General features: G+C 40.5%; 3 protein-coding genes across 5 annotated transcripts; 1 reads left to right on the forward strand and 2 right to left on the reverse strand.

Annotated features, from left to right (window-relative positions):
• Nucleotides 1-9,251: 9,251 nt before the first annotated feature.
• Nucleotides 9,252-21,349, reverse strand: LOC143028594 (phosducin-like protein 1). 3 transcript variants are annotated; one of them, XM_076190921.1, is made up of 8 exons: nucleotides 21,070-21,349; nucleotides 19,077-19,272; nucleotides 18,014-18,139; nucleotides 17,597-17,733; nucleotides 15,622-15,727; nucleotides 15,183-15,296; nucleotides 14,379-14,503; nucleotides 9,252-11,234 (listed from the first exon to the last, which is right to left on the reverse strand). In XM_076190921.1, exons 2-8 carry the CDS (start codon nucleotides 19,260-19,262, stop codon nucleotides 11,132-11,134), a joined length of 897 nt encoding a protein of 298 aa, XP_076047036.1. In that variant the 5' UTR covers nucleotides 19,263-19,272; nucleotides 21,070-21,349; the 3' UTR covers nucleotides 9,252-11,131. The 3 variants fall into 3 exon arrangements, with proteins under 3 accessions (XP_076047036.1, XP_076047034.1, XP_076047035.1); XM_076190919.1 differs by having other exon boundaries at nucleotides 19,077-19,280; nucleotides 21,070-21,340; XM_076190920.1 differs by lacking the exon at nucleotides 21,070-21,349 and adding an exon at nucleotides 19,778-19,799 and having other exon boundaries at nucleotides 19,077-19,280.
• A 488-nt stretch (nucleotides 21,350-21,837) lies between these two features.
• On the forward strand, nucleotides 21,838-41,390 carry LOC143028593 (exonuclease 1-like). The gene is made up of 11 exons (XM_076190916.1): nucleotides 21,838-22,377; nucleotides 23,259-23,378; nucleotides 23,468-23,622; nucleotides 24,955-25,061; nucleotides 25,248-25,463; nucleotides 26,883-27,170; nucleotides 33,867-34,047; nucleotides 37,587-37,923; nucleotides 38,297-38,843; nucleotides 38,994-39,136; nucleotides 41,266-41,390. The coding sequence occupies exons 1-11, from the start codon at nucleotides 22,217-22,219 to the stop codon at nucleotides 41,294-41,296; spliced, it is 2,286 nt and encodes a 761-aa protein (XP_076047031.1). The 5' UTR covers nucleotides 21,838-22,216; the 3' UTR covers nucleotides 41,297-41,390.
• A 2,106-nt stretch (nucleotides 41,391-43,496) lies between these two features.
• LOC143028592 (arginine kinase Scy s 2-like) lies at nucleotides 43,497-56,310 on the reverse strand. Its single transcript, XM_076190915.1, has 3 exons — nucleotides 56,011-56,310; nucleotides 47,824-48,218; nucleotides 43,497-45,895 (listed from the first exon to the last, which is right to left on the reverse strand). The coding sequence occupies exons 2-3, from the start codon at nucleotides 48,011-48,013 to the stop codon at nucleotides 44,943-44,945; spliced, it is 1,143 nt and encodes a 380-aa protein (XP_076047030.1). The 5' UTR covers nucleotides 48,014-48,218; nucleotides 56,011-56,310; the 3' UTR covers nucleotides 43,497-44,942.
• Nucleotides 56,311-72,089: the final 15,779 nt, after the last annotated feature.

Here is a 72,089-nt window from a genome sequence, read left to right on the forward strand (position 1 = left end):
ATATATATATATATATATATATATATATATATGTATATATATATATGTATGTATATATATATATATATATATATATATATATTTTTTTTTTTTTTTTTTTTTTTTTTTTTTTTTTTTACTGTCAGCATTTTATTCTAATTATGACTGTCGTGGGTTTGGTTTTGTATGGACAAGCCAGGGAAAATGAGACTCACAATAACACTACAACTAAGGTTTAATGGTTAATATGCTCGGAGGGAACGGACGTAGTCTCGTTGGGAGAAGGTCCGGTGTGAAGGCCCTCACCAAGCGTCGTGGCTGTGGGGGAAGAGCCACAGAAGGGAATGAGACGACTTGCTGGAGAGAACTGGTCCCGAGGCAGCTTGCTGGAGAGAACTGGTCCCGAGGCAGCTTGCTGGGGAGAACTGCTGCTTGGAGTTGAGGCCGGGAGAGAAGTCGGTAGAGAACTCGGTAGAGAAGTCGGGAGAGATTTCTGAATTCTGAATTCTGAATTCCTAGGAAATACCACCCGCTTGCGCGGGATCGGTTTTTGTGGGAGAGGAAGAATGTCTGTAAGAAAATGAAAAGATAGTAGTGTATAAAAGAGGGCTATTACCACCGGGCGAATTAGCGAGCGATTAGGGGCTGCCGGTGGTCGTGGCTCGGGAGAAATGGACTGGGAACTTGGACGGCGGCGCCGACGCCGGGATTACAATCACCTAAAGTTTAGAGAATGGTAGGAGGCGTAGTAGTAGAGAAAGGTGGAAAAACGGAAAAAGCTTTAGTGGGAGGTAAACTGAGATGAGAAGATGTAGTATAAGAGAAAGAAAGGAAGCGAATTTTAGTCGAAGAAAAAGTAAGTGTAGATGTTTGTGCGAGTGTCGTGGCTATGTTCATGAGAGGTGTGTGTAGAGTTCACTTCCCGCGTGTAGAGCGCGTTCCTGATAAGCCACAGGTGGGGCCTGAGTAGCCTGTTTTTCCCCAGGTTGGGTTTGAGATTCTTGTAGAGTTGATTCAGTGGCGGTGCGAGGGGGAAGGGGGCAGGCGGGCGGGTGTTGCATTATCTCTCTCCTTCCAATCACAACTCTGAAAGCAGAGAATTACGTGATTGGGAATTGCGTGTGAATGTCAGAAGTGTAAACTCGCTCGCCAGCGTCAGCGAAGAGCTCAGCGTTAGGTTGCGGGCCGATTGGACAGAGAGGCGTCCCAATTCCTCTCCGTCGACCAGCCTGCGAGCAGATGAGGGTTCTGAGTGAGAGTTGGGTTGGGCCTCTGCTAAGCCAGCGAGCAAGTGTGCGTGTGCCTCTTTTCTTCCAAGCACTACTCTGAAAACAGAGAATTACGTGACTTGGGAAAAGTGTGTATTTGTATTGGTGTAAACCCGCCTTCCGACGTCAACGAAGAGGTCGGCCTGTACCAGACCGGCAGCAGTAAAGGAGATATATCTCCTCGCCACCACCGGCCGGCGAAGATTCCTGGGCGTTTGTTGAGAGAGCTGGAGTGGAGAGACGTCCGACCTCTAGGAGCGCTGTGTTATCACGGAGAAGCTTGCGGTGGCGCTTGGCGCCTCCCTTTCCAAGTCCCTTTCCTCCTTTGCCACGACCGGTCATGATGAAGCTTGTGTTGAGAGATCTGCTCATCTCGGCGAAACGCCGACCTTTTAAAGGAGGCTGGTGGGAAGGTAGGGAGCTTTCCAAGTTCCTGATTGGCTGACCAGCGGTGCGTCACCACAATACTCCCCTCTTCTTTGTGAGCGAGCGCCGCGGAGGTAGGGCGAGGCGCGAGTGATGTGGCAGAATCGGCTGCAATGGCAACAGCGAAGGTGGCTGCGGCTGCATTGGCGACAGCGGAGGTGGCTGCAGCTGCAATGGTGACAGCGGAGGTGGCTGCGGTTGCAATAGCGACAGCGGAGGTCACTTCGGCTGCAATGGCGACAGCGGAGGTGGCTGCGGCTACAGTGGTGGCAGCGGCGGAGGCTGCGGCTGCAATGGCGACAGCGGAGGTGGCTGCGGCTGCAGTGGCGACAGCGGAGGTGGCTGCGGCTGCAGTGGCGACAGCGGAGGCGGCTGCGGCTGCTATGGCGACAGCGGAGGTGGCTGCGGCTGCAATGGCGACAGCGGAGGTGGCTGCGGCTGCAATGGCGACAGCGGAGCTGGCTGCGGCTGCATTGGCGATAGCGGAGGTGGCTGCGGGTGCAGTGGCGACAGCGGAGGTGGCTGCGGGTGCAGTGGCGACAGCAGAGGTGGCTGCGGGTGCAGTGGCGACAGCGGAGGTGGCTGCGGGTGCAGTGGCGGCAGCGGAGGTGGCTGCGGCTGCAGTGGCGGCAGCGGCGGAGGCTGCAGTAGCGGCAGCGGCGGGGGCTGCAGTGGCGGCAGCGGCGAGGGCTGCAGTGGCGGGAGCGGCGGTGACTGCTGTGGCGGCAGCGGCAATGACTACAGTGGCGGCAGCGGCGATGACTACAGTGGCGGCAGCGGCGATGACTGCAGTGGCGGCTGGTGAGAGCAGTCCGGGCCTGGGCAGACCGGATCTGCGGGGCTGGGCAGGCCGGGGCGGCGGAGGTGGGCTGGGCATGCCTGGGCGTGAAGTGTATTGTAGTGACGCGCCGCCCGGCCAGACAGCGGTCAGCCAATCAGGAACTTGGAAAGCTCCCCACCTTCCCGCCAGCCTCCTTTAAAAGGTCGGCGTTTCGCCGAGTTGAGCAGATCTCTCCTGACTTCTCTACCGAGTTCTCTACCGACTTCTCTCCCGGGCTCAACTCCAAGCAGCAGTTCTCTCCAGCAAGCCGGCTCGGGACCAGTCCTCTCCAGCAAGCTGCCTCGGGACCAGTTCGCTCCAGCACGCCGCCAGCAAGTTGTCTCATTCCCTCCTGTGGCTCTTCGCCCACAGCCACGACGCTTGATGAGGCCTTCACTCCGGACCTTCTCCCAACGAGACTACGTCCGTTCCCTCCGAGCATATTAACCATTAAACCTTAGTTGTAGTGTTATTGAGAGTCTCATTTTCCCTGGCTTGTCCATACAGAACCAAACCCACGACAAAGTGGTGACCCCGAGTGAGGACAACCAGGAAGATGGCAGGCCCACAAGTTAAACTTCACGCCCAGGCATGCCCAGCCCACCTCCGCCACCCCGGCCTGCCCAGCCCCACAGATCCGGTCTGCTCAGGCCCGGACTTCTCTCACCAGCCGCCACTGCAGTCATCGCCACTGCAGCCCTCGCCGCTGCCGCCACTGCAGCCGCAGCCACCTCCGCTGTCGCCATTAGAGCCGCAGCCACCTCCGCTGTCGCCATTGGAGCCGCAGCCACCTCCGCTGTCACCATTGCAGCCGCAGCCACCTCCGCTGTCGCCACTGCAGCCGCAGCCACCTCCGCTGTCGCCATTGCAGCCGCAGCCACCTCCGCTGTCGCCATTGCAGCCGCAGCCACCTCCGCTGTCGCCACTGCAGCCGCAGCCACCTCCGCTGTCGCCATTGCAGCCGCAGCCACCTCCGCTGTCGCCATTGGAACCGCAGCCACCTCCGCTGCCACTACTGCAGCCGGATCCACCTCCGCTGTCGCCATTGCAGCCGCAGCCCCCTAAGCTGTCGCCATTGGAGCCGCAGCCCCCTAAACTGTCGCCATTGCAGCCGAAGCCACCTCCGTTATCGCCACTGCAGCCGCAGCCACCTCCGCTGTCGCCATTGCAGCCGCAGCCACCTCCGCTGTCGCCACTGCAGCCGCAGCCACCTCCGCTGTCGCCATTGCAGCCGCAGCCACCTCCGCTGTCGCCAATGCAGCCGCAGCCACCGCCGCTGTCGCCATTGCAGCCGATTCTGCCACATCACTCGCTCCTCGCCCTACCTCCGCGGCGCTCGCTCCCAAAGAAGAGGGGGAGTATTGTAGTGACGCGCCGCCCGGCCAGCCAGCGGTCAGCCAATCAGGAACTTGGAAAGCTCCCCACCTTCCCGCCAGCCTCCTTTAAAAGGTCGGCGTTTCGCCGAGGTGAGCAGAACTCTCAACACAAGCTTCATCATGACCGGTCGTGGCAAAAGAGGAAAGGGACTTGGAAAGGGAGGCGCCAAGCGCCACCGCAAGGTTCTCCGTGATAACACCCAGGGTATCACCAAGCCTGCCATCCGCCGTCAGACAGAATCAACTCAGCTCTTTTAAAGGTCAGACGTCTCTCCACTCCAGCTCTCTCGACAAACGCCCAGGAATCTTCGCCGGCCGGTGGTGGCGAGGAGATATATCTCCGTTGCTGCTGCCGGTCTGGTACAGGCCGACCTCTTCGTTGACGTCGGCAGGCGGGTCTACACCAATACAAATACTGTACACACATTTCCCAAGTCACGTAATTCTCTGTTTTCAGAGTAGTGCTTGGAAGAAAAGAGGCACACGCACGCTTGCTCGCTGGCTTAGCAGAGGCCCAACCAAACTCATAAACAGAGCCCTCAACTAATCGTAGGCTGGTCGACGGAGAGGAATGGGGACGCCTCTCTGTCCAACCGGCCCGCAACCTAACGATGGCCTCTTCGCTGACGCTGGCGAGCGAGTTTACACTTCTGACATTCACACGCAATTCCCAATCACGCAATTCTCTGCTTTCAGAGTTGTGATTGGAAGGAGAGAGATAATACAACACCCGCCCGCCTGCCCCCCTCGCACCGCCACTGATTCAACTCTACGGAATCTCAAACCCAACCTGGGAAAAAACAGGCTACTCAGGCCCTATCTGTGGCTTATCAGGAACGCGCTCTACACGCGGGAAGTGAACTCTACTCACTTCCCGTAAGATACACACACACACCTCTCATGAACATAGCCACGACACTCGCACAAACATCTACACTTACTTTTTCTTCGACTAAAATTCGCTTCCTTTCTTTCTCTTATACTACATCTTCTCATCTCAGTTTACCTCCCACTAAAGCTTTTTCCGTTTTTCCACCTTTCTCTACTACTACGCCTCCTACCATTCTCTAAACTTTAGGTGATTGTAATCCCGGCGTCGGCGCCGCCGTCCAAGTTCCCAGTCCATTTCTCCCGAGCCACGACCACCGGCAGCCCCTAATCGCTCGCTAATTCGCCCGGTGGTAATAGCCCTCTTTTATACACTACTATCTTTTCATTTTCTTACAGACATTCTTCCTCTCCCACAAAAACCGATCCCGCGCAAGCGGTTGGTCTTTCCTAGGAATCTAGAATTCAGAATTCAGATCTCTCCCGGGCTCAACTCCAAGCAGCAGTTCTCTCCAGCAAGCCGCCTCGGGACCAGTCCTCTCCAGCAAGCTGCCTCGGGACCAGTTCGCTCCAGCAAGTCGTCTCATTCCCTCCTGTTGCTCTTCGCCCACAGCCACGACGCTTGATGAGGCCTTCACTCCAGACCTTCTCCCAACGAGACTACGTCCGTTCCCTCCGAGCATATGAACCATTAGGGTTGATTCACACTATCGGTCCAGTCGCGCTCCAGTCTCGCTCCGCTCTCGGTTCTGAGGTATTCAGGGTTGATTCACACTATCGGTCCGGTCGCGCTCCGCTCTCGGTTCTGAGGTATTCACACGTACGGTCCGCTCTCGTTCCCGTCATCCCCCCTCCCTCGACACCAGTAGAAGTCTTACCATCAGTTACGAAGGATGTGTGACTTTTCTGACGCCGAGTTGGCAATAATCGCTATTGCGCTTGATGAAGAAGGAAAACAAAATAGAAAAAGAAAGAGATTGTGGGTTCATCCTATGTTGCAAGATAGGAAGACTGAAGGAGAATTTCATACTCTGTATCCTCGTCTTATTGAACAAAGGAACATTTGAGAAAATACTATCCAAAATTGAGGATGACTTGAAATGTACAAGAAGATGCTGCACTTCCTGGCACTGATGTGCTTGCACCATACGTTATAGTGGGAGATGAGGCTTTCCCGCTGAAGAGAAATTTGATGAGGCCCTACCCAGGTTCACAGACTGAACATAAGGTAGAGAAGAGGATTTTTAATTATAGATTATCTAGAGCCAGGAGGATAGTTGAGTGCACATTTGGTATTCTAGTACAAACCTTCAGAATATATTTAAGGAAACTTAAAGCCATGCCTTCTAACTCTAATGCAATCATTACAACAACATGCATACTTCCCAATCTGATACACCCAAATGCTGTTGCATTACCAGATACTGTTGTCATGCCTCCATCAAACACAGTACGTCCAATGAGAGGAAGAGGGGGAAATGCTACAAAGGAGGCTTTTGGCGCGAGAGAAACACTGAAAGATTATTTCAGCTCCCCAGCTGGTTCAATGCCTTGGCAAAATGATAAAATATAAGTAGACAAACAAACTTGTGTAGGAATATTTGTTGAGTGAGCAAAGGAGATGCATTTCCGCAGTGGATAATAGGTTGTTATTATACATATGGAATTTCTTTCTTCGGTTAATAATGTGTATTTTTTTCTCTCAGTACCTTGGCAATATGATAAGTATGCAAACATTATTGTATAGGAAAATTGTTTAGTGATGATAGGAAATGCATTTCCACAGTGGACATTAGGCTATTGTATGGAATTTCTTACCTTCACAACCCAGCTGCCTGCTTATTTCAACACAGCTTCTTCTTTTCGCCACGTTATCACTGTAGTGCAGCGAAGTCAGGTCATACAGCTCTGGTTTACCTTTTGACTAATTCTATTAGCATTTCATCTGAATCCACAAAATTAAAGTAAGTTTTGTAGGTTATATTTTATTCAGTTGGTGCTTATGAATATCCTCGCTGTACGCATTGTCATTGTATCAGTGATAAATAAAAAGAAAATGTATTTTTATCATTTTTCTAACTTTCTCATGATCCCATTGTGGTGTTTCCTTTGGATTATCCATGGTTTGGTAGGACAGAAGGTAACACTACTTGCTTATATGAAGGCTGAATCTCGACTGGAGTGGAGCAGGAGGAGCAGGACCGTGGCAACTGAGTTCACACTGGCGCTCACGGTCCAGTCACGCTCCGGTCTCGCTCCAGTAAAAATATCTTTTGACGGAACCGTGACCGGAGCGAAACCGGAGCGAGAGCGCCAGTGTGAATGCTTCCATTGAAATTAATGAGACAATATTGGACCGGACCGAGAGCGGAGCGCGACCGCACCGATAGTGTGAATCAAGCCTTAAACCTTAGTTGTAGTGTTATTGTGAGTCTCATTTTCCCTGGCTTGTCCATACAAAACCAAACCCACGACATGACCACATCCCCTTTTTTAACTTTAATCCTTTAAATGTGGTGTGTTTAGATAGATATCCCCTATTATATAATTAGTATTTCAAACAAAATCTAAAAACCCGGTGCGATTTCTCCAGCTATTTCTGTATGTAATATTTTGTTTATTTCTACTTTTAATAACTTGGTCATTTTCAAAGACATCATACAGTATATTTCATACAAAGACAAATCAAATAAACTTTGAATAATGCTGTGTTAATCTATGTGTCCCTACAATGTTCAAAAAGGGAGAATGAATGAGTATAGAAGATTGTGGTTGATATTTGCCTTATAAATTAGTATACGAAATATAAATTAAGATAGGAAAGAAATACTAAATTTACTAGGTTGTACTATTTTACTGGATGAGCATTGACTCAATCAAATTAATCTGGGTTACTTTTGAGCTATAAGGTATTTGCATAGGGGTAATTTCTTCTTTCACCTCAATCCAGCGTTTATCAAAATTTTATATTTATTAAATCAACTCTTTTGTGGTCAGAGACGTCCACGTTAGCTAATTAAAATTACCTTGCATTAGTTCGAATAAAATTATTAAAGATATCCTGGAGTTTTAAGGTACTGAAACCTTTTAGTATCTAAAAGGAGGTTTGGAAACTTGCCCATGATGCGATTCCACTAAACACTTAGAAAATTAATATCATGGAATCTGTCTGCATTATATGCTCGGTCTATTTTTTGGGGAACTGACCTATATCATGGGAATTTTATCTGTTTACCTATTTACATTTATATTCATTAATTTGTGTAATATGTTTCTTTACTTACTTACATATCACTTATTCATTTATTTCATGTTTACTCATTCACCTATTCATTTTTCACTTACCTACTTATTTGGCTAACAAGTATATGACTGGTAAAGGTGTATTAGTTAAGTGGTACCAATGTATAAACTAACCATGATGAACGACAAAGAACAAGATGTCACAAGACTCGTATGATCTTCGTCATTGCCCTTCTTCAGATACAAGTTGTTGTAAATTGAAAGTGTCTTGGGGTTCTGGTAGGTTTGCCCCTCTTCAGATACAAGTATCTTTTTCAGGCAGGGCTAGTTCGCTAATCTTGGCATTACCTGATGTTTTCATTCACACTTTCTACTCATTATTTACAATTTTTCACCAGAGATTCCCTCAGTTACATTAAAAACTTGGTCTTTTTTTAATGTTCAATTTCCATTTTTTTTTAAGTCAATTGGGACCAAATATTGTATCTTCTATCATTTCATTGGAAAATAGATCAAGTACCATATCCATTTATCTGATGGATCCTCAACTAAATTGTTGGTTAATGGCTCATATAAAGTCAGTCTATCTTTCACATACTTTGTTTTCTCGGAACTTAAGGACATCCAGAGGTAGGGACAAGATGAGGTAGTTGCCCTGATGGAAAAATTTAATTTGCATCACTAGATAAAATATTGTGTGATGCTGGCTGACTACCTTAGGTGATGTTGAAAGATTCAAATTATCAAGAGTTCTGAGAAAAAAGTGACACCTTCTAACAGTCACGTTGTTTTGTTATATCAGTGAGTGAAATGAGTATTTGGAGTTCATGAATACATGAGATTGAAAATAATGCATTTCAATTCCTGAAGAATAGAGTAAATTTCACATCTAAGCATGCCTCAAAAGGAAAAATCTACGACAGGAATAACATGAGTTTCAGTTCATCACCACCTAACAAATTTTCTTGAGCGAGTATTCTTGTAAATAACTATGCACAGTGTCCTTTCAAATTATTGTAACGGTCTCCAAATCAGATTCAAGAATTTTTTCTATCAGCTGCCACTGTATTTCCTCCATTTGTCACATAAAATGAACCAACTATCAGTGACTGCTCATATAATCCCACTGCAGAATGATGAGACAGAAACTGCCCCACATCAATACAACAAACAAGTCCACAGTTTGCTCCTGTGAGGTCTACAGGAGAGGCCAAGAACCATTAACAGATACTGTGGGACAGTGGATTTTTAGCCAACAGATTGGAAAAACAGTCATAGTAAGAGGAAGGATGGTGGAAAAAAGACTAAGAATTTCACCAAGAGCTTTACTTCTCAAGAACCAGTTTATTCACTACATAAATCTGTAGACATTACCAGTGTATCAAAAGTTACAACTAATGAAATGAAATTCACTCTAAAATGTATGAAATAAGTCAAAGTACCTGGGTAAATAGCATTTGAATCTTTCTAAATACACAAGAACCAATGTTCACCATAGACTAGCCCAACAGTACACTCAAATGTATACATATGAAACCATTCCTGAATCTTGCTGCTCTGCTATAGTTATTTTACTTTTATTCTTCACTCCTGTTCTCATATACCAATCTTTCAGGAAATCCTTCATCCATTCAAAGAAATTATTTCTGTCATCTAATATGCTCCAATGTTCATAAAAGTAAATTGCGAGGTACCTTGTTGAATGTCTTCTCCGGATCTAAATACACACATTCCATCCAACCCCTCTCTCTTGCAGGTTTGATACATATATTCCACTAAAACTGAATGGGTTATTTGCCAAAAAATATTGTCTTAATTTTTTTAACACATATAACTTTTACATCTTACACATAATTTTGTTATCAAGCAGGTTAGGAGCACCAGGTTGTAGTTTCTCCTTGCTTCATCCTCTTTAAACTGGTACCATGTTAACTTTATTCCAGTCCTGTGGTATTAGCCCTTCCTCCAAGGACAACACAATTCGGTTATAAATCTTGTCTACTAGTTGCTCCCACCCATCACCATCAACACAGAGGGATCAGAAAAGGAAGAGGAACAAATCATAGAAGTAGTAAAGAATAGGTTCAAAGGACAGCAGTAGTGTAAAACACATTTAGAGCTACAGTGACTAAATTACTATCATTCAAATTTTACCAAATTTCAATCCAGATTTCTATCATTTTATTTTTCAGTTTCCTGTACAGCCCTATGTAACATAATGCATTACCAACAACAGTCTGATATATGTTCCTGATATTATACTTTGTTCAGGCAATCAGCAATTCAAAGAAGGGAAATAATTGATAAGGCACCACTATAACAGTAAGATGACTTATAACAACTAGCACATACCCATAAATACAATTTTATTGTCCCTTAGCCACAAGCATCTCCACCTGTCAATGACACTTGTAAAACATTAGTCAATATGAAACGGGAGCATTTGTCAATTGGTACTTTTAAATACCCAGATATATACATATATCTACCGCTGGATAGATGCAATGGTCACATAGGAATGTGTTAAGAAATCAACTAAAACTCGAATCTATCAGCAATTTCTCCTGAGACCTTTATGAAATCAAGTAGTATGGTAATTTAGGAAAAAAAAATTCAACATCTCTGGCATGCAAGCAGGCACAAGAAAACATATTCATGAGGATATCACATTTCTTTTTATCTACATGTCATTTAGATATTTACAAAATAGCTTCTGTAACAGTCTGAAAACATGTACCACGATAACATCTGAAAACATGTGTCGCCAAAATATTGTCCTCTCAACTCGAGATAAATACACATGACCACTACAAGTCTACTTAAAATCAACAGCTATAGGAAGAGAGCAAATGATATTCCTAACTTACATTATACAAATTCAATATACAGCTTAATCACTACTGCATATAGATTGTACAACTATGGTGACCTTTTAAAATAGTTACAAAAACTGCCTTATTCAGCATAAACAAGTCTTAACAAAGATAATGCTCAGAAAACTTTTAGTCTTTAGCTTTGGTAAGAAATTCTCCATTTTACCATTTCCATTTCTTATATTAATTTCTTTGTGTATTGACACCATTGCTTGGAAGAACTCAAAATGGAAAAACCATATCTGCATGGAAGAAACAGGTAATCCTCATCATTAGGAACACTTGATTAATTCAACATACACAATGAGCAAAACATCTTTAATCATCTACACTCAAATCACTGTCTTCATCATCTTTTGTTTCTTTGCCAGAATTTCTGATTACCGAAGGAACAAGAGTTTTATCCATCAACATCCCATGTCTGAAAAAGAAAGTGAAAACGTAATTAAGAAATAAAATATAAAAATATTTCTTAACCCATAATAACCATTATTTTGAGTTTCATCAAATGCAATTTGTAACCCTCACAATAAGCAGCAATGTTCCTTAAGCCCTCTCATAGATCTTTCTGGAAAGAAATCATTGTCTTGTGTTATATTTACCTAATTTAACTAAAGCCCCTGTCACACATTCAATCAAGATTCTCAAAAACGTGAATTTGAAAACCTGGAAGATGGCTTCACTTACAGTATTCTAGACTCCCCTAAGGACAATTCAACAATGTGTCTAACATTGGTATAGGTTTCCCTTCTCTCAGTTTGTCATTCATCTTCTCAGTATATGATGCAAAGGCGATTTGAAAATTGGAGATTCAAAAAATAAAAAATTGCAACCGAAGTTGTTTCTACTCAAACAAACTCGCTTGAGTAGCATATTATATGTGATAGGAGCTTAACTGTAGTATACAAGAAAGTAGTGATATGTTTGCAGCCCTGTCTCTTACTCTGCAACTGTCATGCATATATCAAGGAGGGGCTTCTTTCCCCTTACAAGGAAGGTAGCCAAAGTCAAATGTATAAATTCACTCCCACCAATTTCATCCCCACATACTCCACTCCCATTCATCAACCCTCCCTCCCTCTTTTCTTGGTTCCTCCTGGAGGATGGGTCTTCCCTGCATCTCGCCCACTGCCCTGGATCAGAGGCAGTGTCACAAGACACAGCACATCCACAGCAAGGCTGCTTCATTTAATTGGTGCCCCCCCCCTCTGTCCCCTCATGCAGAAAAAGACAAGATGGGAAAACTCCCTGCATGCTGCATCAAAATATCATTCACACATACTCCCTAACCCACCATCCCCCATCTATTCCCTTCCATGCATCACAGCATCATCCATACTCAACCATTCTCCATTCACCCCTATCTTGTCTTCTCCCTTCCTTTCTCAACAGACATCCCCACATTTCCTAATGACCCTTTTACCCCATCCATCCATCTCATCCTTGGTCACCTCCTCCTGCTGACCCCATCCACCTGTTCCTTCCACACCTCTTTTATTAATCTTTCTTCACTCATTCTTTCCATGTGTCCAAACCATCCCAATACTCTTTCATCAACCCTATTTTCCAACTCCTTTTCCTACCCCGCTCTTCTCCTCATCTCCTTGTTTCTCACTCTATCCAGCCTAGTAAACCCTACCATACTTCTTGGGCATTTCATCTCAAATACATTTAAACTCTTTCTTCCTCTTCATCTCAAATACATTTGAACTCTTTCTTCCTCTCTTATGTTCCATGTTTTTACCCATACAGTATTGTCGGAACAATCACCCCTTCACATAATCTCTTAGCATCCATTCCCAAATGTGTATTTCTCATTACACTTTTTAATACCCCAAGGATTTACTTGCTTCTCTCAATCTATACTCAACCTCCACCTCCACTCCTCCCTTTCCGGCCACATTCACACCCACCCAAGTACCTAAAGCTATCTATTTCCTCCAATCTCTCTCCTTTAATACTCACTTCCAATTTGCTCCCACTTTCTCCCCTTGTACATCTCACCACCTTACTTTTATCCACATTTATCTTCAACCTCCTTCTTTCACACACCTTCCCAAACTATGACACATTCTTAATCCCTCCTCTGATCCTGCTACAAGCACAGTCATCAGCAAACAACAATTGGTTTATCTCCCATTTTTCTCCATTTTCTTTAATCATCTCCAATCCCTGACTCATTACCCTTGCATTTACCTCTCACTCTATAAATTGAACAGCCATGGCGACATGACGCATCCCTGGCCATCCCACCTTTACCTCAAACCATTTGCTCTCTCCATTTCTAATTCTAACACAGGCTCTACTACTCTCGTAAAAATTCTTGACTGCTCTTAATAGCTTTCATCCTATTCCATATATCTGTAATACCTCCCACAGCATCTTCCTGTCTGCCAATCATAAGCCTTTTCCAAATCCATAAAGGCCCAAAAAACATCCTTACCTTTTCCTAAAGCTTTCATCAGTGTCATTTTCTTAGCACTTCCCACTGCAACTACCTTTCTCTCTCTATCCTCCTTCACATTTAGCAACTCCCTAAAATATGCCCATCTTCCTCTTACTGCCTTTTCTTCCATTATCATCTCTCCACCTGCACCGTTTACCTTTTCTTTTCCACTTGATTCGCCTCCCCTTCCTCTCTTACTTTCCTTCCAAAACATCTTTTTATTACTTTCAAATTTTCTGTCATACTCTTACCCCATTTCACATCTGCTCTCTTCTTTGCCTCCCTTATTTTATGCTTTACTCCTCTTCTCTTTTCTTTGTACCTCTCATATGATTCTCTCATCCTATTTTGTAACCAATCAGTGAATGTTTTTTTCTTCTTTTCTACAACCTTTGCTTCATCATCCCACCACAATTACAATTGTCATACATACATACATATACCAAAGGCTTTTTTTCCCCTTATAAGGGAGGTAGCCAAAAACAAAGGCATAAAAACCACTCCCACCCATTCCATCCCCATCACAATCCAGTCCCCTCCACCCTCTTCTCTCCCTCTTATCTTGGCATCTCCTGGATGACGGGTCATCCCCGAATCTCCCCCAGTGCCCTGGGTCAGAAACAGTTTCCCAAGATGCAGCACATCCACAGTAAGGCCGCTTCATTAAATCGGCAACACCCCCTCTCTGTCCCCTCATGCAGAGCGGTCTTGCTGTGGATGTGCTGTGTCTTGCAACACTACTTCTGACCCAGGGCAGTGGACAAGATGCAGGGATGACCCATCATCCAGGAGGTGCCAAGATAAGAGGGAGGAAAGAGGGTGGAGGGGAGTGGAGTGTATTAGGGATGGAATGGGTGGGAGTGGTTTTTATGCCTTTGTTTTTTGGCTACCTCCCTTATAAGGGGGAAAAAAGCCTTTGGTATATGTATGTATATATGTACATTAAAATTCATGTATACTTCCATATTGGGGCCTATTATCTTATTCCCCAATGATCACATCTAGATTCAAATTTATGTATGGCTCAGGCCTGGGCTATCACCTTCTATGCTATTCCATAAGAGAGTGTATACTGGTTTCTACATTAATAGAGAACAGAGAAAAATTGCAGTTACTTACTCAATGAGGAAAGATTCGACATCTGTGGCATAGAAGTCATCTCCAAATTCTCCTGTGAGAGCAACAAAATTTCCAACCATCTGACCACCCTTGTACACCAAGAGCGCTGGCACTCCAGTTACTTGCTGTAGTCAAAGAAAGAAACATCACAAGAAAATCATCGAAGTCCTGCAATTTTTTTTATAACTTTCATCTTTCCTGAATAAGATGATTAACACAGATTGTATAGTTGACTGCAAAATTCCCTAAACATTTCCATAGACACTTGACATACATCTGACTTTTCCTTATTCCAGAATACGGTAATAATATGTAAATGAAGAATTTATCTTATATTATGTTGGCTGATTGTTCAAGACACCTACATTTGAATAAAAGCAACTATTTAAAATCATTATTAAAACCAATTAAATATTGAAGTGGTAGACGGTGTGATACTTAAGTAAAGATTTTGTGTAATCATTCTATGAGGTACCAACACTGACTACATAAGAATGTAAATACCAATGACTTCCTCTCCCTTGTAAGTTGGGATGGCCACATAAAACCATGGGAGAAAATAATACCATAGGGAATTCCAAGTACACAATGATAAATAACATAAACTTCAAAGTCATAAGGGTACTTATTAAGAATTAACTTGACCTCAATATGTGACAGTCATCTTTCCCAATTCTCCATAGTAAATGGGTTGTCAATTTTGTTTTCTTTATATTTTTCTTCAACTATCCAAAAACCTCACATGGGGTTCCTTTAGAGTAAAATCACTATAAATATTATACTTTTGAATATTATTCTACTTACAAAATGAGCGCTGACACCAGCCTTTGCAGCCAAAAGCTGACAAAACTTTACATTTGGGTATTCTTCACTTAAACATCTGAGACAACCTGTCATAGCCTCACATCCTGCAGCACCCTGGAAAGTGTTCAGAGAGACCGATATTAAAATCTAGTAAATGTATACTTTAGGTTAACCAATATCTATGCATTTCCAAAGTACTTAAACTACAATATACTCATTAAGTAAGTTTATTTGGCATTGCATCAATATACATGAAGTGCAGATAATGAAAAGAGCACATAGTTTGAAATAACAATTACAATTGCTGGGGATAACACAAAAAAGCATATAAGCTTATTTTCATTGCAGTCCTCAGCAATGACACCCAGATGATGCTTACAAACACTAAAACACTATTAATATGTAACCAGATTCTTGTATACCACACATTTTTTATCACCTTCTCATATATATGTATAATCACTGTCACATCCTTTTTCTCCTGATCTACTGCGGCAAGGAAATCTTCCCCATTGTCAAGATCAAGAAGGCGGCCAAACTGAGCTCTGCAAAAAGAAAAAACTACCATGAAGGCAACCAGTGTTAAAAAAATAAATAAAATAAAAAATAATTTCCATTCTGAAACAACTACGGTATCATTAAAGGAACCAATAGAATTTTTTTTTATGAATGTACCACTTTTGATGTTCAATTCCTCCATCAAGGTGATGTTTAGTCCTGGTGAATAACAATAACATCATTTTGTAAGATCTGTTGAGGGCATCATTACATTGATGAGGTTATATTAGTTTCAATCTCTTCACTATGGCAATGCATCCTTGAATGAATAATTATTCTGAGTAAGCCAAAATAAAATCTATTAGAGCCATCACCAGGTAAAAAATTTAATCTGAGCATATGTTGTGGTGCTTGAAATTGTAAATATGGGTGACAGTGAACTGAAGAAGAGTTTTGAGACTCAGAGAACATGTGAATGTTCTATGGCTGGAATGCACCATGGATGACCTGGCAGTACAGCTGGTGGTGGGGGGGGGGGATGTGATGCAATTTTCTTATGGGTGAGAGCAACAAGCAAAAGGAATGAGGGCAATAGGAATGAAGCATGTAAGAATTTCTGTCTCCAAAGACAATCTTGCTTAAAGGATAATACAACCACTCCCCGTTTAACGACATACTCGGTTAATGTCAACGCGGAGTAATGACGGGCTTTATGACAGACCAATATTCGTTTAACGTAAATCTCCCGAAGTTACGACGTTATGTACGATAAGTTGGCTCAGGCAAATTTGTATGATGTTATAAATGAACTTGTACGGTGGATATTAGCTGTGAGGTAAAGTGTTCTGAAGCTTAGGTCTACATTACCATCCTGCAAGCTGCAAAAACTACCTGGGGTACAGTAAATACCGGTATTGGTAAATTTTTAGTTTCAACCATGGGCGCAATATAGCAATAGAAAATTAATTATTAATTTTGTAAATTATAATGTATCAACATAATATGCAATTTTGTGAGTGGAAATAAAAAAAGAAAAAAGGTGCTACAACATTCCATAAGCAACGGAGTCGTGTCGGACGAATAGTACGCCATGTTTGTTATGATAGATGCCGACGTCGAAGAAATGAAAGGATGATAAATTCGTCTAACCTAAACTAAACTAACCTAACCTGTGTTTAATAAATCATTACCTGCAAATTAAATGTCATCCGGTTCGTCCTCGTTGTCGTCGTCGTGAGAGACGTTGACGGGCTTTTCAACCACTCTTTCAGCTTGCAGGGTATACAAAGTTCTTGCAGCTTGAAGGAATGCATGTATCTCCGCTCCATAACATTCCTTCAAGAAAATATTCCTAGCGAGATACTGTCAGAAGTACCAAGGCCGTCAATTAACAGACGACAAGATGGCATCCCGATCCTATGCTACCGACTTCATTCATTAGCATACTTGCTTGTAGCAAGGTATTTTTTATTTTCATTTCCGCCCACAAAATTGCATATAACGTTGATACATTTTAATTTACAAAATAATTAATTTTCTATTGTTATATTGCGCCCATGGTCGAAACTAAAAAAATACCCCAGTATTTAATATGGAATGTCAGCATACGCGGATTTGGTCATACACGGTAATTTCAGGAACCTAACCACCACGTTATTTGAGGGCTTTCTGTACTATCAAAACAGTAAATAAAGCTTTAATGTACTGTATAAAAGAGGGAAAATACACAAAAATAAAGATACATGTATTGCTGGACATTGTACATACAGTACATGTACGTATATGTATACACTTTTGCTTAACGACCAATTCGGTAAGCGACGGCGACGCTGGTCCCAATTGTCGTCGTTAAACGAGGAGTGGTTGTTCTATCCAAATGAATAGAGCTGAAAATAATTTCCAAAAAATGTCCATACCTTAATGAAACATTCCCCATCATTTCTTCCATTCTCTTTGCAATATATTGTCTCAGAATCGCTTCATCTATTAGTCTGTCTACCTCCTCTCCTTCTTCTTCCTTTCTCTGTTTCTCCTTTTCTTTCTCATCCTCCAGCTATAAAAACAGAAAGTTAACATAAAAATTGGGTTAAAGAAAAAGAAAACTAATAAGTTAATAAATGACTATTATCATCATTATTACTATAAATATATGTGCCATTTTCAGCAATTTCTATGTAAAAACAAATGACCTATTATTCAACTTCAGTACATATAGGACAAGTAAGTACTGGTACAGGACAAAGTTGTTCAAGACACACTACTGATTTTGAGTTTTAACGTCCCCATTTCTGTCTACTACCCCTTCCCCTTTTTGTATTTATAACTATCCTTACATGTGATCTGCACGAAAGACTCAGCTTTTTGGCCAGTTCAATCTTCTCCCTTTCCTGCTCTTTTCGTTTCTCTGTTTCCAGTTGTTTGTACCTCTGCCAGTCCTTCAACACACCTTTGGGGCCCGTCTGTAGAACCAGAAATATATATCAAGTTCAGCAATGACCACATATACACTGTGCCACTTATCAAAGCTATTAAACTATTGGCGAAAATGTAGTAACACATTTGTAAATCAAAACTAACACCACAGTCAGAACAAAAGAAAGAGCAATATACATGTAGTGACCTGAGGATGATACGAGGTCAGGTCAGGGGGAGGGGAAGGATACCTGTTAACAATATGTTTTGTAATGGACAATCCTGCTGACCCTTTGAAATATTCATAGTGGAAAGATGATCTATCAAAATGGACTCCACCATCTGAACCCATAACCAGATTTATAAATGAGTTCAGATTTGTCCCAGTCCATCCGGTGATCTAAATATTCAAGATGTTACCTTCATTTCTTTTTAGTCCTAACCCAGATCATATCAAAAGGAGAGTGGCTTCTGGTCTTTTTCTCTGAGATTTCAGGATCTGTAGCCCCCAATTGACCATGAGTTAATTTCCATCAGGCCCACATATAAACCTCATGGAAAAAAAAATTATATCACAAAAGCTACAATTCACTAAGTAAATGTTAATGTTTAAATCACACTGATTTTTGCAAGAGAAACTCAATTCAAGTCTAATCTTTCATTAGATTTAACATTAAAACTTTGCCACTAAACGAGATCTGCAGCCAGCACTTAATTCTTACCATGATATATATAATTTTTTTAATTTTTTTTTTATTAGGTAGTCTTGCATAATATTCTATGGTTGCTACATACTATACTGATGTCCCAACAATTACATGGAATCCTCACACAACTCTATACCAAATGATATTCAGCAATTAATCAATATCTGGAAACTTAAAAGTTGTTAATACTAATTTCAAGAAATTTATTATCTCTAACCTCTCAAAAAATAACTCATACAAAAAAAAAAAAAAAAAAAAAAAATGAACGCCTACTTACATTCGTTGATGAACCTTCCCAGTCTTTGATGTCTGGTGCTGGCTGTAAAATACTGGCACCCCTCAAAGAACTTTTGCCTTTTTCTCTTTCACTATTTTCTTCATCATCATCATCATCTTCATCTTCAGAGCTGCTCACATAGTACTGCAGCTTCTCACCGAGAAGGCGGTCGTCAAGAGTGGCCATGGGGACTGATCTACAATTCTAATCATGAAAACTATTTAGTAAGTGACACTTAGAGAGGCTTACTCTCAACAAATTAGGCATATCATTGACAGTTGTTAGTTACCTCTACAGAAACAGGAAACAATAACCAAACATATCAGTCCTTATGTAATATAAAATTCTAGCATAAATATGCATATATATATATATATAAATACACATATATATATATATATGTATATACATATATATATATATATATATACATAGTGAGAGAGAGCGAGAGACAGAGCATCCACTGACAACACATAAGTCACTGTCCTCATTTTTGTCAACAATTCTATATTTCTTTATTAGATGTTGAAAATCCTGGTTCCATCCTTCATATCACTTCACAAGAATGCAAGTCTGCTAGGACTCCAGTCTCCTGGACTAGAACCAAGGTGCAGGCATTTGTGTGCTTACCAAATAAAATAACAGATCAGTCTGTCTCTGCGTATGGCATAGACACTAAGACCTTGGACAGCTTGACATACCTTAGGAGTCTAGTACATCATGGCATGATGGTATAGTGGTGCCATTCTTTACCACTAATTCAGCTATCTAATTTTGAGTCCCGCCCAACGCTGAAAATTTTTCAGCATCAATAGTAATCAAGGACTTTTGTGTGTGTGTGTACATAAGGTAATAGCATTACCCATAGATCAGGACGGTCTCACTAATTGCCGAACAAACCGAACAAAACCGAGAAAAGCCGAACAAAACAACAAAACCCAAACAAGGACGGGTTTTGCTCAAATGCATACTTCTATATATATATGGTTGCTTTATTTGAACTATTTTCTTTAAAATGTGTGATTTCCATGTAATATGATCAAAGAGAAGTTACGTTTTTATCCTCTGCAATTTTACCGACCCCAGCTACGATTCGTCCAGCCCGCCGTCTATGATCACTGGTGGTATGGATCAAACTACACTCTTTTAAGTTTCTTACTGTTGTGTTAAAGTACATGAAAATCACACATTTTAAAGAAAAGAGTTTAAATAATTCAACTATATGCAGTCTATTACACTAATAACACAACAGTAAGAAACTTAAAAGAGTGTAGTTTGATCCATACCAACAGTGATCATAGATGGCGGGCTGGACGAATCGTAGCTGGGGTCGGTAAAATTGCAGAGGATAAAAACGTAACTTCTCTTTGATCATATTACATGGAAATCACACATTTTAAAGAAAATAGTTCAAATAATGCAACCATATATATATAGAAGTATGCATTTGAGCAAAACCCGTCCTTGTTTGGGTTTTGTTGTTTTGTTCGGCTTTTCTCGGTTTTGTTCGGTTTGTTCGGCAATTAGTGAGACCGGCCACACCTTGGTAATGGTACTGCTCCACTGAATAAACTATTCAGTAAGTAACCTGACCAAATCTTTAGCTGGCGATTGAAGAACCTTCCCTTGCATGTCTAGGACTTTGTACTTTGCCATAACCTTTAGGCCTTTATTATCTGTTTTCAGTAATCTTTTTACTCAAATTAATACTATAAGAAAATATAGATATGTTGAGAGCAAAAATGAAAAGTAAATATTGAATGCAAGAAAGTAAAATGTAATATTATGTTACAAAAAACTCTACCCTGCTTCTCTTTTATCTCATGCGAGTTATCATAACCATAGACCTTTAGAAAGTTTTGTAGATTTTATCAAAATCTGATATATCATTATTAAAGATACGGAAAATCAGACCCAAGGGAATACTACTATTAAACATGGTTATGTTACTTCGTAAGGTTTCCCTCCACTTGAGAGCATTTTGTTACATTACCTCTAAATCAAATACTCCAAAATATGTTCTTCTTTCTTCTGTGTGATCTAGACCTACGAAACTGTGATGTCCTGTTTTCCACCGAGCTATTTATTTCCTTCTAATATGTGGGTTTGCACGGGGTCTTGACCATTTGTTTGGCTGTATGGGGTATGTCATTCAGTTTCTCCGTTTTCTTTGGAAAATCAATCAGGAGATAGTGATTTTTCCTTTCAACATGTGTTGTGATTTTCTTCTCATTCGGATTTATATTCAGAAGTTTTTCTTTAACACTAGGTCGTGTTTAACAATTATATAAATCTATATAGGTATTTAATTATGTATCATAATAACAGCTGTTTCACGTCAAAAATGTAAACAAAAGCGTCTTCGCTAGATTTGATTCATCCATGTTTCCAAGCAGTGCAGCAAAAGGATAATTTCAATATACAATATACAAAAATATGTTCATGTGTAATTTGGGTCATCTTTCATATTATATATGATAAACGTTTGATACTCTGTGAAATTATGAAGATTAGCAAACACTCCGTTGTCAGGTTTCGGAGGAAAACTTAATATATTTTATTTTAGTCACTTGCTCGAGTTTTGTTTATTTGTTGCCTCTCTTCGAAGTTTATACCATATCACCAGGTCTCGTTCGCTTCTTGTTATGCAACACTATCTACTGTCCTAATTCAACGTTCATGTTTAGCGTTTACAATTTTTAGTTCTTGATTATGGAATAGGGTAGAACAAAGAATCCCGGTGGACGAATAAATTTAATGCAAAGTGATACAGGGAGACAGAGAATATATTAGGAATGTAGTTCCAGTACTGTATTTTACAATTAAGCACATGCAATATATGGGGTTCAATCAACAAATCATTCATTTTTTCTAGCACTTTTAATATTAGATTAGCGGTATACCGATGGTAAAGATTAAAACCACTTCTTGCCGCGAAGTATATATTGATATTTGGGGTCACTGCCGTGATTGTAGTAAAGAATGTATTTATCTTGCAAGAAGTTGGTGTTGTATTATGTTCATTTATTGGTATGAATGTCAGTGTGAAAACGGTGCGTTAATCAGGATATCGCCGAACGTCCACAGTTGTCGCTGAATTGATATGTAACTTCCCGGTAATTCTCCATTTGATAATAACAATGGGAATTCAGGGATTATTGCCGTTTTTGAAGAAAGCATCGCGTGAAGTTCATTTGAAGGATTTCAAAGGATGCATTGCAGCCGTAGATGTCTACTGTTGGCTGCATAAAGGAGCATTCTCATGTGCCGACAAGCTTGTACGAGGGGAGAAGACAGATGGGTAAGGTGACATCCAACTTGACTACAGAGTACAGGCCAACAGTTACAGTACACGTACCCCTAGGGTTATATAGTTGACTCGTATTAAGGTTTACCAACGTATACATGGTAAAATCAGTAAGTTTTGAAATATTGGTTTAGCAGTTTTGTAAATTTATATTTGTCCATACTTATCATAATTTTTATTTCAATGCTGCAGTTTTGTTTGATTCCATCAATTTGAAACGAAAACCTTTTAGCTTACCAAGGCCATTTCATTGCTAAAAACAGTTATTATCTAGTTCAGAATCAGAGCAATAGACCTAAGCTCTCACATAATGACCTCCCTACATACCAGATTAGTGTGTTATTTGAGCTTTGAAATAATTCACCGTTTTAATCATTACTGCTGTGTGTGTGTGAAGTTGTCACACAACCACCACTTTCTTAAAAGTAGTATTTTCATATTGAAGTTTTGTCTATATTGTAATGACTATACTGAAAGCTTGTAAGAATCATATTCCTAGAGGCCAGATGAAAAACTATAACCTCAACTATTAACCTGAGATAGCCGTTTGTATTATGCAAAACCCTCAGAACAAAGAAAGATACTTTGAGTGGGTTAGACCCACTCAAATGTGGATTTTCCATGAATAATTTCAAAGCTTCATTGGGGTTGATGTCATTGATTTGTTTTTTTTTCTCCTCTTTTTTCCTCCATTACCCTCAGAAACTTGGGCTGGCTTATACACGAGTCATATAAATCACCTATTTCTTCACCAAATATCAAGGGTTAACCTTTACACAGGATTAACTTATACTCAAGAATATAGAGTAATCACTCAAAAAAGGCACATTGTGTAAACTTTTGCCAACATCTAGTATATTTTACTTTATTTTCAGATATGTGGTGTATGTCATGAAGCTTGTGAACCTTCTACTATCCTTGGACATTAAGCCAGTAATGGTGTTTGATGGTTGTCATTTACCATCCAAAGCAATAACCGAAACTAAAAGAAGAGAGTAAGTGAATTTCTTTTGTTTAAAGACATGATTACAGATACAGCTTACCTATAACATTATTCTGTATTAAAATAAACATATCATGTTAGGAATCGTGAGAAGAACAGGAAGAAAGCCAAGGAATTCCTGCGAGAAGGTAAACTTCGGGAAGCGAGAGAATGTTACCAGCGATGCATCAATATCACTTCTGACATGGCCAAGGACGTGATAGTTGCTTGTAGAGCAAAAGGGATTGACACAATAGGTAATTGTTGGTCGTATTGTTTTTAACTTGATCACCACAGAATCTGTTGACTTTGAAGAAACATATGCAAGACGTACTGTACATATTATCAATAGAATAATCATTATTACACTTAGTGATGGTAGTATCTATCTTATATTAATGGTTTTTCCCTCTTTACAAGGGAGGTAGCCAAGTCAAAAGGCAAGTACCCACTCCCATCCACCACCCTTTCCTCCCTCTCATCTTAGCTCCTCATGGATGACAGGTCATCCCTGTATCCTGCCCACTGCCCTGGGTCAGAAGCAATGCAGCAAGACACAGCACATCCACAGCAAGGCTGCTTCACTTAATTGGCGACACCCCCTCTCCATCCCCTCATGCAGAAAAAAAGAAGACGGGGAGAAATCATCTTTGGGCTGTGTCAAAATATCATTCATATATAACCACTCCCTACCCCGCCCCATCCTTCACCCCCTCCGTTCCTTGAATCACAGTATCATATATTCACAGCCATTCTTCACTCACCCTTATCTCCTACTTTCTCCCTTCCTTGCTCAATGCCCCATTTACCCTATCCATCCATGTTGTCCTCAGTGATCCCCTCATGTTCTCTCCATCTACCTCTGCCTTTCACTCCTCTTTTACTAATCTTTCTTCATGCATTCTTTCCATGTGTCCAAACCATCCCAATACTTTTTCATCAGCTCTATGTGCCATCTCTTTTTCCACCCTTGCTCTCCTCCTCACCTTGTTTCTCACTGTCCAACCTTGTAATATCTGCCATACTTCTCAGACATTTCATCTCAAACACATTTAAAATTTTCCTCTCTCCCTCTCTTAAATTCCAGGTCTCTGCCATATACAGTGCCATTAGCACAATCACCCCTTCATATAGTCTCTTGTGCATCCATTCACCAATACCTATTTCTCATGACACTGTTTAATTCCCCAAGGCATTTACTTACTTCCCTCTGTCTACAATTTACTTCTACCTCCAATCCTACCTTTCCTGTCACATGTGACCCAAATACCTAAAGCTATCCACTCCCTACAGCCTCTCCTTTAAAACTTATGTCCAATTTGCTGCCATTGTCTCCCTTTCTACATCTTATCACCTTACTTTTACCCACATTTACTTTCAAATTTCTCCTAATGCATACCCTCCCAAACTCCATACTTAACTCCTTAATCCCTCCTAAGACCCTGCCACAAGCACAGATGGTAATGTCAGGATACTTTTAAGGTTTAAGTAAGCATTTACAGTCAAGTCAAACATGTGACTGAAGGAATACTCAAATGATGAAACACATAAAGCTACAGTTCAAATAGAGCAAAATTTTTGTTTTGCAGTTGCACCCTATGAAGCTGATGCACAACTGGCTTACTTGAATCGATCAGGAATAGCACAGTTAGTTCTCACAGAAGACTCGGATCTTGTACTCTTTGGCTGTGATAGGGTAAGTTGTTCATGATTTGTCAACTTTTTTATTTATTTTTGCCTTGTGAGCTGAAATGCTGATGTGCTTTTTTGTTATTAAATTTTACCATTACATGTAGAAAAGATCCAAAAGTGATCATATCTGGGGACTCACCTCTGATAATAATTTTTCTTATCTCGGATAATCATTTTTCTTTCATTTCAGATGGTTTTCAAGTTGGATAGCAATGGAAAAGGGATCATGGTGGAAAAAGAAAAACTTCATGTTGCCATGAATATGGCAAGAGACAAGTTTAGCTTCGACAAATTCCGAAATATGTGTATCTTGTCAGGCTGTGACTACCTTCCTTCTTTACATGGTATTGGTCTTGGAAAAGCTGCAAAGTTTTTTTCATTAACCAACAATCCAGATGTGTACAGTGTAAGTTCTAGTAGGAAATTTCTCTTTAGAATTGGCATCTTGATTTATTTATTTTATTTATTTATTTATATATATATGTGTGTATATATATATATATATATATAGATATGTTGTTTTTTTTTTTTTTTTAAAGTGAGGTACTTAGGCATGGAAGAGGAACATTTTTATCCGACTCACTTTCATCACACATCTCTTTATTTTTCCTGACAAGGGATAAATAAAAGTAGTAATTTTAGAGGAATTGGTGTGTTAAGTATTGTCATTTATGTGTATGGGAGGCTGTTTTAGAGTGGATTAGGAGGGTAACAAAGTGAGTAATTGTGGAAGAGCATTGCGAGTTTTGAATAGGAAGGTGTGTGGATGAAGATCTTACAAAAAGATTTTGGCTAAAGGTATGGATGTCTTTTGGGCTTTCATCAATTAGGAGAATCCATATGGATTGTAGTGAAGTGTTATATTTCACTGATGTTTGAGATAGAGTAGAATACATGAGTATTTAGGGTTGTCTGGCAGTGGGTGTGGGTGAGTAAAGGAGGCAAATAGATGTTTTGTGGGGATGAATGAAAAGTGTCATGGGAATTAGATATCTGGGGAAGACCACAAAGAGAAGTTTGTGTGGTGTAGTGTTTGTGCCCATGATACTATGTTGTGGACACTTGTAAGGAGAGAGAAAGTAAATATAATTCAGAAGTATGGAAGGTATTATGAGTATGGACAGAGTAAGAGATGTGGAGGTAAGGTAGAGACCTGTCAGATAGGGTGGATCAAAGAGTACTGAGGATTGGGCATGTGGAAAGACTAACAAAAACATAGTGAACAGCAGAGATAAATGGAGTTAGCTTCAGATGAAGACTAAGAAAAAGGTGGAGGGACAGGGTGAAGTGGTTATTGTAAGAGAGATGATGTTTGTCATGCAAGGAATAAACACATGCAGAAGACAGGAATGAATAAATAGTGGTTGTAAAAGGGAGATGAAATAATGCAGCTTGAAGGGATGGTTATTCTTGTCTGCTCTATGTGTTATCTTCAGTGAATGAGGGTTGCCATGTAATAAGCAGTCAGGATAAACCAGCTGCAGCTCTCAGGGATCTTGGTAAGTACTCTCTCACTTTATAGCCTTTGACTTGAGTGAGGTGGAGGGGAAAGGGCGAGCCTTCATTCATGAGGGGTTAAGATAGGAAAGGTGGTGAATGGGTATTGAATGTGTATTGTTATTGTTGTTGTCCCTAAACTGAGGAAAGCCACAGCTGGAACAGGGTTTTCCCACAAATCCCTTATAGATTGTATATTGTGTTGTAGTGTTGAGCATAGGGTGTGAGGTACTTTGACTCATCCACCCCACTTATAAAGGGGGGAAAGGCCTTTTGATATGTATATATATGTATGCATTTACTTACTGTGAATATATTTCATTTCCAGGCTTTGTCAAAATTACCAACATATTTGAATATGCCCAGTCTTGAAGTTAATGTTGATTATCGAAATGGGTTCCTGCGAGCAGTAAACACGTTCTTGTATCAGTTAGTGTTTGACCCAAGGACAAGAAATTTAGTGCCCTTGTCACCATATGAGGAAGGTAAATCACATGAGGACTACCCATATGCTGGAGAATTTATTGGTCATGCAAGAGCACTTCAAGTGGCATGTGGTAATGTTGACGTTGAAACAGGAAAACTAGTGGACAACTTCAACCTTGATGCCTCTGAGGTAAGTCTAGCATTGCCAGTTTGTACTGGTCTATAAGCCCATAAGGTTTTTATTAATGTAATTGTTATTTTTATTTTTATATAGTTTTGTAGACCAAAAAGAGACTTTGCTACCTCCCTTATAAGGGAAAAAAAACATGGTAAATACATATACCAATGGCTTTTTCCCACTTACAAGGGAGGTAGCCAAAAATCAAAGGCATCAAATCCACTCACACCCATTCCATCCCCACATACAGTAAATAGATATTATAATTTATTTATTTATTTTTCAGTTTTGTAGACAGAGACTGGGCTACCTCCCTTATAAGAGGAAAAATATGACATTGGTATATAGTTGGATAATTATTGTGATTGTGCTGACAGCACTGTATGGGGCATAAGAGAGAAGCAGTTTGAATGTGTTTGAGATGAAATGCGTGAGAAGTATGATAGGGGTTACTAGGCTAGATAGAGTGAGAAATGAGGAGGTGAGGAGGAGAACAGGGATGTGTACGGATGATGCTGTAATGCATGAGGGGGAGTGGGTGGGGGATGGGGCATGAGGGAGTATGTATGAGAAATAATTTGATGCAGCCCAAAGGGATTTCTCCCCATCTTCTCCTTTTCTGCATTAGGGGACAGAGGGGGGGTCGTCGATTTAAAGAAGTGGCCTTGGTGTAGATGTGCTGTGTCTTGTGACACTTCTGACCCAAGGCAGTGGACAAGATGCAGGGATGACCTGTTATCCAGGAGGTGCCAAGATAAGAGGGTGGAGGGAAGTAGACTATGTAGGGGATGGAATGGGTGGAGTGGTCTCTATGCCTTTGTCTTTTCTACTTCCCATGTAAGGGGGGAAAAAAGCCTTTGGTATATGTATGTATGTTTTTTAAGAAAGAGGGCTCTGGAATGGGTACTTGCATGAAGTGGTCATGTGAGATGGACGTCAGTTGTCTATGTCACCCATATTCAGAACCTGTCAGTAATCTTTCCTCCATCTGGAAGCACAGTCCCAAGGGGCTGACACTTGATTTTTGAACCAGAAGGAAGATAGTTTTCCGTCATCTTCATCTGTATTTCCTCCACCTTTTCACATAAGGAAAACTGATAACTGGCAACTCCTCCCTTCCCCCACTACTTTCAGCCAGTGATGTAGAAACTGTCCCACACTAAAACAGTGAAGATATATGTTCAAAGGCTCTTCTCCGAGAGATGGATGGGATAGTCCAAGGACCAGTGCCAGCTACAGTGAGGCTGTGGGTTTCCAGTCAATGAAGCTCTGCCACAATTATTATTATTATTGTTATGGAACATAAGAGAGGAAAAGCTTAAATGTGTTTGAAATGAAATACCTGAGAAGTATGGTAGGGGTTACTAGGCTGGATAGAGTGAGAAATGAGGTGGTGAAGAGAGGGGGGTTGGAAAGGGAGTTGGGAAATAAGGTTGATGAAAGAGTATTGGGATGGTTTGGACACATGGAAAGAATGAGTGAAGAAAGATTAATAAAAGATATGTAGAAAGCAGAGGTGGGGGGAGTGAATGTGAGGGGGCAACTGAGAATTGGATGGATGGGGTAAAAGGAGCATTGGGAAAGAGGGGAATGTCTATTGAGGGAGGACATGAGAAGGCAAAAGATAGGGGTGAATGGAGAATGGTTGTGTATGGATGATGTGATGCATGAAAGGGAGTGGATAGGGTGGGTGAGGTAGTATGTGTGAATGATGTATTGACACAATTCAAAGGAATTTCTCCCCATGTCCTTTTCTGTATAAGGGTACAGAGAGGGGGGGTCACCAATTATATGAAGTGGCCTTGCTGTGTCTTGCTGCATTGCTTCTGATCCAAGGCAGTGGGCAAGATGTAAGGGTGGTACATCATCCAGGAGGAGCCAAGATAAGAGGGAGGGAGGGGGGTGAGTGGGAATGGAGTATGTGGCGATGGAATAGGTGGGAGTGGATTTTATGCCTTTATGTATACATGTATTTCTTTTTTTGTTCGTCTTTATTTTTTCCTTTCTCAGGAAATTATATGTTGTCATGAATATTGCATTTTTGCTTTACCTCTGACTTGAGATGCAACTCAAAAAATGTTTTTTTATACCTTGACCAAAAAACATGGATAGTTTCATTTTTTTTTATATATTTTGTTTTAAAATAACTCAGCAAGGAAAAGTACCATATTACAAATATTTTTCTATGTTAGAATATCAAGGATAATGTGGATGAAGGTGAAACTGGGATAGGAGATGTGGGTTTTTGTAAGTGCATATGGGCCTGGCAGTGAGAAGAGTGTAGAAGAAAGGGAGGCTTTTTGGATAGATTTAAATGAGTGCATAGAGGGATTAAGGAGGAACGTCAATGTAATAGTACTGGGAGACCTTAATGCTAGGGTAGGAAATGATCCAATTGATGGAGTGGTTGGGAAATGTGGAGTTCCAGGAAAGAATCGTAGTGGAGAGTTGATGGTGGAAATGTGTCTAGAAAGAGAGTTGATGATAGCAAATACAGTGTTTCGGAAAAAAGTCAAGCATAAGTACACATGGGAGAGGGTGGTGGAGGGAAGGGTGGTAGATAGAGTGTTAATGGATTATGTAGTGGTAAATAGGATAATGATAGGAAGAGTTAAGGATGTACATGTGCTAAGGGGAGAAGGTGGGGGAATATCAGATCATTTTTTGGTGGAAGGTAAGTTGAGAATGGAGGATAGATGGAGAAAGAGGAAAGGGACGAAAGGTAGGAAGGTGCTTAGAGTGAACTCTTTAAAGGAGAAGGAGTACAAGAAGAAGCTAAAGGAGGAGTGGGAGTGAGTGAAGGATAGAGTAGAGCTAGGTGTGGAGGAGGAATGGGGATGGTTCAAGGAGGGAGTCACAAAGTGTGCAATGATGGTGTGTGGAACAAGAAGGACAGGAGGAAATAGAAGGAAGGGTAGTGAATGGTGGGATGAGGAAACAAAGAAGGTTGTAGAAGAGAAGAAGCGAGCTTTCACAGATTGGTTACAAAATAGGACGAGGGAGTCATATGAGAGGTACAAAGAAAAGAAAAGAGAAGTAAAGCACAAGGTAAAGGAGGCAAAGAGGAGAGCAGATGTGAAGTGGGGTAAGAGTATGACAGAAAATTTTGAAAGTAATAAAAAGATGTTTTGGAAAGAAATTAAGAGAGGAAGAGGAGGCGAATCAAGTAGAGAAGAAAAGGTAAAAGGTGCAGATGGAGAGATGATAATGGAAGAGAAGGCAGTAAGGGGAAGATGGGCAGAATGTTTTAGGGAGTTGCTAAATGTGAAGGAGGATAGGGAGGGAAAGATAGCTGCAGTGGGAAATGCTAAGAAAATGACCATGATGAGTGAGGAAAATGGAGGAGAAATAAGGAAGGATGAAGTGAAGGCAGTTGTTAAAATGATGAAAGCAGGTAAGGCACCTGTTCTGGATGGATGCCATGAAGAATGTCTAAAAAAAAAAAAGGAGGTACAGTGATGGTGGACTGGCTGGTGAGGTTATTTAATGTTTACTGGAGAGAGGGTAGAGTGCCGGAGGACTGGATGAGTGCCTGTATAGTTCCTATTTACAAGGGAAAAGGAGACAAGTGTGAATGTAGTAGTTTCAGAGGGATTAGCTTGTTAAGTGTAGTTGGGGAGGCTTATGGGAGGGTCTTGATTGAGAGGATTAGGAGAGGAACAGAGGGAGTAATTGGTGAGGAACAGTGTGGATTTAGGACAGGTAGAGGTTGTGTAGATCAGATTTTTGTGGTAAGACAGATATGTGAGAAAGCTATAGGAAAGGGGAAGGATATTTTTTGGGCTTTTATGGATCTGGAAAAGGCTTACAACAGGGTAGACAGAAAGGCACTGTGGGAGGTTTTGCGGATTTACGGGATAGGAGGAAAGCTCCTAGGAGCAGTCAAGAGTTTTTGTGAGGGTGGTAGACCTTTTGTCAGAATTGGAAATGGAGAGAGTGAGTGGTTCGAGGTAAAGGTGGGACTTCGTCAAGGATGTGTTATGTCGCCCTGGCTGTTCAACTTATACATGGATGGGGTAGTGCGAGAGGTAAATGCAAGGGTAGTGGGTCAGGGATTGGAGATGGTTAAAGAAAATGGAGAAAAGTGGGAGGTGAGCCAGCTGTTGTTTGCGGACGACACTGCGCTTGTGGCAGGATCGGAGGAGGGATTGAGGAAGTTGGTGACAGTTTGGGAGAGTGTGTGATAGAAGAAAGCTGAAGATAAATGTGGGTAAAAGTAAGGTGATGAGATGTACAAGGGGTGAAAGTGGCAGTAGACTGGAAGTGAGCATTAAGGGAGAGCGACTGGAGGAAGTGGATAGTTTTAGATACTTGGGTACAAATGTGGCAGGAAAAGGTGGAGGTAGAATGTAGATTGAGAGAAGCGAGTAAATGCCTTGGTGGATTAAAGAGTGTAATGAGGAATAGACATTTGGGAATGGATGCTAAGAGGAGACTGTATGAAGGAGTGATTGTGCCAACAGCACTGTATGGGGCAGAAACATGGAACATAAGAGAGGAAGAGAGGAGTTTGAATGTGTTTGAGATGAGATGTCTGAGAAGTATGATGGGGGTTACTAGGCTAGATAGAGTAAGAAATGAGGAGGAGAACAGGGGTGGAAAGGGAGTTGGGAGATAGGGTTGATGAAAGAGTATTAGGATGGTTTGGACACATGGAAAGAATGAGTGAAGAAAGACTAGTAAAAGAGGTATGGAAGGCAGATGTGGAGGGAGTGAACATGAAGGGACGTCCTAGGATGAGGTGGATGGATGGCGTCAAGGGGGCTTTGGGAAAGAGGGGAATGTCTGTTGAGGAAGGACGAGAGAGGACAGAAGACGGGTGAATGGAGAATGGTTGTATATGGATGATGTGATGCATGAGGTGGAATGGGGAGTAAGGTAGTATGTGTGAGCAAAATTTGACGCAGCCGGAAGGGATTTCTCCCCGTCTTCTCCTTTTATGCATGGGGGGACAGAAAGGGAGGGGTCGCCGATTTAATGAAGCGGCCTTGCTGTGGATGTGCTGTGTCTTGCGACACTGCTTCTGACCCAGAGCAGTGGACAAGGTGCAGGGATGACCCGTCATCCAGGACGTGCTAAGATAAGAGGGAGGGTGGAGGGGTGTGGAGTGTATTCAGGGATGGAATGGGTGGGAATGATTTCATGCCTTTTCCTTTTTGGCTACCTCCCTTGTAAGGGGGAAAAAGCCTTGGTGTATATACATACAGTTGCCCCACTTAGTTTTGGCACAGTTTTAAAAATGTTTCGGACAAGAATAGCAACTCGCCCAGTATTCTTTTTTATTACATTTTTTTTTTTTCCTTCCTAAATAGTAACAACCTTAAAAATGTGACAAATAGCGAAATACTCAAAATGGTGTAGCAGACGACACATTTTTTCTTGGCTTACTAATGACATATATCACTCTTATTTGACAAGTAATACTGTACAATTAATATACGTTGCAGAGAGAGAGAGAGAGAGAGAGAATACAGGAATCCATTCACGTAGTGGTCGATGGTAGACAAACAACCAGCTTCAAGCTGTGAGTGGTGTTGAGTGCAGTGACAAATTAACCAAAACTAACTCGTATACTTATAAGTTATGTTATAACCCTATTATTAAATCAATTATTTTTGTTTATCTATTCAGCAGAGGGCTTGTGATCCAATTATGTTATGTATGATTGTAGGATAAAGTTAAGGGATAGCGAGCAAAAAGTCAGGTAGAAAGTAAGCTCTGAGCCTTGATGGGTGGTGGGGAGTACATCAGTTTCCCCCCATTACTATGTTAACCCCTTTTCCACTGTCCAAGTGGCGGAGCTGTGTTTAGGCAACGTCCAGTGTCACTATGGGAAATTGGAGTGTTTAATCTTTGAATAGTATGCTAAGATAAAAGGTAAATTTTGTAAGGTAGCCAGCCAATAGCCATACTAGCCCATATACAGTATCTACACTTGTTGCAGGCTTGCAGCATCTGACAGTGACTAAAATGGTCAATTACTTGTTTATTTTTATACTCTGTCTAATGCCTCTTTGAGTACATAGATGCACACATGTGGAGGAATGAATATACTTGCACCTGTTTTTATATACTAAGTATTTAATATCTGAACAAATTTGGACGAGACAAAAAATAATAATAATAAAAATGCTTTTTTTTTTTCTTTTTTCCTCTCTCTCTCTCTCTCTCTCTCTCTCTCTCTCTCTCTCTCTCTCTCTCTCTCTCTCTCTCTCTCTCTCTCTCTCTCTCTCTCTCTCTCTCCCTCTCTCTCTCTCTCTCTCTCTCTCCCTCTCCCTCTCCCCCTCTCCCTCTCCCCCTCTCCCCCTCTCCCTCTCTCCCTCTCTCCCTCTCTCCCTCTCTCCCTCTCTCCCTCTCTCCCTCTCTCCCTCTCTCCCTCTCTCTCTCTCTCTCTCTCTCTCTCTCTCTCTCTCTCTCTCTCTCTCTCTCTCTCTCTCTCTCTCTCTCTCTCTCTCTCTCTCTCTCTCTCTCTCTCTCTCTCTCTCTCTCTCTCTCTCTCTCTCTCTCTCTCTCTCTCTCTCTCTCTCTCTCTCTCTCTCTCTCCATCACAACCTCTGATCCAGGCAGTGGTAGGGGACAAAGGATAACCATTGTCTGCAAGGGGCAGTGGATGGGTATGGGATGGATGAAAAGTGAGTATATCCATATTATAAAGGGGAAAGTTACCTTTGGCATATGTGTGTATATACATATGTGTGAATTTTACAGCCCAGTGCGGTCAAATCATCGAGCTGGGAGAGAAGTGGCGTCAGTAAATACCCTAGTATTTGGTCAAAGGATTCCGAGTCCACTCCTCGTCCTTCGTACCCGGCAGTGCCACAGCTTCATAGCACATTTGGCAAGAAGACTACTATGGATATAAAACCAGCAAAGCGAAAATCTGTGGCAGGTAATGTTCATTAGGTTTGATAATTATGTTATTGTGTACATTTTTGTATGATTGAATATGTTTGCAGAATTGAATGTAAATGTGTGCATATTGATAATTATTTGTTGTAATTTAGTACAGTGGATGGTATCAATCATTCTATTACCCCAGGTATCTTGTGGGTCCACCCATGGCTCCCAGGTAGCTGATAACAGCCACCAGATTGGTCTACATGCCACTGGGAAAAGTGTTGTTGTTTTATTGTCTGGGTAAGGCAAGGGTAGGGTAGTACAGGATGAGGTGTTCTGTGCCTTCTGTGATTGAGTTGCACCTGGGGCAATTTATTTCTGTGGCTAGACCAGTTCTGTGTTGGTATTAGGATAGCTGGATAGGGTGAAAGGTCTTTAGTGGAGGTGGTTTGAGCCTCCCTGGTAGTGAGTTTGTAGTGAGAGTATACCACATTAAATTCACTGCTTCAAAAAGTCCCCCGTAAGGAGACACCATTGTCACCCCTCTCAGAGTGAAAGTTTGTGACATTAAACCAAATCAAAATCACCATGAAATGTTTGAGTTTGTCAAAATTATACTCCATTTCAATAAAAAGTTACACTCTATTTCTGCCATGCAGCTTGGCACAGTTGGTAGCCCTGCTGACTCCTGCTCCACACAGGTACCAGTGACATGCAAATTCCTCACCTCCTTCAGAAAATATTATATTTCTCCACTTTGTTCATAAAATAGGAAAATTTGGTTTCAATCATTAGAAAGAACAGTTATTCTACAACTACAGCAAAACTTTGAAAACTCAATTGGATAAGAAACTAAGTAATTATGTGTAGTTGAAGTCGAAGGAAAAAATGATCAGTTTATACACATCTTTACTTGTAATCAATGTTTATAGTAATTATGTTATAAAGTTCAAAATAAAATATGCATTCTCGATAGACAACTCCTGAACATGATGGTGCATTCAGATTTCACATAGAAAGCAATAAAAATTCAAATCAAGGATTTTTAAAAGTATTTTGCATCATGACGCTCATGGTGTGAAGGAACGAGGGATGATAGTTGCTGACTCCTTCTCTCCTCATCCTCTTCCTCTTCCACTTTCTCCTCCTCCTTCCAACATATTCATCATTTGATTTATGATGAGAAAATATTAATTTTCTATCCTTCTTACACGAGACTATTTTCATGCAATGTGAATCTGTCAATAATCTGTGGAGATTGTAGGTAGATTATTTGAGCGTACTCAAAAAGGTAAGAAAAATAGAAATACAAGTAGGCTACAAAGAATAAATGGTATGATTGTAGATTATATGATTTACGCTATCATAGAGCAAAAAGTTTATTAAATTACTGAGTAAAGTAACTACATACCAATTGGTATATACCATCCCTTCCTCCCTCTCATCACAAGCGTCATGACACAAAATTGTTATAAAAATCCTTAAATTCCATTTTTTAAAGCTTTCAGTGTGAAATCTGTATGTACCAGGAATGTGTCGTGTTGCCATGGCCGTTCAATTTATGCATGAATGGGGTGGTATGAGAGGTAAAGACAAAGGTAATGGGCTGGGAATTGGAGATGGTTAAAGAAAGTGGAATAAAATGGGAGGTGAGCCAGTTGTTGTTTGCTGATGACACTGTGCTTGTAGCAGGATCAGAGGATGGATTAACCCCTTCCATACGGTGCCGCACACGTAGGCGTCATGGACTTAGATCTCGGTGGCAGCAACCAATGCCAGCCGTACGACGTGTCGTAATAATACTCTCATCATAAAATATAGTCACCACTTATATCGATCGTTCTCTCTTCACCCGTGAATTTTGATAACCATAGAAAATGCGATTACAAAAGAATTAGAAAGAATGTCATTATGGAGGGGCGACTACAATAAATATAATCAAGACGCCGATATGGCAGCCTCGCGAATACACTCGCTCCCCATGACGCCTACGTGTGCGGCACCGTATGGAAGGGGTTAAAGAAGTTAGTGACAGAGTTTGGGAAGGTATGCAAAAGAAGGAATTTGAAGATAAATGGGTAAAAGTAATGTAAAGAGATGTACACGTGTAGAGGATGGCAGTAAATTTGAAGTGAGTATTAACCCCTTCCATACGGTGCCGCACACGTAGGCGTCATGGGGAGCGAGTGTATTCGCGAGGCTGCCATATCGGCGTCTTGATTATATTTATTGTAGTCGCCCCTCCATAATGACATTCTTTCTAATTCTTTTGTAATCGCATTTTCTATGGTTATCAAAATTCACGGGTGAAGAGAGAACGATCGATATAAGCGGTGACTATATTTTATGATGCGAGTATTATTACGACACGTCGTACGGCTGGCATTGGCTGCTGCCACCGAGATCTAAGTCCATGACGCCTACGTGTGCGGCACCGTATGGAAGGGGTTAAGGGAGAGAGAGACTGGAGGAAGTGGATAGCTTCAGATACTTGAGTGCAAATATGGTGGGAAATGGAGGAGTGGTGGTGGAGGTAGAATGTAGATTTAGAGAAGATTACTATGTGTAATGAGAAATAGACATTTGGAAATGAATGCTAATAGGGGATTGTATGAAGGGATGATTGTGCCAACAGTACTGTATGGGGCAGAAACATAGAACATAAGAGGAAGAATGAGTTTAAATGTATTTGAGATGAAATGCCTGAGAAGTATGGTAGGGGTTAATAGGCAGGATAGAGTGAAAAACGAGGTGAGGAGGAGAGCGGGGTGGAAAGGGAGTTGGAAGATAGAGTTGATGAAAGAGTATTGTGATGGTTTGAACACATGAAAAGAATGAATGAAAAAGGATTAGTAAAACGTGTGGAAGGAGTGAACATGAGGGGACAACCAAGGATGAGATGTGTGGATGGGATAAAAGGGGCATTGGGATCGAGAGGAATGTCTGTTGAGGAAGGGGGATGATAGAAGATAGGGGTGAGTGGAGAATGGTTGTTTATGATTGATGCTGTGATGCAAGAAAGGGAGTAGGTGGGGGATAGGGGGTGAGAGAGTATTGTGAATGATATTTTGACACATCTCAAAGGGATTTCTCCCCATCTTCTCTTTTTCTGCATGAGGGGACAGAGAGAGGGGGTCGCCAATTTAATGAAGGGGCTTTGCTGTGGATGAGCTGTGTTTTGCTGCATTGCTTCTGACCCAGGGCAGTGGGCCAGGGACAGGGATGACCCATCGACCAGGAGGAGTCAAGAAAAGGAGGAGGGAGGGGTGGTGAATGGGAGTGGAGTATGTGGGGATGAAATGGGTGGGAATGGATCTATGCCTATGACTTTGGTGACCCTCCTTGTAAGGGGAAAAAGCTGTTGGTATATGTATTTGTATGTATTTTAGTTGAGACACTTTAAGAAATACAAAATAGTGCTACCCTTCCCTCAACAATCCTGACCAACATGTTGTCCTGTGCATTGTGCAAGAGTGCAACAAGTTCTGACTACATAACACATGGTACATTAGATTTTACAAACAAACACAGAAAGTTTAGTTGCAACTCTCGAAGAAATGCATTAACTGTATGGTACTAATATATTTCTAGATGAAAATGAAGATGAGGGTGAAGACCTTGAGGAATTGTATGGTATTTCTAAGAAGAAATTAAAAAGTTCTGGGAATCAGGAACAAGGACTTGAAGAAGAGGTGACTTCAGCAACACATACTGAAGATGATGTTCATAAAAACTCCGATGAATCTTCAAGCAGTCCCGCAGAGAAAGCAGGTGAAGATATTCAAAGTCAAAAAAGCAGGAATCCATTTGCAAAAACTAAAAACACTCAGAGTGCTAATAATGTTGCTGCTAATAAATTTAGTGCTTTAAGAAAATTTGGCTTTATGACGAAGACAAAAATTAACCCAGATGTTATTACACAAAGCAGGTAAGCTCAGCAAATATTTATTTTAGCTTTGCATCAAGTGTAGTTCTTTGTGTGATTTCTTGAAATTGCTTTCCTTTTTTTTTTCCCTTTGTGATTAATCATATTTTGATCAATTCTGGACTGACCAGTCAAAATATGTCAAATACCTTGTAACCCTGTAATTAGAATTTTCAACACTTCAATTCAGTACTGTATTTAATCACTCCCTTACAAATTGAAGGTCTTTTAGTGTGTGAGTTCAATATCTCAATTTATTTCCTCATGTAAAGTGGGATGAAAATTCCTCAGTATGAATATAATTTATTTATTTTATTTATTTATTTATTTATTTTTGTTTGTTTATTTATTTATTATTATTTTTCCATCATCTCAGGTACTTTGCAAGCAAAAGTTCAGTGTCAATATCTGTATCAAAATCCAATGAAATGGATGATACAACTGGTAGTGTTAAGAAAGAACTTGAGACCTCAGGCCATCTGGACAGTACAAACAGTTCTGAAGGCATAAAAAAGGAAACTGTTACAGAGGAAGTAACTTGTAGTAGAATTCCATTGGCTGACAATATCTGCAATACAAATGTAGACAAACCACATTCTAAGAGTTTTGCTTTCAAGTGGACTAAAAGTGAAGAAAAAGTACAGCAGATAAGTTGCAGCCCCACAAGTAGAAAATCTTTCAAACCTATTACTTCTGAACTTTCGATAACCAGGGAAGAGAGCCAGCTTAAAGAGAATGCTTCTTTTGACCATTCAAGCACAACTTTGTTACACAGTGATTCCACGGAAAACTTGAGTGCATCTCAAAGCAGCCATCAGTCAATTATCTCGGACGTTGGTTCCATTGATGGTGAATCTTTTGGTTTAACACCAGATTCTATGATATCATCTGACCAAGATTCACAAGAATCTTCTGCTGTAATGGTATGTCTTGTCCCTTTGTCATAGCTAATTGTAGATGTACTAGAACATGTTGATGAGGGATAATAAAGCTACTTTGTTCTGGACATGTTATAGAAAGCAGCTAGAAGGGGTTTGGGATCTCCTCTGTAATATTTGAATTTGTGATTTAAGGTAAAGACAGCACCAAGTCCTGGAAAGAAATTTCAGCACGTTTCACATCGAGGTCCAGGCCTTTCTCGCAGATATGGCAGTAAACTCAAGAATCAGGGTGGAGGAAAGCAGTTGAGTCTCAGGGATATGTTCGGTTTTAATAGGTAAGTTTTGCCACTCTTGTACAGTCTTTTAATATAAATAGTAACATACTTTATCAGCAAATAGGGGTGAGTGGAGAATAGCTGTGTATGGATGATTCTGTGATGAATGAAAGGGAGTGGGTGGGGGATGGGGGGTTAGAGAGTTGTTATGTGTGAATGATATTTTGATACAGCCCAGAGTGATTCCACCCCGTCTTCACCATTTCTGCATGAGGGGGGTTGCTGATTAAATGAAGTGGCCTGTGGCCTTGCTGTGGATGTGCTGTGTCTTGCAACACTACTTTGGACCCAAGGCAGTGGGTGAGATGTAGGGATGACCCGTCATCCATGAGGACCCCAAAATGAGAGGGAGGGAGGGGTGGTGGATGGGAGTGGAATTATGGCTTTTGACTTTAATTACCTCCTTTGTAAGAGGGAAATGGCCTTTTGTATGTGTATGTGTATAGGTATTAGCACACACATGATCATATAGTGCTTGAATTTTAGTTGTTGATTGAGAAATAATAATTATTGACTCAGTTTCACTGACTGGAAGTACATGGCCATACAACAGCTTGCAGCACTCACAACTCCCTCTGGGAAGAAAATTATAACTACTATCTCTCTTGTGTTTGTGTGAATCCGTTTCTATATCACTGACATAGTGGTAACAGAAGAGGAGTAGTTACAGTTGTCATCTCTTCATGTGTGGAAAAATATGAGAAACAGTTGAAGTTGATAGAGAAATTTTGGACCCAGTCCAGAAACTGTGTGTCAGCCCCTCTGGACTGTTCCTCCTGATGGCGGTGAGGAGGTTGGTGGGTTTTGAAAATGAACAGTTCTGTAGTCCATTGTGCAGGACTACCGCAAGCATCTACCCATTATTGGTACCAGATGGAGAAATAGAACTCGTAATCAAATCATGCAAAGCAGAAGTAATTTTGGGATTATAAGTGTACTCAAGTTTGAGGACATTTTTTTTTATGAAGCAAGCCTAGAGGAATTCATGAATGCTAACAATATTGAAAAGTGAAAAAGATCTCTAAATTTCTGACGATGGTGATACGGTTTAACGTCACATACTCCCCTTAACGGGAGGCTAGGACGGTGCCACTTTTAGAGGACTTTGTAGCATGGAATTTAATGAACCATACCCTTGGTTCAACTTTGCCAGTGGCAGGATACGAACCACCATTCCCTCAACCTTCGGCACAAGTAATGACGCCCTAACCCACTTGGCCAGCAAGCTTCCATAAATTCTTACCTTGAGTTTCCCTGACAGGAAACCTGCTGCCCCACAGCAGATGGCAGTGGTCTTAAGGTCCTCTTGTAGATCTTTCTAGGAATAAACCTCATACTGTTGTCCCTGTTGCTGTTAGTGCGGGACTGTTTCCATCACCAGCTTAATGTCGTAGAATGGGCGGAGCAGTTTCCAGTGGTCATTTCTCCATGTTTTTAGAGATAGACTAAATATCAGAGCTGGGTGCATTCCTCAATACATTCCACTTTAGTTTGGCCACAGTTAGCAATCCCAAATTATTAAAGCTTAAGAGTCGGGTTCATACTGAAATAAAAGTCTGGTAGGCCACATACTATACCAAAGAAAAATTTCGTAGGGCACATACAAAACCGGCATGTATATTGCTTTAATAGTTTGGGAGCACTAACCGCGGCCAAACTAAAGCTAAATGCACCAAGGAATGCGCCCAGCTCTGCTAGATTTAGATGAAATTGAGAGATCTTGGGCCAAGTCTAAAAACCAAGTGTCAGGCTAGGGTGTTCAGTGTCTTCTAAGTGATGGGTCCACCTGAGGTACTTTGTATGGTGGGGTAGGGAGGAGTGTGGGTTGTATGATGAGGGTCTTGGCACCATGCTCATTGTGCTATTTGCCGGGGCTGTTGGGAAACAAGTCGTACTGGAGGATGGATCATCTATAAACTAACTTTAATGTGATGAAAGTCTTGAAGAGAGGACATTGCGTTCAAAGGGTTATATTATGCAGGATGAGAATATCAACAACATCTTTGGGGTAGATGCAGTATTTACATAGGAAATTATTGTAAGACATTTCTCATGTATTGAATATTGTGCATGCCATTAAGATGTTTAACTGGAAATAAATATTATTTATTTGTTTATATCTTTTTCAGGGATGTTCAGAAAATTAAGTCATCAAAGTAGTGGTAAGTTAATTTTGTTATGTAAAAGTAATTTCCATGGAGATTAGATTATTTGTTCTTTTACAAGTTGGTAAACAATAAATTTACTACACGGTATTATTGTATCATTTGACATGGTACTAATGCACTTAAGTAGAGTTCTTTAATTGTAGATTGGAAATATCTGTTCCAGAATTTTTTAATATCATGTGAATGAGGGTAATTAGTGTAATGGAAAAATTGAACTTTACTGAGACTGCAAGAAAAATAATTGAATAAAAGGCTCATTGGAAACCCTACATTTTATTTTATTTTTATTTATTTTATTTATTTATTTTTGATTGATTTATTTATTTAATTTTTAGCATTGCCATCAGCCTTTTCCCTCTATTTGAATGCTACCTTCAATTTGGGAACACTATATACCCCAATTATGTAACATGACTGCTCTCCAAATAAGATTCATAGTATACAAAAACCAACAGCCATATTGGGGTGATATGTTCAACATTCCACCCCATCTAATTCCTCTTCCTAAACAAAATCTTTGAAAACTATCCCTGGTTGCCCTCTCGTTCCCTCACTGTTGCATTTGTCTATCAACAGTGGACAAATGCCCCTCCTTTTGCTTTCTTCCATTTAGGTAGTTGTCCATTGGTAAGTATATATACCAAAGGCTTTTTCCCCCTTACAAGGTATAAAAACCACTTCCACCCATTCCATCCCCACATATGCTGCTCCCATCCACCCCCCTTCCCTTCCTCATATCTTGGCTCCTCCTGTCCATTGGTGATGAACAAATATCCTACACATGGATGATTGCTCCCCATCTTCCTTAACCGTTCCTAGGCTCGAGGGGTCCTCCTGTGCAGTCTCAGCGTTTTGTGTGTCTGAGACTATGTAATTTCCCTTCAACCATGTCTCCGACCATTTTCCCCACTTTAGTTGGTTGATGTCAGACCATTTCCCCTCAACTTTAGTTGGTTGATATAAATAACAAACCTTGATGTCCAAGTCTCCTGTCACATGCCTCCCGAGCCATGGGACAAACTCTAATAAATATCCCAACACTCATTGGCAATAGCCCCCCCCCCCCTTTTACACACGACTATCATTTCATTTTCCTACAGATTTCTTTTCCTTGCCACAAAAACTGATCCTTTGCAAGCTGGTGGTCTGTTCTAAGTAGTCTATAGTCTACCAAAGCTCTGACAAGCAAAACATTGTACATTACATCCTCACATGGTGTTTCTTTGGATAGACCTGATGGCATACAAAATTACCATTATGGTACCATGCCTCATCTCCTTCCATGCCCCCCCTCTCTTTCTCTCTCTCCTCTCTCCCTTCTCCATCCTCTCATCCTCATCTATTTACTCATTCTCCCCTTCCTATCTTCCTTTTCCATATTTTCCATCTCCTTTTCCTCTCCCCCTACTCCTTTTCCTCATCTTTTTTCACATCTTCATCTTTTTTTTTCTTCCCCATATTCAAGGCCTTTATCCCCCCCCCCTCCCTCTCTCTTACACGCACATACTCATTGTACCTGTAGAATGCCATCGCACACTTTGTGTGACAGCCTGGAATTTCTTTGCGTGACTTTCAGGAATTCCTTGTGCGTGACGGTATAGAATACTGTTTAAACGCTGTCATTCCTGGAGGAGGGGAGAGGGAGGGGAGACTGGTAAAAGAATGCCGCCAGGTTCTGAGAAAGACATTCAGATTTTTTTTTTTTTTATCATAGTTGTAATTATATTCTGTACGGTCAAGTGAAAATTACTAATGCCCTAAATGTTATGAACGTCTTTTTACAAAAGCTATGATAGTTTGAGTTCTTACTAGAATGATTATATGAGGGTGTTCGGTCAGTCGTCGTCGGTCGACGTTCGGACAGCGTCGGTGATGTTTTCATTTGATAACGTCTTGCAGTTATTTCGTATTAAGGTTTCATGTTATTGTGATCATTGGTTTATCATAGATATAAACGGTATTATTGATACTGCAGCTATTTTAAATATGTTTGTTAAGATTTAGTCATGAACAATCTTGTTTTTCAATTATATGTATGTTTCGCGTCAAAAGATTGCGTCTAATGCAAATGTGCCAAGAACGAACGACAACCGACCCGCCAATAATAACAATAATAATTAATTCGGTATTTGATCAGCACACTTCAGTCGTGTCAAACATATATGAAATACGTCATTCAATTCAATTCCCTGGTGTGATTTGTAATTAATGTCTAACACAGGAACAGAAAAAAATCAAAATTATCACAGTTTATTGTACATTATTTAGCACTCGACTCGACCAAAATATTCCAGTGTCGGCAACAAATTTTACACACACACGCATATATATATATATTTATATATAGTGTATATATGTGTTCAATAGGTGATAATGTATGGCATGATATTAAAATCAAATTATACAAAATTTATGAAGAAATGATGTATTCCCTTGGCTCCAATTGGAACACAACAAAGAAGGGGTTGAATGAACTCGGGGAGAAATCAACACAGTGCTATTAATTCAACACACGCGTGTATTCAATCTTAACTCAGCATACCACGGTGTGAACATGAGGTTGAATGAGATTAGTGGGGTTAAGGATAATGTTCACTGGTCCATGTGCAATTGAACATAGGGTAGAATGGATATTATATATACGTACATACATACATATACCAGACATCTTCCCCCTTACAAGGGAGGTAGCCAAAAGACAAAATAAAAACCACTCCCACCCATTCCATTCCCACATACTCCACTCCAATCCACCACCATCCTCCCTCCCTCTTATCTTGGCTCCTCCTGGATGATGGGTAATCCCTGCATCTCGCCCTGCCCTGGATCAGATGTAGTGTCACAAGATACAGCACATTCACAGCAAGGTTGCTTCAATAAATCGGAGACCCCCCCCCCTCTCCGTCCCCTCATGCAGAAATGGTGAAGGTGGGGAGAAATTCCTTCGGGCTGTGTCATATTATTTTTCACACATACTTCCTCACCCCCGTCCCCCACCCACTCCCCCTCATGCATCACAGCATGATCCATACACAACCATTTTCCATTCACTCCTGTCTTCTGTCCTCTCCCGTCCGTCCTCAACAGACATTCCCCTCTTTCCCAAAGCCCCTTTTACCCCATCCATCCATCTCATCCTTTGTTGCCCCCCTCATGTTCTCTCCTTCCACCTCTGCCTTCCACACCTTTTACCAATTTTTCTTCACTCATTCTTTCCACGTGTCCAAACCATCCCAATACTCTATCATCAACCCTATCTCCCAACTCCCTTTCCACCCCCGTTCTCCTCACCTCATTTCTCACTCTATCTAGCCTTGTAACCCCTATCATACTTCTGAGGTGCCTGAGAAGTATGATAAGAGTTACTAGACTGGATAGAGTGAGAAACGAGGAGGTGAGGAGGAGAACGGGGGTGGAAAGGGAGTTGGGAGATACGGTTGATGATAGAGTATTGGGATGGTTTGGTTTCCCCAAAAACCTTTGGGTACACTCCAGACTGCCCACCAATATAGAGTCGAGGACTATTTGTACATCTCGTATATTGTCCGAGGCCTAGGGTCGAAATCGAGACCTGTGGGTTTCTGGTCGCGATGTTTGTGGCCCTCTTAGGCTCTCTACAGAAGGTCTTACTTCGTCAGCTACAGAAGAGTGCATGGGAAGTAGTTCCCCTTCTCCGTTCTCGTGTTCTTCTCGAGGTTCCTCTCCTGCCTAATGATCTCGAGGGTGCCCTCGTAGACGCCCTTGACCACCTCGAACTCGGTCAGCCCGAGTCGCTTCTTGTTCGAGATATCGAAGAGGTTCCCTTGGACTTCGGTGTAGACCCCCGAGGAACCCCGAATCTGGAGGCCGAGTTTCTCCGTCAGCTCATCGAGGAGGGCTCGATTCGCCCCGAGGTTGGGAAGCCTGATGAGGACGGACGCCCTGATGGCAGTCCCGAGGTTGGTCGGGCAGAAGGCGAGGTACCCGAGGCGCTCGTGGCGGGCAAAGGGAAGTTTCTCTTCGAGGCTTTGCACCGCCTCCGCGAAACGACGAAAGACGGCGCCCATGTCCCCGCCAGGCTGCATCGAGATGATCCTCAGCTGGTCCTCCTCGTTGCACCACACCAGGAAGGTCTTGGCCTGGTTCATGAAGATCCCTCGGCCAGTGGGCCAGAGCCTGTAGGCGCCAGCGGTTTCGAGGGACACGTCCTTCCCGTGGAAGAGGTAGTGGTCGTCGATGAGCTTTTGCTTCTGGTCCTCGTCCATCTCGGAGAGCGGGTAGTACGTCGTGGCCAACTCGCCCTCTAAAGACTCCATCGCCACTTTGATCGTACGCTCGATCTCTTCGTACTGGTCCTCGGTGAGGCACGGGTGGAAGGGGAACCCCTCCAGGTTCCTTCCGCATCGAACTCGCGTGGACACGATGTAGTGGCCCTCGGGGTCCAGGTTCTCGAAGAACTTGAGGTCGCCGAACTCGGGCGGGGGCTGATTCCGGGCCGACTGGCCTCCGAAGTGGCAGTCGTCGATGATGGGGTCGAGGAGGAGGGCGAAGACCTGATAGCCCTCAGGCTCGGGAACGAAGGCCCCCGTCATGACGTGGGTGTGTTCAGCACCTGAAGGCGGAAAGGGACACAGCGACTTTAGGAATAGTGGTGACGGGACAAAGGGGAGAATCTCCATCTTAAGAGAATATCCTTGTAGCAACCAGAATGAAGTGTGTTTATATAAGATAACCCGTAAAATAGCTGTGCCTAGCATCAGAATCCTGTTGTAGCTAAATTTCTAATCTAGACACGCTATGTAGGACCTAAATCAATAGACAAAATGTTAAACAAAAGCTAATGAGACTTGAAATCGCAATATGGCAGTGCATATACCATCTAGAAATATGTTATCACAAACCCTGAAGAGGATAAGACTATTTCGGATGATGATAAGAACATAAAAATGAAGGAGACTGCAAGAGACCATAAAACCTACAGTAGACAGTTCCATGTTCATTACCACCTGTCATCCCCATCCATAAAATTGTCTAACCGTTTCGTACAACAACCGATAGTTTCAGCGCTCACTACATGGTTATTAAGTCTGTTCCATTCGTTGACCACCCTATTAGCAAACCGGTTCTTGCTTATTTCCTTTTTAAATCTAGATTTGTCCAATTTAAATACATTACTGCGAGTCCTGCCCTGTTGTCTTAATTATGATGACCTTGTTTGCACATTTCCAGATATAAGGAAGTGCCTAAGCCTCTTCTGAGCCCATGTGTCATTTTGGTCATTCTCCTCTGTACTGATTCTGGTGAATTGATGTCCATTCTATAGGATGGAGACAAAAACTGTACCGCATAGTTAAGGATGGGTCTAACGCCAGATATAGTTTGATAATTACCTGTGCATTTTTATTTATAACCGTCCTAGCAGGGAAACCTAATGTTCTGTTAGCTTTATTCCTGGCGAAAGTGCACTGTTTCCTGGATTTAAGGTCAGGACTCACTAGAACTACCAAGTCTCTCTCGCACTCGGTTTACTCTAAAAACGTGTTATCTAAGTTATATCTGCTCTCGGGGTTGTGGACTCCTACGTCTAACACGCTGCACTGAGATATTGAAACCCATTTGCCATTTCACCGACCATGTGAACAATTTGTTAAGATCTTCCTGCAGAATCTCGGCGTCGTCTCCTGACCTAATTAGGAGTCCTATTTTAGTGTCATCCACAAACTTACTAACATCACTATTAATTCCATTTCCAAGTAGTTTATGTACATAATGAACAATAAGGGACCCAAAACCGAGCCCTGGGGAACTCCACTAGAAACACTCCCCATTTGGATTTTACACCATTTATGGTGACGCACTGTTTTCTGTCACTGATCCAAGCTCTAATCAATTCAAACACTTTTCCTCCTATGCCATGGGCTTTGACTTCATTTAGTAGTCTCTGGTGGAACACCTTGTCGAACGCTTTGCTAAAGTCGAGGTAAATAACATCGTACCTATCATCACTGTAGTGTAAAAAGATAGAAGATTAGTCACATATGACTTACCCTTGGAGAAATCATGCTGAGTCACGAATCAAATTGTCTCTCGATGTGATCTCTGATTCTATCGTTATTGAGTCCAGCATTTTACCTATAACTGATGTCAAACTGATTGGCCTGTATTTGCATATAGACGTTATCACCATTTTTGAAAACGGGAACAAAATTTGCTTGCCCCCAAGCAATAGGCACAAAAACAATGTCTACCAACTTGTTAAATATTTCTGTTAACTGGTCACATATTTCAAATTTACGCTCTATAAGCACTCGGAATTTTTTCGTCTGGACCCGGGGATTTTGTAGCTTCGTCTTTCAATCTACTTATGATGAAATATTTAATAAATTATAAAATGCAGAACTTTTGACTTTAATAACACATATTAAAGAGAAAAAAAATCTGCCCTTGTGTACAAATGTAAAAATATGTGTTTGAGCGCATGCGTGGACACAAGTTTTTGTTTACACTTGGAAACTATCCGACGTCGAAGCGTCGACTCACCCGTTCGGATGACGTCAGCGAGCGTCCCGCCATTTTTCGTCCTTCTCCCCTTCAGTTGCTGGAAGACCTCCCTTGTCAAATGCTTCTTGACGAGCGATTTGGTCTCTGTCGACAATTCCAGTTTCTGGAAGGCTTCTTCCATCTCGTTTTGGGTGTCTGACTCCATATTGATTTTCGATGAATTGTCCATTAGTGAGGGAATGTGCGCTTGGAATGTTAATGTGAGAGGAGGAAGAGTTGTAGCAATGTTACGTTTGTATTTAGGGTTTTTTAAAGAAAAATGGCGCTGTGAATGAACAAGTAACTCGAATTAATATGTCTGTTGACGCCAGAGAGAGAACGAAAAGAAATAATCAAACGACGTTGTGTTTTCTGTTTGGTTGATCGATGTCGTCCTGCAAAAGAGAAATGTTTACAATTATAATATGTAAGAAAAAAAAGCAGTTGGCGGATGCAGGGATGACCCGTCATCCACGAGGAGCTGAGATGGGAGGGGTGAAATGGGTGGGAATTGGTACATGCCTCTGACTTAGCTACCTCCCACACATGGGGGGAAAATGATCTGTGTATATAGAAGTAAGAAAGATTTTCCTTTTTTTTTACCTATATTACCTGCAATTTTGTAGAATTTACCTATTTCAGTTTTTATTAACGATTAAAGTTTTGAATTATATATACACACACACACAAATGTTCCTGTGTGGTGCATTTAGCATCGATGTCGATATCAATGTGTACCAGTAACCGCCACTTGCCCAGGCAGTTCGAACAGAGGAAGGTTAAAAAAAAAAAGAGATACCTATGTGGTCTAAAATGACATTGTGCAAAGCCTAGAAATGGGTCTTACATAAAAATAAAATTGGCAACTCTGAAATCATAACATGATTTGAAAAAATGTGAAAAAAAGCATATAGAATATTTTTAAATAACAAAAAATGTAATTGAAGTGGTGTATATTATAAAAGTACAGAAATTGATAGTTAATTTAAGAATTAATAATGGACAAATTATTCCTATCATAACCTGTACTTTTTTTCTTATCTTTAAGGTTAGACCCGACGTCGCTTAGTAAGATTTCTTAGACTCCCCGACACGCTTAGATTCCAACCCTTGATTAGAGCTTAATGGTCTCTTTGTTTATAGTTCCATCCTGTTGTACAAGTCCATGTCAAAGTTCAGTGTGCTTATACAGGAGCACAAAACCGGAAGGGAACCTACATATATATATATATATATATATATATATATATATATATATATATATATATATAATATATATACAGTATATATATGTGTGTGTGTGTGAGAGAGAGAGAGGGAGAGAAGCCCAGCGTGAAAATGATGCACAAACGCCAACACCTCAAAAGTGTAGATAATGCGATCCCACAATGCCTCAGACAATGAAGTTTCACGTTTGTGAAACACGACACTGACAATAAGATCAGAAACCCACAGAAATATTTATTTTATTTATTTATTTATTTTGCATTAGCTAGCTCGTCCTGCATTCCCACAATTTGATAGACGGTTGATACACTATCGCCACTAGGCTGCACATGCGAGACGATGCGACGACGCGGGGTATGCATGCTCCAGTCGCCTTTCTGTATTCGTGGCGTCGTTCCTGGCACACTTCATTTGCGTGCGATATCTGTCATTTTCTTTAAAAGAAAAACAAAATAATATAGATAATAGATCAAATAAAAGATGTGTATCATTATCTTCGAGTAATCAGCATCATCTTATCAACAACTCAACATGAATATGACGATAGAATCGGCGCATATTCAGTCTCTGCGTGGAATTTCACGAATTTTGCAATTTTGTACCACTTTCTAGACGGAATTAGTATAATTTGACACATAATTTTGTACTTGATTTCGGCCATTTCTACAAAAACTGCGCTTAAAATATATATATATATATATATATATATATATATATATATATGAGAGAAAAATATCAACATATTACGTAGGACCAATAATTATATGTAACATGGCGATCGTTTTCAATTACCGCAAGCAAGATGATAATGTGAGACCCAATTAAAAAAGTAATATAGTAACACCCACTACAAGTTGCCTAAAATAATACGTGTCGGTTCAAGCCCGATCGATATAATCTGTAAGGGCGAAATTCCTTCCGGGCCACGTTGTAGAATCGACCTAGATGGCCCGAGTGATAAACGTGAAATGCTTTACATAAATGACCTGGCTGGGAAGGGTACGTCATGGAGAAATAACAAATACTGTGCGCGCGCGCGCACACACACACACACACACACACACACACACACACATATATATATATATATACTTAGGGCTGTCTCCACAAGACCCTCGAAGGAAGAGGCGAAGAAGGGGACGCCGCCCACGGAATGTAAGTTGGTCGAACCTGTCGACAGTTGTTTGGAGATAGGAAGAAAGGGCGACTGCATGGGAGCTTGCTCCTCGGAGAGCCCGCGGGAACGCAGGTTGTTTTATTCAATATGTATGTGGTTTCTCAGTTGCGCGTTGGAGTCGTCTAATGCTTCGATAAGAAATATTACAAAATGAGCTACAATCATGGGCGAGCAAACGACTCGATGATTAGGAGAAATAAATGACCTCCGTGGTATGCGTGGACCAGGACCCAAATATCCACACAGTGATAACGGGAGCCGATTTTGAGCGGAGAAAGGCGCGTTTCACGCGTGCCGACTTTTCGCCGTGCGCCGTCCACGACACGACGTGGTGTTCTCAAATAAATGGTGACGAGAGCCAAAACGGTAAATATATTGCGTATAACCACACTCACCTGCACAGACTATACAGATACAATCAGATCGTTTTTTCTCTCTCTCTCTCTCTCTCTCTCTCTCTCTCTCTCTCTCTCTCTCTCCTGCAGGAAGCCCGCAGCCCCCAGTGAAACCGACCACGGTTAATCACCCAGCCCGTAAATCACTCGCCGAAGATATTTTATGCCCCTGCCCTCCTCTCTATAGTGATTACATCTGAATCAGTTCGGGTCTCGCGAAAAAGTCATTTCTGTGTTGGTAACCTGAAAACAAACGTGCCAGAGGAATGTGTCATTGTCTTGTGAATAATTTCTCCGCTGCTGTGTTGATTACTTGAGGAATTTGTTGAAGTGTAAGCTGGGGGGTGTTCGCTGTGGATAGCTTGTTATTGATTTCGAGTGTGTGTGTGCGTCCAAATATGGGTGTATTGCCGTATACTAGGGCGGGTAATTGTTGATATTTAAGTAGAATAGTACTAAAGTTGTTTGTAGGATGGGTGGGGTCGATTTTTTTGTTCTGAATATAGAAATTTTGTTGTTTTGTTTTAAGCCGGACATTTATTGTTATTGTTGCTTTATATTGTGATTTCTGTAGGGTGTCTTTATTTTTCTTAGTTTTTTTGGATATCACGTAGGGCATTCAAAATAATAATTTTCGTTTAAGTATCAGATTCCCTTGCCGTCCTGCAGACCGCAACAAAAATGTATGACAAGTGGACACCATAAATAGCCTCATCATAACATAGAATATATATATATGTGTGTGTGTATATATATATATATATATATATATGTATATATCACATGACAAGTGCCGTAGTACGGCACTTGTCATGTGATCGCTGAGTTCGAGTCCTCGGCAGTACCACATTTCAATTTCTGGTTGTGGCCTCCATTGGGTCTCCCGATGTTGATAGCTTACAATTAAAGTGCATTGTGGTTGTTAATATATATATATATACACACGAGTGTGTGTGTATTACATGCATGTGTGTATGCATATACAATAAGTATATGGTCTGTGTAATTGTAGATTTGTTGTATAGACACGCTGCTAAACAGGGCCAGCCTTAGTGGATAGGTGACCCAATTGGGAATAATTTTGGACGGGCCCAGGTTGCCAGCCAACTTGCACCAAAGTCTGCAGGATCATAAAAATATATAAAAGTATGTTACCGACTTTATACCTCTGTGGTAGATTGTAAAACGACCGAAACGTGCGCTGAAAGATGCAGTTTAGTTAATAGACCGAGCAGAAGTCGGCTACATTTTGATATAAAGTTGCATGCATGTAATATTACCCTCAAGTTATATTGGCTCGAGGCCAGCCAGATGTAAGCTGCATTTCAATATAAAATGGTAAACTTGTAAGCTTACAAGTATCAAAATTTTTTTTTTTTTTTTTTTTTTTTTTTTTTTTTTTTTTCAGTCTGGTTATGTTGGGGGCAGTTGGCTCGAGGCATCTTTATGTGCATAAACATAGGCATTACATCCGTGTAAGTTTAGGCGTGGGTCTACATATAATTGTTTAATTACCTGAGCATTAAAATGCGATTGTTTGGTAACTTGAACGTGATGTTACAAGTAACATTATGTATTCACGTGTGTGCTTGCCTATTCATGTCTTATGTTTTACAATGAGTTACTCTATAATTTAATTTAAGTTGAACCTACTCGACACACGATTTGCTAGGCCTGTGGATAGTGTCGTGGCCCCCCAGCACAGCGGTACCGTGTTCGCGCCTCGCATAGGGTGTCCACTGCGTTGCCCGTAGATCGGAATGTGCTGGACTCCTTTGCATTGTCCATCATGAGTCCAGCACGTGATCCATGACCATGGTGAATCACATGACTTCGTCGTGCTTGATGACTGAATGTATTCTTTTTTTCATATGTTCATTGTGATAGACAGCACTGTAATTTGTTTTGTTTTTTCTTCTCGTGTCTGCCTATGACGTGACTAATATTACACAAACGTGTGTGCACATTCAAATCACGTTCAAAATGTCGACATTTTCCTCCTCACGCAAACATGTCGCCCTTCATAAAATTCATAACATTATCTTCATTAACATGGTAAACTTGTAAGCTTACAAAGAAACTGAAAAAAGTATTGCTAAAAAGAGACAGGCTTATAAGAAATATAAGTGCTCGGGTGCATCTAATGACTATGAAAGTTATGTATCAATACAGAGAGATTTAAAAAAGACAATAAGAAAAAGAAAACGACAATACGAAATGAACATCGCTGAGAAATCCAAAAAGAATCCCAAAGAATTCTATAGTTACATTAGAGATAAAAAGGTTGTTAGGAGTCACATTGGTCCACTATTATCTGCTGACGGTCAACTTGAATATTCAAATGAAGGAATGTGTAATATCTTAAACAATTATTTTAGCTCGGTATTCGTAAACGAAACACCTCAAGGTGAATTCCAAACTGAAACCTGTGAAAAGTCTAGGGTAAACTTACTCACTACGGTAAATATAACAAAAGAAAAAAATTAAAAGGTGTATAGACAAACTCAAAGTTAATAAAACACCAGGGCCTGACGGTTGGCATCCAAGAATCTTAAAGGAAATGAAAAATGAGATTGTTGTTCCATTAGAAATTATTTTCAAGAAATCCATCATATCCGGAGATGTCCCAAGAGAATGGAAGCTAGCTAACGTTACTCTCATATTTAAAAAAGGTGACAAAAAGAAACCAAATAACTATAGGCCTATAATTTTGACTTCAATCGTAGGATAAATAATGGAAACTATCATCAGAGATGCTATCGAACTTAATTTAGAAAGTAACCGTTTGATAAATGATAGCCAGCATGGTTTCAGACGGAAACGTTCTTGCGTGACAAACTTACTCGAATTCTACAACACAGTTATCTCGAATTATGACAAAAGAAACAATATAGATTTAGTATATCTAGACTTTGCAAAAGCTTTTGATACCGTCCCACACGAAAGACTACTTACTAAATTAGCTTTGCATGGAATAAGTGGTAGCCTATTAGGTTGGACTAGTAATTGGTTGAATGGTCGAAAACAGAGAGTTGTTTTAAATGGAAAAACTTCAGGATGGAAAAGTGTTGCAAGTGGAGTTCCTCAGGGTTCCGTTCTTGGGCCACTTCTATTCATAGTATATATAAATTATATAGACCATGGACTAAAATCTACTGTTTCCAAATTTGCTGATGATACAAAACTCAAACCAATTAGATATTCAAGAAGATTGAGATAAATTACAGCAATGGTCTGAAAAGTGGCTAATGAAATTTAACACAAGTAAATGCAAGGTAATGCACATAGGTAAAAATAACAGTAAGTACGATTACAAGTTATTTGGAAATTCGTTAACAAAAGTGGAAAGTGAAAAAGATCTCGGCGTAATTATCAGTAACGACCTCAAATCATCCAAGCAGTGTATTTCAGCCTCTGAGAAAGCAAATATGATTCTAGGACTGATTGCGCGATCTTTTGATTTCAAAAGTCCATCACTCATTAACAAGCTATATAAATCGTTAGTTCGTCCACATTTGGAATATGCTGTTTCCGTATGGTCACCGAATCTCATTAAAGACATTGACAGACTGGAAAAAGTACAACGGCGAGCCACAAAACTGATTCCAAATATCAAAAATAAATCATACGAAAATCGACTAAAACATATGAATCTGTTTTCCCTAAAAAAGCGTAGACTCAGAGGTGACTTTAAAATTCTAAAGGGAATTGACATCATCAAAAGTGACCAAATTTTTACATTGAATGAGAATCAGACAAGAAACAATGGTCTCAAACTGTCCGGAAATAGATTCAATTTGGAAGTAGGTAGAAACAACTTTGCCAACCGTGTAGTTAATGAATGGAATAAACTTCCTGCACAGGTAGTGCAATGTAGTTCAGTTCGAAGCTTTAAGAATCATTTAGATAAATACCTAAGTAAGATGCTGTAATGATTTTAATTTATTTTATATTATTTTTTTTTTATCATTTTCTGTCTGATTTTCATTTATTATTAGTTAATGTCAATTTATTATTATTTACTATTTACCTGTTTGTTTATTATTTAACTATACCTATGCATTTATTTATGTATTTCATTTGTTATTTACATTATCATAGTTTTTATTTGTTATTTTATTATTAATATGATTGTTTTTTCGCATCCGACCTAGATATGGATCAAAAGGTCTCCTGTCGGCATGCTCCGCCTTTGTAATCCTTTGTAATTAAGCCTTTGCTGACTGTGTGAATAATATGAGCACCTTAAAGGAACACTAGGTCAGTTGTCGACTCAACACGACTTAAAATGAGAACATTTTCTTTTGCCAGACTATAAACGACATTATTCAGCTTACAGTCTTTATAGTCGTTCAATTTTTTATATTCTCGAATTGTGTCAGAGTTAATAAATGGATAGTAATTGATACGAGGAAAGAAAATGAAATTGATAGAAAACTGCCTACAGGAAGGTCTGTCGTTTGACATCAGAAAAGGGCGGAGGGGGGGGGGGGCTTGTTATTCGCTCAGTAGTTTTTGCCTTCGCTGTAGAATGTCAATGTGTCAGAACTTTTCCTCCCCCCCTCCCCTTTCCTTCTTTTTCTTCTCCATCACTTCCTTTTCCTCTCTCTCTCTCTCTCTCTCTCTCGCTCGCTCGCTCGCTCTCTACGGGTGGCTCTTCATCCAAAAAGTCCTAGGATATAAGGGACGTAGAAATGAGTATGTATGTGTATGTATATATGTATATTTATTTATGTGTACGTTTATGTGTGTATGTGTTCTCTAAGTTAGTATTGATTGCCACGTATCTGAAAATCGGGAAATCTTCAGTACTTGCAGTGAAAATACACTAGAACATGAAAACGACGTCCCAGATTTCGGAACCTTTTCTTCCTAATTGTAGGGATCCCCATCTCCCTGGGACTCCATCAGGAGACGCAGCCCCCAGGGGCTGGCACACGATCTCTGGACTGGTCCCAAAATCTCTATCAACTTCAACTAAATTCATTCACACATAAAGAGTTGACCGTCTCTCACCACCACTTTAAGCTGGAAACAGACCCACAGACAAGAGTCTGGGAACAGACGACACAGACAAGAGTCCAAAATCTACCCAGAGAGGTCTGTGGAAAGGCCCGAGGACCGTTGCCAGTCACTGTGGGGCTGCGGGTTTTCCACTGCGTGTAACTTGAGGCAAAAGAGTTGACCGTCTCTCACCACCACTTTAAGCTGGAAACAGACCCACAGACAAGAGTCTGGGAACAGACGACACAGACAAGAGTCCAAAATCTACCCAGAGAGGTCTGTGGAAAGGCCCGAGGACCGTTGCCAGTCACTGTGGGGCTGCGGGTTTTCCACTGCGTGTAACTTGAGGCAACGATGAATACCTTAGGATGTCACCGTACTTACTCTCTGGTCTTGGTAGGCGTAGGTCCCCGCTACGTCCTCCTTCGTCCGAGGACACGGCGACACTGGAGAGGAGCACGACCGTGATCCAGGTTTTCGCAGATCAGACCAGCTCGAGTTTGGCGCCGCAGAGAAAAACCACCTGCCACGTAGGAGAACGAGCCAGCTGCCACAAGAACCAGCTGTCTTCGGGAAGGGTGGTTGGAACTAGATATCACTGGTGGAGTGAATTAGATGAACAGCTTCTGTGGGCCAGTAGATCCAACTGCCAGGACTGCTCGGGTTGTTTTGCAAACAGTTCTCTTCTGGTATGTCGTTAGTTGTGGCACTCACGCAATGGAGGAGGAGGAGGAGGACGAGAGAGGAGAGGAGGGGGGAGGGAGGGAAAGAGGGGAGGTGTTTTTTTTTTGTGTCTTTGGTAACCAGAGTGTCTATCCTTAGGGACATGGCTGTCGTAAATAAAAGGAGATATTTAAGGAAATGTGTGGAAATGAAGAATAACCATTAGCCTTCTTTGAATCATTAATCATTGGTCAAACTCTCTGAATTATGGTCCTTAGTCACGGACCTTCCTAACGTATTGACAGCGTCGTAATTATGTAGTTGATACCCCTATACCCAACTGGGGTGGAGAAGGGAGAGGTGGAATGTAGGGTGAGGAGGGGAGGTAGTGGAGGTGGAGAAGGTGGAAGTGGAGGCAGTCACTGAAGAAGAGAAGTGGGGTGGTTGGAATATTTTGTGATCTTGATTACAGTGACAACAAATTCAACACGTTTGATATATACAGGAATACCTGTTTTCGTGATTTCTATATTTCATCTAATTTATTTTGTTGTTAATATTTTTAGAGATAGGGAGGAAAGGGTGGTGGATGGGAGTGGGTGTATGTCTTGATTTGGCTACCTCCCTTATAAGGGGGAAAAGCCCTCGGTATATATATATGTATATATATATATATATATATATATATATATTTTTTTTTTTTTTTTTTTTTTTTTTTATGAACGGGCTCTTTGCGGATGTCAGATTGCCCTTGAAAATAAACTTGGTAAACAAATAGTGAGTCCCCATGTGTAGGAGTTTCTTGATTGATTCACTGATCATTAATTTTTTCCCCTTCAAATTTTGTGTCTTTTTGAATAGCCATGAGCTCAAATGTTACATTAGTTTTTGTCAATCACGTATTTTTTTTCTTTTTATCAACATTGTTTTTGTTTTATTACTACTTTATTATTATTATTATTATTATCATTGCTATTATTGTTATCAATGTTACTGATATTGTATCCAAAGAGGTAAAATAAAAGCCTTCTGGATATAAAATTTAATTCTACAAACAACGATCGATCTGGGACCTCCGACTTGGAAAATCGTCGCAAGTACGTTTTGCTCTGTGCGATTATCGTCCAACGATTGTCTAGAGCAGCGTTTGTCAACCAGGGTTCCCCGGAACCCTAAGGTTCCGCAAAAGGTCCCTAAGGGTTCCGCGAGAACAAGTGAGATAAGCTAATGCACTTTTGATTTTTTATTTAATTTCATATACGTAATATAATTAAACACGCACATATTCTTGGTTATTGTAATTATATAGACATCATCCAATCTAACCTATTATTACGTTGAAAATAAAATGAGAAAGATATGGTACATTTCTTTTTTTTTGTAGGGGTTCCTTGAGACGCAATTTATTTTAAAGGTTACGCAAGGGTAAAAAGGCTGAGAAACGATTGTCTATATATATATATATATATATATATATATATATATTTTTAATAGGGCTGTCTTGCTTCGAGCTGCAAAGCACGAGGCCGATGATTTTAACCGACCCAACGTACAAACCAAGATCTAAGAATATAAGGTCTAACCACTTCCGACCGAATTTCGAGGGAGTTGGCGCAGCGGGCCCGTGAACGTCACCTGGCTGTTCAAAGTGGGGTTCGCGGGCCCTATAGCTGTCAGTTGAAGCTGGCGCGTCGTTCGGGAATGTCGTTACTTTCGCTCGCACCGCTCCACGCAATTAGTTATATTCTGACAAATATTATATAAAATATATATAAATATATATAAAATATTATAGTTCCTGTCTATATATATGAATATATAATATATATGATATATAATATATATATATAATATATAAAATATTATAGTTCCTGTCTTCCTTGGCGTTTCACAGTTTTCTTCAGTGTTTCACAAAGAGAAAACGGACCCAGCCTAATGACGTCAGAAGCTGCGCACAATAATTCAACGGTCTGACCTGTATATTTAGACCTTGGTACAACCAACGCGCAGGTAGTAGGATGCGGGTCATCACCCGCCATTGGCCGGTCTTAAGGTGGAGGCACACTAGGTTAGCATGCTACTTACTTTGAGTAGAAAATACTTCGGTTACAATAATCTAGATTTCCGTAAGAACACCTCGACACTGTGTCTAACATTCGTATTTTAGGTTTATCTTTCCTTAGTTCGTCGTTCAGCTTCTCGATATATGACACAAAGAGTAATTTGACATTTGGAAATTTGAAGAATTTTTTTTATCGTAATCGAAGTTGTTTCTACTCAAGCGAAGTAGCGAAAGCAAGTAGCAAAGTAGCCTAGTGTGCCGTCACCTAGTCGCTCACAGGGGGGTGCCGACCTCAGTTGGGCAATGGTGATTTAAGCAGTTTGTATGTGTGTGTCATCATTGCTTTACGTGAGTGTGGGCGTTACAGTGTATAGGTGTATGGGTGGGCATTGCTACATGCACGTTTGTATGGTGCTCCGATAGTTGCCCAATGGAAGCCTTAAGCGGGCTACACACTATCAAACATCCTTGTCCAACAAGGTGTTTGATCAAACAATTTGAGAGTGTGTGGGTAGGTTGGAAGGTTTGACAAGCAGTTTGATACTCGATGGTCAGACTGCTTGTTTGTCCAGCATGTTTGATGAGTGTGTGGCGATGTTTGATCAAACATTGTCAGTTGGAGAAGTACAGCCATGGCATCAACACCCGAGAACCAAGAGTTTTGGTTAGAATTCATTGAACTTTACAAATCGCTTCCACCGTTATGGAAAGTAGAAAGTGAGGAGTATAAGAATCGAAACCTCAAAGCAAAATGCTACAAACAGTTGAAAAGCTGAGAGAACATGCAACAAGTGTAACGAAGGACCTAGTATGCAAAAAAAAAAAAAAAAAAAAAAAAAAAAAAAAAAAAAAAAAAAAAAAAAAAAAAAAAAAAAAAAAATCGCACCAACTATAGAAGGGAACTAAATAAAGTAATTAAAAGCTAAAAGTCTGGTGCTGATAGAGAAAACATATAAATACCATCGCTGTGGTATTACAATGCACTAGACTTTCTTCGTGATCAAGAAACTCAAGAAGCTCTGTGTACAATGGAATTGGATGAAGAGGTAAATACATACCTTTCATTACGTTTTATTAGTCCACATTAGTCTGTAATATTACAGGTAATCATCACACGCACACACACACGCACACATTTATATATATATATAATATATATATATACTGTATATATATATGCGGACATTTATATACAAACATATCATATATGATGTGACACAGCTATGAAGTGATTAATCTATATGAATTATACATCCTACTCCATTAAAATAGCGACAGTATTTGTCTCTGACTTCCTTGGCAAATGATGATGAATTTATGTTAGTTGGTGCTAAAGGAATGCGTACTTTACTCTCATCAGGCCTATATGTTCCTCCCCAGTACTCTGCAAGTCTTTGACGCAAATAGTTATGCAAATAACAACATGTGAGGACTATTTTACAGACCTTAGGTGGGGAAAGGTTGATAATGGTCAGAAAAATTCGAAACCTACTTGCCATAATGTCCGCTGCACAACACAACGGGCTCGGGACATCTTGTAATTGTATATGTACTGTTCTTTATTTAGATCAGGATGGCTGTAGGACTTCATTAAATTGTCTTTTAGAGGAAAGGCATCATCTGCCACGAAGACATACGGCACAGGGTCATTTGATCCAGGTAAAGGACTGGGTTCGGGGATATGTAGGATATTCTCGGTCAATTTCTTGCTGAATGTCGTGTTTGCAAAAACACCTCCATCAGACACCCTCCCGTTTGTTCCTACGTTTACCATCATGAACTCACAATTAATGTTCACAAGAGCCAGTAAAACGACACTGAATGTGTGCTTGTAGTTATGATAGTAAGATCCAGATCTAGGTGGCTCTGTTATCTCCACGTGCTTTCCGTCGAATGCACCTGGACAGTGTGGGAAATTTCATAGCTGTTCAAACGTCTTTGATACACTTTTCCGCTCTTCCTCGGTTGCAGGCATCTGGTAACATTAAAACAGAAAAATATTAGATGTACATTTCTTATTGTAAGTGCATGCATTTCAATACTTTATAGTCTAATTATCCACGTAAATTCCTTGAAACTTATAATAATATATGAGAAATTCGCTAGTGAACAGCGACATCAATCAGATCATTTTTATTACCGTCGCGCGGAGGATTCGAACCTACTGCTCTGATGCCAAGAGGTTCCATTCCTTGGCACCCTCAGGAACCAAGAACATCCGGAGGTGGTCCCCAGACTGCCAACAAGAAACGAAAAGATGGTGCTGAAACAAAAAGAAATGAATTGCTAGAATTGACGTGTGACCACCTCAAAAAAGGATGAGGATGAAATTGATGCATTGGAGGGGGGGGGGAACCTGGGCACAAGATTTTAGGAAAATAACCGAAGAACAAAAAAAATTCGCTAGGAAGGCCATTAATGACATTCTGTTTGAAGGTCGCCTAGGGACGCTCCCTAGGAACTCTGTTAAAATGAATGAGGAGAACAGCGTGCCTTCTAGTAGAACATCAACTCCAATTTCTGATACCAGTGTACAGCAATTGCCAGCAGTCATTCCAATGAATAATAATGATAATAATAATATCCTAACATTCCGTAGTCTTCCTGCTGCAAATAATGAACACAAGTCGATAGTAGATCTTTTGCAGAATCCACAGTTCAGTCTTTAATTCTGTTTATTGTCATGTCATATTTAAGATATCAGGAGTAAACCATGATGGACTACATAGGGGCATTTATGCATAGGTATTTATGTAGCTGTGAAATTAATAGCAGTGACTATTTTGTCTTAACGTATTCCTTTCCTTTTCTTTTGATCATGCATAATAACTTATTCTTTCAATTTACCAGACCCATTTTCTTTCAGTTTATTTGTCATTGAGACAATGACGTGTACTGCCAATTATGTTGAAGTGCTTTCTCAATTAAAACAAAGTAAAAATGTGTATTCTTGACTTCTTAATGAAGTCCTCTAAAGCTGACACAATGGCGTCACATGTCTCCATTACAATTAATCCAAGACTTTGAGGTGAAATACAAGTACTAAATTTCAAGTCTTCGAATGAATCGCCTGTTGCAAGGAAACGAAGTGTACTTGATAGTCGTTCACTTGGTGGTATAGCATCCCGAAGTTGGGTGTTTCTTTTCTCAGTCAGAGGTCTGACCATTGTCAATAAATTCGTGAAGGTATCATGATCCATTCTTAGGAATTTTTTTTAGTCTTTGGGTGATGTTATCACCTCATTCAGCAGGCAGTCATGAGATAATTTGCATTTCTTCTTGTAACACCCCTTCATCCACACTCTCTTCTTTCGCTTAGCAGGCTTTTGAGTGGCTATAGCTATACACGCTTTCTTTTGGCTCATGTTGAAGGGACGTTGTCAGCAGACATACTGACGTTTGATCAAACACCCGTTACAGCCTATGGCGATGTTTGAACAAACACGCTGGGCAAACATGTTTGATAGTGTGTAGCCCGCTTTAGGGAAATCCTGAACTTGCCAATGTGCATCTCAGGTGATGTCTTGTTAGGAATTTATCATTACAAAAGCGATAAGGACGCATCCCGAGCAGCTGTCATATGTAGCTAGATGTTTTTCTTAGGCCTAAACCTAAACTTGCAATACAATTTAGTTAAAACTAGGATATATTACTACTACTACTATTTTCCGTCGCCATCAAAAGTACCCGACTACAACCATTTCCACTAATACGTCCACCAGATTAATCTACGAAATAGTTGCAATATTTTAATACCTCGCAAAGATAACATCACTTTAGAACATATTGGTTCTTATCCTGGGGTACCTGTATCCCAAAGTGATACGAAATCTTAATCCTCGGGGGTACGAGACGTGATAACCAGTGCAGTATATTTACCACGAGAAAGCATAATGTGCTTTCATTGTATCCTACTAATTGACATTTCTAATTTGAAATAAAAAAAGTTCCTTCGTTCAGTAATGGAATATATCTAATAATTTCTCAGCAATGTTAGTATCACTAGTTCTTTTCATATATTTGCATTGTATTTATGTTGGATGGGGGTAAGAGAAGGTTTTCTGAGATATCAAGGGGTACTAAGGGCACTGAAAAGGGTTAGGAACCACTGTTCTAGAATGTATCCTATGTCCTCCCGACATCAGCTCGTGAAGAGGTGCATGCATTGTATATCAAATAACTGCATGCATTGTATATCAAATAACCCCGGGCCGCCACATGACAAGTATTTAGACTCGTTTCGACAATTTGATCAAGTGATCAACCCCATAGCCTTCTTTTAACACCCGTAAATAACAAAGTGGTAGTCTTGGCCGTGCAAGTTATTGGTAAAAATAACAGTAAGTACGATTACAAGCTATTTGGAAATTCGTTAACAAAAATGGATAGTGAAAAGGATCTCTGAGTAATTATCAGCAATTATCTCAAATCATCCAAGCAGTGTATTTCAGCCTCTGAGAAAGCATATGAGATACTAGAACTGATTGCGCCATATTTTGACTTTAAAAGTTCATCTCTCATTAACAAGCTATATGAATCGTTAGTTCGTCCACATTTGGAATATGCTATTTCCGTATGGTCACCGAATCTCATTAATGACATTAACAGATTGGAAAAAGTACAACGGCGAGCCACAAAACGGATTCCAAATATCAAAAATAAATCATACAAAAATCGACTAAAACATTTTAATCTATTTTCTTTGTGACATTTTGTCAGACGTAGGTATGGGAATCTATTTTCTCTCTCTAAAAAAAAAAAAAGCGTAGACCTAGAGGTGACTTGATACAGGTAATTAAGATTCTAAAGGGATTTGACATCAAAAGTGACAAAATTTCAGGAAATTTCAGGAAATAGATTTAATTTGGAAGTGGGTATAGATAACTTCACCAACCGAGGCAGTGCATTGTGGTTCAGTTCGAAGCTTTAAGATTCGTTTAGAATAGATAAACACCTAATCAAGATGCTGTAATATCTGTCATTTATTTGTTTGTTATTATTTGTCTGTTTATTATTTATTTGATTATTATTTTATTTGTTATTGTTTATATTATTATTATTTATCATTATTCTATATTTTTTTTACACCCGACCTAGTTATGGACCAAAAGGTCTCCTGTCGGCATGTTCCTCCCTTGTAATCCTTTGAGTGAGAGATTCACAAGAGTCTTGGATCATGTGTTGGACTCGTGATCGACAGCTATTACAGCTGACGAGAGCTCAGATATGGCCCGATCTATGGGTAATGTTGTGACCTTACAACGGATCTAGGATAATTGCATACCAGGACAACTGCGCAACTGGTTACACAATCAGTGTACGTGCATGATAGAAACATTGAGTATTCCGAGTTTGTGATCTTCCAAATAATACAAAGGAAATATATATTCGACTAATCACATATTTGTTGCAACTAAAATCCCAACTTGATCCAAAATCTTTGTTGACAGACTTTGAAATTGGAAATTAATTGAAACATTGAAAAGGGAGGAAGCTATTGCAATAAAGAGAAAAGTGATTTGAATAGAGGTATTCAAGTAGTACGACAAAAAAGTCGGTGGGTGGGAGGGGTGTGGAGTGTATTTAGGGATGAAATGGGTGGGAGTGTTTTTATGCCTTTCCCTTTTTGGCTACCTCCCTTGGAAGGGGGAAAAAGCCTTGGTATATGTATGTATGTATGTATGTACGACAAAAAAGTAAAAATGTACATATGAGAATGGCTGTTCGAAACATAAACCTTCCCCAAGGGACTATGCGTTCCTAGACTGTATATATATATACATATATATGTATACTGTATATATATATATATATATATATATATGAGTATATATATATACATATATATATATATATATGTATATATATATATGTATAATATACATATATATATATATGTATATATATATATGTATAGATATATATATTGTATATATAATATATGTATAGATATATATATGTATATATAATATATATATAATATATGTATATATAATACATATATAATATATATAATATATATACATATATATATAATATATAATATATATACATATATATATACATATATATATAATATATATACATATATATAATATATATATATGTAGATATAAATACAGATATATATATATATATATATATATATATACGAGAAATTCGCTAGTGGACAGCGACATTAATCAGATAATTTTATGACCGTCGCGCAAGGACTCGAACCTGCGCTGTACATGACGACAAGAGGCCCCCATGACTGCCGCCTTACACCGCTCGACCACTGATGCTTAAAATCGTACGAACTCAGAACACTTTACTGGTTCTCGAGATTGAGAAGGTCACTACCTGCAACCCTATTCTCATTTTTACCATACGACCAAGCACGCTCGTGGGAGGGGTAAGGACCAGATCGAATGCTTTTCACGCTTCTCGCCATTGTAACCATACGAGAAATTCGCTAGTGGACAGTGACATTAATCAGATAATTTTATAACCGTCGCGCAAGGACTCGAACCTGCGCTGTACATGACCAAGCACGCTCGTGGGAGGGGTAAGGACCAGATCGAATGGGGGCCTCTTGTCGTCATGTACAGCGCAGGTTCGAGTCCTTGCGCGACGGTCATAAAATTATCTGATTAATGTCGCTGTCCACTAGCGAATTTCTCGTATGGTTACAATAGCGAGAAGCGTGAATAGCATTCGATCTGGTCCTTACCCCTCCCACGAGCGTGCTTGGTCGTATGGTAAAAATGAGAATAGGGTTGCAGGTAGTGACCTTCTCAATCTCGAGAACCAGTAAAGTGTTCTGAGTTCGTACGATTTTAAGCATCAGTGGTCGAGCGGTGTAAGGCGGCAGTCATGGGGGCCTCTTGTCGTCATGTACAGCGCAGGTTCGAGTCCTTGCGCGACGGTCATAAAATTATCTGATATATATATATATATATATATATATATATATATATATATATATATATACAAATATATATATATATATACACATATATATATATGAATTAAGTAAGGTACAAGCTTAAATATCAAATGGTGTAGAGAACGGGGGCTGTCTCGGAGAGGGTAGCCCCAAGAGGCCTTATGTGAAGTATGCAGGCCTGGGGCTAAACAAAGTTGATGTCCTTGTTTTACCTGTACTCTGTTTATGCTAGTGTTGCCATCCCTACTGTATATGGTCTCTAAGATTTGTAAATTAATATATACTGAGACACTGTTTGATAATTGTTGTATTTTCTACTATATTTTATCTGTTCAAGTGAACTTTGTGACATTTGTAGGCGTGTTGTTTAATGGCTTCATCATTTAGGTGGGAGGTCATTCAGCGACTAAGAGTATTGCATGTGAAGCCAATGTAGTGTAATAGCTGAAGTTTGCAACCTTCAATTGGACAACTAAACTGACACACTACATTGACTTTTTGTGTGTCGTTGGTGGGTTTAGGGCTGTTTTTAATTAGAAAGTGACTGACTTTAGGGCTCTTATAATAAACAATAAGTCTTAATTTTTCCATGGGGTTGGTACACCTAACGTTATTTAGTATAAGGTCTTGAAGTGCCCTTTCGTCCACCTTATATGGTTCATTACAAAAAACAAATGAATGCGCAAGACGCTCGTGAACCTGCGGCGTGACCATTTGTAGACTTTTAATTGGACAACGCTTACGTAAAGTTTATTTTTTCGAACAGTGTGGGTGTACGCAACCGAAGAAAAGTTTCTTGCGTTTGATTCTAGCATCAAATGATGAGAATAGAAAATTAATATTTGGTACCAAAGAAGGCTTGGAGAATTGGTAAAGTTTCCTAATTGGGCTTCGGATGGTACTTTTAAAATATGTCCATATACACTAATGGAGTGACACTGTTCGAAAAAAATCAAGATTTTAAAGTTATAACTGTAGCTTTAGGAATATTACAAAGAAAAAACACATTTGTTTTTTATTTACAACAGTGGCGAAAAGGGGAACGTGGCAATGTGTCTGGTTGGTCCCCCACTCTATGTCATCTGCCGGTGTGACGAGTTGTCGCAGCGAGTAGACAAAATATCCGCCTGTTGGTCGTTGCGTGGCTGAGCTGTCCGTTTGGATCAGAGATTTCATATATTATACTATTGTTATTTTTGGTTGGGTCTTGTTTCTTTGTTATAAGGTCCTTCACTTTCACACTCCCTCTGTTCCTCTCCTAATCCTCTCAATCAAGATCCTCCCATAATGATGAAGAATAGACGACGAAATGAGTGGTAGGGTGGTGAGATAAACACCGAGAATAGTTGAAGTTTTATATACTGACGTTTCGCTCTTAACAGAGCTTCAGAGTGTACATACATGGTCAGAAAATCAACAATTTATACTTCGCATCATTCCGCGTTCCTTCCTTAACCCACCCCATCCCTCCCTCTCGTACCCTTCAACTCTCGTAGGACCATCCAGCTGATTGTTTTGGAGAGCTTATAAAACCATCCCGATGGTTACAGCAGGATTGGGATGTTATGAAAGCTGCCTCAACTATTTTTCGGTTTTTCTTGTCTAACCCTTGTTGTAATATTTCCACTCCGTCCCAATTGGGTAAATGTCCATATTTCTCCGCATGAACCACCAAGGCGTTTGATGTTCGGTGGGCCCTCAGGTCACTCTTGTGCTCATGTCCGCTTGTGTAGGCCTCTCCCTGTCTCTCCAAAGTATTTCAGGTCACAGCCACCACATGGGATTATGTAAACCATGCTGCTGTTATTGTGTTCTCTTCTACCCTTACCATTCACCCTCCCATAAGCCTTCCCAACTACACTCAACAAGCTGATCCCTCTGAAACTACTACACTCACACTTGTCCCCCTTTCCCTTGTAAAGTGGAACTATACAGGCACTCCTCCAGTCCTCCGGTACTCTACCCTCTCTTAAACAAACATTAAATAACCTCACCAGCCAGTCCACCATAACTGTGCCTCCTTCTTTCAGACATTCTGCATGGCATCCATCCAACCCAAGTGCCTTACCTGCTCTCATCATCTTAACAGCTGCTTTCACTTCATCTTTCCCTATTTCTCCTCCATTTTCCTCACTTATCACTGTCATTTTCTTAGCGCTTCCCACTGCAACTACCTTCCCTCCCTATCCTCCTTCACATTTAGCAACTCCCTAAAATACTCTGCCCACCTTCCTCTCACTGCCTTCTCTTCCATTATCATCTCTCTATATGCACCTTTTGCCTATTTCTCTCTACTTGATTCGCCTCTTCTTCCTCTTTTAACTTCTCTCTAAAACATCTTTCTATTACTTTCAAAATGTTCTGCCATACTCTTACAGCATTTCATATCTGCTCTCCTCTTTGCCTCCTTTATCTTATGCTTGACTTCCTTTCTCTATACTTTGTACCTCTCATACGATTCCCTCGTCCTAATTTGTAGCCAATCTATGAATGCCTGCTTCTTCTCTTATACGCCCGTCTTTGCTTCCCCATCCCACCGTTCAATACCCTTCTATCTATTTCCTCCCGCCCTCCTTGTTCCACATACCATCTTTGCACACCTTATGACTCCCTCCTTGAACCATCCCCATTCCTCCTCCACTCCTAGCTCTACTCTATCCTTCACTCCCTCCCACTCCTCTCTCAGCTTCTTCTTATACTCCTCCTTTTCTTTCTCATTTAAGCAGTTCACTCTAAGTACCTCCCTACCTTCTGCCCTTTTCCTCTTTCTCCACCTATTCTCTACTCTCAATTTACCTTCCACCAGAAAATGATCTGATATTCCCCCATTCACTACTCTTGAAACATGTATACATCCTTAACTCCTGCCCACAAAAATTAAAGTTATAACTGTAACTTTAGAAATTTTACAAATAAGAAGCCACGTTTGTTTATTTATTTGCAATATTTTTTAAACAAAATGTCCTTTAAACTCTCTCACTTTTCACATCCGGTCACACCTGCCTGCAAACGTCTTTTAAATTATCACTATATTTCGGGAAGACCCAACATGACTTGACCTTGTCTATCCTTTCTGGACATTTCAGGTCACAATCACATCCGGTCACACCTTTCCGAAAACGTCTTTTAAAGCCAACTATTTCTCGCACCAGTTACTCCTCGTATCTTCAATTACGTTTTGATCATCCCTGTAGACAGGTAAAACTCAGAAAGGAAATTAAGCTCGATTATAATTTATATCAAGAAACCCATGGCTAAGTTCCTAAAATCTAATACTGGTGGAAAAATATTAGTGGATGAAGAACATTTTAGGTATGACTTTCATAAGAAAAACAAGGATAACTCACTAAAGTACTGGAGATGCGTAGAGAGATCTTGCAAAGCAAGAATTCATACAGTAAATGACGAAGTAACGACTCATATTCATGAACATAATCATGGATCCTCTTCCGCTAAAGTCCGAACACAAGAAACTATTCCCCAGTTGAAAACTACTTCAGTTTCAGAATACGAACCAACCAGAAGTGTTGTTGGAGCAACGATCACTAGGGAAGATGAATTTTCAATTGCCCACAAGCCATCTTTTTCATCATTGGGAAGAAATGTGCGTCGATGGAGACAGAAAGCACAAAATGCGCCACCAATTCCACAGCAAAGAAATAATTTCGAGATACCTGAATTCTACTTTTTTTTTTTTTACAACCGGAGAAGAGTTTCTTGCATTTGATTCTGGCATCAATGATGATAACAGAATATTAATATTTGCTACCGAAGAAGGCTTGGAGGATTTGGTAAGGTTTCCTAATTGGGCTTCAGATGCTTTTAAAATATGACCATCAATTTTCTACCAGTTATATTGTATTCATATCCAACAAGAAACATTTAGTATTTCGGGAATTTTTACTCTTCTTCCAAATAAGACAAATAAAACATATACTCGACTATTCACACATTTGTTGCAACTGAAACCCCATCTCAATCCAAAATATTTGATGGCAGACTTTGAAATAGGCGCTCAGAAAGCTTTTGCAGAAACATCCAGAAGCATCAATAAGTTCCTTGTGACCAAGGATTGAGGCAACAGTATAGGGAAAATGACGAATTCAATCTAAAAATTCGATGTTTTCCCGCATTAGCATTTCTCCCCGTAAATGACGTTGTCGAAGGATTCATTTATTTGTCTGATGATTATGATATCCCACCAGAATTAAAAAGAATCTCGTACTTTGAAATAACATACATTGGCCAAGCAAGAGGACAAAGAGGAGTAAGGATGCCACCAACTATAGAGTCTTGGAATGTTCGAGAACGAGTGACAAATCAGTTGCCCAGATCTAACAACAGTTTTGAAGGATTGCATAATGCTTTGACCTGTCACCATCCTTCTATTTGGAAATTAATTGAAACATTGAAAAAGGAGGAAGCCATTGCAATAAAGAAAAAAGTGACTTGAATAGAGGCATTCAAGTAGTACAACAAAAAAGTCAAAATGTAAATAAGAAAATCATGACTTAGAAACATACAATCCTGATAACAAGATATTTTTTTAAAAGGGATAGCCAACAACATAGACAGTTTTTTGTTTTATTTGAGCTATATCAAAGTTACTTTTTTAGTTTTTTTGTCATAATTTTACTCCACACTTCTATTTAAACAACCAAAGTGTTAATAATTATGGAGTGGAAAAGGTAGTGGGGAAACTCGGTTAATAATTATTATAAATGCTTCAATAATGTTACTCTATTAGTGTATTTTCAAGAAATATAAAAATTGAAATAAGTTTGACCCTTTTATTCCTTTTTATAATGCTTAAATATTAACCTGGTTTAACATATACACAATAATGTTACTCTATTGGCGTATTTTAAGAATATATATAAACGTTTAAATAATTTTAACTCTTATTCCTTTTTAATGTTTAAATGTTACCTAGTGTAGCACATACACAATATTTCTAAATCAACCATTATAACTTTAAATTCTTTATTTTTCGAACAGCGTTACAATGGTTGTGTACGCAGATACGCAATTATCTGGTACGCAATTGTCCGTGCACCCCTTACAACATATACTCCCAACACCCCACGAGAGTTGGAGTAACGACCAGCAGTGATTCACCTTGGTCTTTCACCTTGGTCTTTGGATCACGTGTTGGACTCGTGATCAACAGCTATTTCCCTCCCGGAAGAGAGCTCAGAGCTCGTATGACCTATCTATGGGTAATGTTATGACCTTACACACACACACACACACACCTAACTCCCCGCCCACGAGAGTTAGAGTAACGACTCGAAGCGCAGCGGTACTGAAATAATTTCAGCCCTGGGCAGGATACGAACCAGGTACCGCCGATACCTCCGTACTGACAGTCTGAGACTCTACCAACCGCGCCACCGAGTCGTGGGGATGCTCAAGTGTGTGATCCTTAGGCGTAGCTTGAATTAGGAGAGCATGTGTGTGTGCGTTTATGGCGTCATCCGAGTCTACTTTTTACTTGTTTGCTCCACGCGCCATTATGAATAACCTTGACAAACGAACAGACTGTAGAGCGAGTTAATCTTCGTTAGTTAAGAGAATGTTGTTTAATGGATGTAATTGTTTTATTTTGCTTTGTGCAAATATATCAACTTAATGGATGCGTACGTGTGTGCTTGTGGGAACTTAAAGCTTATATGATGCTTGATCTATGTAAGAGAGCTCATGTATGACCGATCTATGGGTAGTGCTGTGACCTTACACAAACACACACACACAACTTTCCGCCCACGAGAGTTGGAGTAACGACTCACAGCGCAGCGATACTGAAATTATTTCAGCCCTGGGCGGGATTCGAACCCGGACCGCCATAGTGGAGGCAGCGATCGTGTGAATCACTTGTGATCGACAGCAATTTCCCTTCAGGATGAGAGTTCATGGATGGCCCGATCTATGGATAATGTTGTGACACACACACACACACACACACACACACACACACACACACACACACACACACACACACACACACACACACACCTCATGGCGCTGTGGTTAGAGCTCTGGCCTGCCACTACGGAGGTCCGGGTTCGACTCTCGCCCGGGGCTGAAATAATATCAGTATCGCAGCGCTGAGGGGTGTTACTCCAACTCTCGTGGGCGGGGAGTTGGGGGTGTGTGTGTGTGCAAAGGTCATAGCATTACCCATAGATCGGACCTACGAGCTCTGAGCTCTCTTCCAGGAGGGAAATAGCTGTCGATCACGAGTCCAACACGTGATCCAAAGACCAAGTGAGTGAAACACACAATTTGCCCACCAAGATTTGGAGTGCAACAATGCGTGCATATTATATGTTCATGTGTGTGCTACATGCATTCGTCTGTGTGATTCACCATGGTCTTGGCTCACGTGTTGGATTCGACAGCTGTTTCCCTCCCGGAAGAGAACTCATATATGACTGATCTATGGGTAATGTTGTGACCTTACACGCATGATTCGAGCTCGGGCCGCTGTAGTAACAGTTGCGAACGCTACCACTGCACCGTCGTGTCGTGTATATGTGTATAAATATGTGCGCGTGTTTGTATGCATACATGTGTGATATCCGTATATGTATATGTATGTGTGCAAAGCCCATACATGCCTAAGTGCCGCCCTAGGCACCATTCCTTACTGCCTATTATGGCTATTGGCTTGCGAAATAATTAAACTGATTTTAAACATTGTATTTAATGTCCCTATCCTATTGCAGAAAGGATAAGGGAAAACATTTCACATTCTGTTGATTTTAACGCAAAATTGGTATATTACGGTAAAATATTCAAGGCTCCTTC

This window comes from Oratosquilla oratoria, chromosome 9 (genome assembly GCF_046742065.1).
Source record: "Oratosquilla oratoria isolate Oo_2021 chromosome 9, ASM4674206v1, whole genome shotgun sequence".
Classification (NCBI taxonomy): Eukaryota; Metazoa; Arthropoda; class Malacostraca; order Stomatopoda; family Squillidae; genus Oratosquilla; species Oratosquilla oratoria.

Bases quoted from the DNA above. Each gene is read 5' to 3' on its own strand.
- LOC143028592 (XM_076190915.1), bottom strand. From the start codon at position 48,013: ATGGACAATTCATCGAAAATCAATATGGAGTCAGACACCCAAAACGAG. The intron at 45,896-47,823 runs GTGAGTCGACGC...TTCCGCCTTCAG, and splicing joins CGCTGACGTCATCCGAACGG to GTGCTGAACACACCCACGTC.
- LOC143028594 (XM_076190921.1), bottom strand. From the start codon at position 19,262: ATGGCCACTCTTGACGACCGCCTTCTCGGTGAGAAGCTGCAGTACTAT. The intron at 14,504-15,182 runs GTAAGTAGAATA...CTTTGACTACAG, and splicing joins CTGGTGTCAGCGCTCATTTT to CAAGTAACTGGAGTGCCAGC. The intron at 11,235-14,378 runs GTAAGTAACTGC...TTTCTTTTTCAG, and splicing joins GTCGAATCTTTCCTCATTGA to ACATGGGATGTTGATGGATA.
- LOC143028593 (XM_076190916.1), top strand. From the start codon at position 22,217: ATGGGAATTCAGGGATTATTGCCGTTTTTGAAGAAAGCATCGCGTGAA. The intron at 23,379-23,467 runs GTAAGTGAATTT...ATATCATGTTAG, and splicing joins ACCGAAACTAAAAGAAGAGA to GAATCGTGAGAAGAACAGGA. The intron at 25,464-26,882 runs GTAAGTTCTAGT...TTTCATTTCCAG, and splicing joins ACAATCCAGATGTGTACAGT to GCTTTGTCAAAATTACCAAC.